This window comes from Trifolium pratense, linkage group LG5 (genome assembly GCF_020283565.1).
Source record: "Trifolium pratense cultivar HEN17-A07 linkage group LG5, ARS_RC_1.1, whole genome shotgun sequence".
NCBI lineage: Eukaryota > Viridiplantae > Streptophyta > Magnoliopsida > Fabales > Fabaceae > Trifolium > Trifolium pratense.
This window is the reverse complement of record NC_060063.1, coordinates 36,075,187-36,147,275: the sequence shown is the minus strand read 5'-3', so window position 1 is coordinate 36,147,275 and position 72,089 is coordinate 36,075,187. Positions and strand designations below refer to the sequence as shown.

Genomic DNA, 72,089 nt, shown 5'->3' with positions numbered 1-72,089 from the left:
TGAAGCAGAAACCGCCAACATTTACCGGAGGTTACAACCCGGATGGAGCTTACAAGTGGCTGGAGGAACTTGAAATAATTTTTGAAGCAATGGATTGTTCCGAAGAAGGGAAGACAACTCTTGGAACATATGTGTTGCGCGAGGAAGCGAACGTGTGGTGGAAGAACGCCAAGTTGAGGCTAGGACCCGGTGGTATGGCTATACCATGGGCAATGTTTAAAAGAGAATTTTTTGTTAAGTATTTTCCTGTTGATGTGAAGAACAAGAAAGTGGTGGAATTCATGGAACTGAAACAGGGGAATATGACGGTAGCTGACTATGCCGTCAAGTTCGAGACTTTGTGTGCGTTTAGTCCGCATTACAACACTTTGGAAGCGGAGGACGACAAGTGCGTGAAGTTCGAGAGTGGCTTACGCCCGGACATTAAACATATGATCGGATTTTCACAGATAAGGGATTTTGCGACCCTTGTGAACAAGAGTAGGATTTGTGATGAGGATGGTAGAGCTAAGGTGAACTACTACAAAGCTGTGAACGACCGAAAAGGGAAAGGATAAGAGCGCGGAAAACCTTATGACAACCGCGGTAGAAGTAATACAAGTGGTGGTAAGAAGCCGGTGAATGGAAATTGTTACAACTGTGGAGAACGGGGTCATATGTCTTATGATTGCCCGAAGAGAGGGGATAGGTGTAAGAATTGTGGAAAGCTGGGCCACAAGACCGAAGCTTGCAGAGGAAAAGTGGTGTGTTTCAACTGTGGTGAGGAAGGCCACAAGAGTCCGACTTGTAAGAAGCCCAAGAAGGTGATGGGCAAGGTGTTTGCTTTGAGTGGAGAGGATGCTAGCCAAGAGGACAATCTCATTAGAGGTACGTGTTTCATCTATGACACTCCTTTAATTGCGATTATAGATACGGGAGCGACACATTCTTTTATTTCTTTGGATTGTGCGAAGCGTATTAGTATTCCTTTAACGGATATGACGGGTAGGATGAAAATAGAAACTCCTGCTAATGGTTCAGTAATTACTCGACAAGTATGTCGTAATTGCCCCGTAACCATTTTTGATAGGCACTTTGGTATGGATTTAGTGTGTATTCCACTTAGTGGTATGGATGTAATTTTTGGTATGAATTGGTTAATCTTCAACCGAATTCATATCAACTGTCGTGAGAAGGCCGTTGTTTTTCCGAAGCCGGAGGAGAACTTGCAATTGATGAGCGGGAAGGAAGTATCGGAATCGTTGAAAGAACATGCCGAGATGTTCATGATGTTTGCATCATTGAAACTCGAAGGAGGAGTTAAGGTAGAAGAGTTACCGATCGTTTGTGAATTCCCAGATGTGTTTTCGGATGATATATCTGACGTGCCTCCGAAGCGAGAGGTAGAGTTTTCTATCGACCTAGTACCTGGAACTAGTCCGATATCGATGGCGCCGTATCGAATGTCAGCGTCTGAGTTGAATGAGTTGAAGAAGCAACTTGAAGAGCTGCTTGAGAAGAGGTTTGTTCGGCCGAGTGTTTCTCCATGGGGAGCACCTGTTTTATTGGTAAAGAAGAAAGATGGAAGCATGAGATTATGTATAGACTATCGTCAGTTGAACAAAGTGACGATCAAGAATAAATATCCACTTCCGAGGATAGATGATTTGATGGATCAACTAGTTGGAGCTTGCGTGTTTAGTAAGATCGATTTGAGATATGGATACCATCAGATTAGAGTGAAGACGGAAGACATACCTAAGACTGCATTCAGGACGAGGTATAGGCACTACGAGTATTCAGTTATGCCGTTTGGTGTGACCAATGCACCCGGAGTTTTCATGGAATATATGAACCGAATTTTCCATTCATTTTTGGATAGATTCGTGGTGGTGTTCATCGACGACATTTTGATTTACTCGAAATCCGAGGAAGAGCACGAAGAGCACTTGAGGATTGTTTTGCAAGTCTTGAAGGAGAAGAAGTTGTATGCCAAGTTGTCGAAGTGTGAATTTTGGATGAAAGAGGTGAGTTTCCTAGGGCATATAATTTCAAGTGGAGGAATCGCGGTAGATCCTGCGAAGGTTGACGCTGTGTCACAGTGGGGAACGCCGGAATCTGTTTCAGAGATTAGAAGTTTCCTTGGTTTAGCCGGTTATTATAGAAGATTCATCGAAGGTTTTTCGAAGTTGGCTTTACCGTTAACCAAGTTGACGAGGAAAGATCAAGCGTTTGTTTGGGATGGTAATTGTGAGAAGAGCTTCCAAGAGCTCAAGAGAAGATTGACTACTGCACCCGTGTTGATTTTACCTGATGCCAAAGAGTCGTTCGTCGTGTATTGCGATGCTTCGAAGTTAGGACTTGGCGGAGTGCTTATGCAAGGGGGTAATGTGGTAGCATATGCTTCAAGGCAACTGAAGGTTCACGAGAGGAACTATCCAACGCATGATTTGGAGTTAGCCGCAGTGGTGTTTGCTTTGAAAGTGTGGAGACACTACTTGTATGGATCGAGGTTTGAAGTGTTTAGTGATCACAAGAGTCTGAAATACTTATTCGACCAGAAGGAGTTGAATATGAGGCAACGAAGATGGCTCGAATTCTTAAAGGACTACGATTTTGGATTGAGTTATCACCCCGAAAAAGCCAATGTGGTGGCCGATGCATTAAGTAGGAAAACTTTGCATATGTCATCTTTGATGGTGAAAGAGTTAGAGTTGATTGAAGAATTTCGAGACTTGAGTCTTGTGTGTGAGGTTACTTCTTCAAGTGTGAAGCTTGGAATGTTAAAGTTGACGAATCCTTTTCTCGAGGATATTAAAGAACGTCAGAAATCGGATAAGAAATTGATGGAGAAGATGGTACTCATCAATGAAGGCAAGGAGACCAATATCAAGATTGACGAAAGTGGAGTCATGAGATTTCAAGGAAGAGTTTGTGTACCAGATGTACCCGAATTGAAAAGAATGATCATGGAAGAAGGTCACAGAAGTGGTTTGAGTATTCATCCTGGAGTAACCAAGATGTATCAGGATTTGAGGAAGTTATTTTGGTGGCCGGGAATGAAGAGGCAAATTTCTGAATTTGTTTATTCATGCTTAACTTGTCAGAAATCGAAGATTGAGCATCAGAAGCCGTTTGGTTTGTTGCAACCAATGTTTATACCAGAATGGAAATGGGATAGCATTGCAATGGATTTTGTGGGAGGTTTACCGAAGACCAAGAAAGGTAACGAGGTGATTTGGGTAGTGGTAGATCGTCTGACGAAGTGTGCTCACTTCATTGCTATCAGGAAAGGTACTTTGGTGCCTAAGTTGGCCGAGATTTATGTGGAGCAGATTGTGAAGCTACATGGTATTCCAACAAGTATTATTTCGGATAGAGATCCGAGATTTACTTCCAGATTTTGGGAAAGCTTGCAAGAAGCTTTAGGAACGAAGTTGAGGTTGAGTTCAGCGTATCACCCTCAGACAGATGGTCAGTCGGAGAGGACGATACAATCCTTAGAGGATTTGTTGAGAGCTTGTGTTTTGGAGCAAAACGTGAATTGGGATTCTTGTTTGCCGTTGGTAGAGTTTACATACAACAACAGTTACCATTCTAGTATCGGAATGGCACCGTTTGAGGCTTTGTATGGGAGAAGGTGTAGGACACCTCTGTGTTGGTATGAAACTGGAGAAGGTGCAATTCTTGGACCAGAGATTGTACAAGAAACAACAGAGAAGATTCGGATGATTCGTGAGAAGATGAAAGCGTCTCAGAGTCGACAGAAGAGTTATCATGATAAGAGGAGGAAGGACATTGAATTCCAAGAGGGGGATCATGTATTCCTACGAGTTACATCGACTACTGGAGTAGGACGTGCGTTGAAGTCGCGAAAGTTAACATCGAGGTTTATTGGGCCGTTTGAGATTTTGAAGCGAGTTGGGAAAGTTACGTATAGGATTGCATTACCGCCATCATTGGCGAATTTGCACGATGTTTTCCATGTATCACAGTTGCGCAAGTATGTGTCTGATCCGACACACGTGATTGAATCGGACGATGTTCAAGTGAGGGATGACTTGACCATCGAGACTGTGCCTTTGAGAATCGAAGGAAGAGAAGTGAAGAGGTTGAGAAACAAAGAGATTGCATCCGTGAAAGTCGTGTGGGGAGGACCGGCTGGTGAGAATGCAACGTGGGAGCTGAAAAGCAAGATGAGAGATTCTTATCCCGATCTGTTTCTAGGTAATTTCGAGGGCGAAATTCTTTTAAGGGGGGTAGGATTGTAACGACCCATTTTTCATATTCGTATATTTTATTAAATGTTATTTTATTTATTAATTGGCTTTTATTATTTTAGTGAGCGACGAATAATTATTTAGCCGAGCGTAAGTTATTAGACGCGAGAACCTTTGTTTTGGGCTTAATGGGCGTGAGAGGCCATATGGGCCTAAGCCAATTGGGCTTGGTTCATGACAATAGAAAGTAGTATAAGTAGCAAGTCAAACCCATGAATAGTATCATAACTTAATTTCTTTGAGTGAGCAAGAACAAGCTAAGCTAGGGTTTTGGCTAAGAGATTCACGAGAAAGAGAGAAGAGAGAAGGCTTGGATCATCACCAAACTTAAGGTAAGAGATTAGAATTCATGATTCTTGAGTGGCAAGGAGAGGGGAGATTGTCTATGTCTCCATTCCCGAACTCTCCCACTCAATTTCTTTTTAGACTTTTGATTAAGCTTTTGTATGTGAGTGTGATGTTCTTCATCATCACTTTGTATGTGTTAATCACTAGCTTGATTTCATGAAAAATATGTATGTGTTTGAATCATGTTTGAAAAGTTTATGAAAGTTGCTTAAAATCCAAGTTTAGGGCATGATCATGATTTTGTGAGGTATTTGGAGGTTTGTAAGGGATGATTAATGTTCCTTGATACCATATATGTTTGAAATTGTTGTTTATAAGAATTTATAACATGTTTGAATGAATTTTTGAGCTGATTCAATGTTAAACCGCCTTAGAAAACTCAAGAACAGATGTTCTTCTGGTGTGGTTCGCTACCTGCTCGCTACAGCGAACACGCTCGCTAACAGCTCGCTAACAGCTCGCCAGTTGAGGTGTTGGCTCTGTTTCCGTTCGCTACCTGCTCGCTATAGCGAACATGTTCGCCAGTTGCTCGCTACCTGCTCGCAATAGCGAACATGCTCGCCAGTTGCTCGCTACCTGCTCGCTAATTGGTTTTTGGCTCTGTGTCTGTTCGCTACCTGCTCGCTATAGCGAACAGCACTGTGACAGCAACTTTTTGATAATTGTTTTAAGTGCAATTAGGCACTTGTAACATGGTTTAAGGGTATCCTTACATGATTGTTGATACATATTGATACTGTTAATGCTTATTGTTAATCGTTATATGATTGATAATCGTGTATGCAATAAGTTGTAGTTTAAAGTGAGTAATGTGATGTTTTGGCATTAATTTGTAATGTTAAAGTGAATGTGTTAGGATTGTGCTCCCGCATTCATAAAAGAGTAGCTTCGAGCTAAAGAATATCATATGGTTGATATGTGCATACATACATGCATTCATGATTGTATGTGAACATTGGAAACTTGGGTTCCAATAACGAAAATGGATTATGTGTCCATAATGAAGCCGAGGATCGGATTAGATGAATCCATGAGTCCAGAGTTGCTATCCAACAGGATATAAAACTGTGTTGGCTTATCCAAGGGAGATAAGATGGTTCGGTAAGTTCCGACATATCCAGCAAGATATAAAACTGTTCTTGGTCCACCGTTGGTGAGACACCTTGGTACCACATGCATTTAGTCATGTCTAGGGATGGCATGACAGTGAATTGATTGGCATTAGATTGCATTAGGGTATATGCACATTTACTTGGTAATCGTTATGTGACATTACTTGACTGGTTTTGACGTGTTTGCTGTAAGTAGCATACTAGGTAAATTCCTATGTATTTAATACTGTAATTGTATGGCGTGAGTTAGAATATGTATGATAGTTCGAAAGTGTAAGGCCTTTCTTATGCTCGTATGTTATGCGATTATGTTTTCTAACTCTCTGCTTTGTGTTATTTGCTGGACCTTTGGGGGTTCAGATATTCAGGCTGAGGACTGTGCCGACGTTTAGACTGCTGTTTTAGCTTGGTGTTGAAGTATCTTTTGGTGAGGAGACTTAGCATAGATTTCTCCTTTTAGTACTAGCTTTTGGTTAGAGTTTGTAAATAGTAAATGCTCTGGTAATGTAACATCGAGTCAGGGATTACGCTTGGCTTTCATCGTATATCGGTGTTACCTTTTTGATATGCTAGTTCTTGTATAAGTGACATCCTTAGGGATGAATATGGCTTATGTATATATATGTATATATATGCATGCTTGGTTTGATTGAATCCGCTGTTGCTTTTCATGTTAAACTTCATGACGCTCTGTGTGTATGCTTGTGTTTTAATTACCGCGTGGCACTCTGCCTTTACACTTGTTGAAAAGTTTTAAAATTACGTTTTTAAGGGTAGTATGGGTTAGGGTGTTACATTTACCATGTAGATTGTACTCTAAATGGAGACAAAGGGAGATCTGGGGGCCTCATTTTGTTATGGAACAATTACTCCTGTAATGTTGATATAAAAGATGTTGATTTTAACTATATTGATATGCTGGTTACTAACTTGTCTAATTCTGTGCAGTGGAGAGCCACTGGGGTTTATGGTTACCCTAAACATCAACATAAGCACCTAACTTGTGATCTCCTTACTACTCTCCATAATGCTTCTGCTAACAATAAATGGCTCCTGTTTGGAGACCTTAACCTTACTAGCAGTAACAATGAGAAATGTGGGGGCAATCCCCCTGATAATAATATCACTACTCTCTTTAGATCTACCTTAACCCTTTGTGATTTGCAGGATCTTGGCTACAAGGGTGACATTTTTACTTGGACTAACAAGCAACAAAGCAAACACCTGGTAAAAGCAAGACTGGATAGATTTCTAGCAAACTCTGCATGGAAAAACTTATTCCCTGTTTTTTGTAACTATCACCTTCTTAGATATAGCTCTGATCATATGCCTATACTACTAGATTTTAATACTTTTGCAGGTCCAACAACAAAGGAAAGAGGGCCAAAGCCTATTCGTTACGAACAAATTTGGACCAGGGACCCCCTACACTATCAAATTGTCAAGGATGCTTGGCAGAAAAATAGAGGAACTACTATCAAAAAACTTAATGACACCCTATCCTCTCTCCATAAATGGGGAACAAACCGTTTTGGAATCATTCCTAAACGCATCTAAACCCTTCAAACTGAGTTACAAGTGATAAATGACCAAAATGGCATTGAAGACCTAACCTCCCAAATAAAGGAAAAAGAGAAGGAATTAGACAATATCATGGAATGTGAGGAGACATGGTGGAAACAGAGATCAAGAGAATTATGGCTTAAACATGGGGACAAAAATACCAAGTATTTTCATATGAAGGCTAACATTAGAAGAAATAAGAATAAGATTGAAAAAATCACTGACTCTCATGGACACACTCACACTGATGATGGTGGAATAGAGAAAGTTTTAGTGGATCACTTCAAGACTTGGTTCACAAAACAAGATGCTCAAGCAATACCTGATACTATCACAGTAGTAAAAGATAGAATCAACACTGACATGTACCAAGAGCTGAATAGACATTTTACTAAAGAGGAAGTATTTCAAGCAATAAAGGACATGAAAGCTCTTGCAGCCCCTGGCCCTGATGGTTTACCTGCTATATTCTACCACACTCACTGGGAGGTCATTGGAAAGGAGGTAACTGACATGGTGCTAAATGTTCTTAATAACAATGGTGACCCTAGCCACCTAAATAACACGTATATCTGCCTCATCCCAAAAATAAATAACCCTGCATCCCCTAGTGACTTTAGGCCCATATCCCTCTGTAATGTTACACTCAAGATCATCACCAAAACCATAGCCAACAGAATAAAAACAATTCTACCGGATGTGATTAGCCCTAACCAAAGTGCCTTCATACAAGGCAGACTCATTACTGACAATGCCCTCATTGCCTCTGAGATTTTTCATTATCTTGCCCATACTAAAAGGAAAAATGGTCATGTTGGGATCAAGACGGATATGACAAAAGCTTATGACAGGGTTGAATGGGAGTTCCTTGAGGCAACTATGTCCATTATGGGGTTCCCAGCTACTATGGTGCAAACTATTATGAAATGTGTTTCTACAGTCAAATTTTCCATACTCATCAATGGTTACCCATCACAAGAGTTCTATCCTCAAAGGGGACTCAGACAGGGAGACCCTCTCTCACCCTACCTTTTTATTATCTGTGCTAATGTTTTATCGGGGCTAATATCAAGAGCCCAACAAGAAAAACTTATCCATGGGGTCAAAATATCCCAAGGGGCTCCTGAAATTAGTCACTTACTCTTTGCTGATGACAGTCTAATTTTTTGCAGGGCAACTAGTAAGGAGGTCTCCACCATCCATGAAATAATTCAAGCTTACCAAAAAGCATCTGGACAACTTGTTAACTTAGTAAAATCTGAAATGCTTTTTAGCAAAGGAGACACTGCTGACATTAAAGGGGAAGTATCTAGAATCTTGCCTATGCAAACTGTAGAGCACTTTTCAAAATATCTAGGTATGCCTATAATGCATGGAAGATCCAAACAACAGATTTTCAACTATATCAAAGAGAAAATTTGGAACACTACAAGAAAACCTGAAATTATTGACCAATTTTTTTGAGGGCTAAAAGCCCTCAGTAATGTATTGATCATTTATTGAAGGCTAAAAGCCCTCAGTAATGCATAAAACTGGTCTACAAATTGATTTTAAAAAAAAAACAAATAAAAGTATCATTATTGAAGGCTAATGGCCGTCAATAATATACATCGTGAGAAGCAAAGTCAGAAAAGTTGTAAAAAGCTGTCTTGCACTGTAAAAAAAATAGTTTAATGGTTATCTCCATATCACATCAAAACAAATTTTTATGGAGATTATTATTTGTTGTCTTGTGAAATACAAAACACACTGAGGTATTGTGTTATACAACTTTCCTTTATTTTTTCTGCTTTGCAAGTGCAGAGACTATCACGCAAGTTAATGGTACTGCAATTGCACAACCGATAGAGAGTCCAAGTTCACATGACCTGCAAATTTATGGGATTGTTGTGACTATTGTGTTATGCTTTATTGTATTTGGAGGAGTGAAGATGTGGTAAAAGAATGAAACGTCAGTGCTTGATACAAAATCAAACAAATCTCCACAATAGCATAACCTCACTCCTAATCCTCTATCCACAAGTTCTTCAATTTTACAACCTTTCTTCAATTTTCTAGAATCCCAACAACAAATAAAAGAGCAGCTTTTGTAGATCTAGATCTACAAGTTCCGGTTTCTTTAACAAAAGGCTTGTCCGATCCAAAACAAAAAATGAGAGAGAGGTTTGCGGATTTCGGTTTCGTGGTGGTGGTTGCGTTTGATTCCGGCGGCAGTTCATCTTTCTCTCACTTTTCTTGATTGATTTTTTCTTTTTGGGTTGTTTTTCTGGTTATAGATTAGAATAAGCAAGAGATTTTTTAATAAAATTGTTGAAGATGATTGATCGAATTGATAGAAATGGAAGAAATTTGGAGGTGTTATTAGATCTATGAATTTCTATTGAAATGGAAGATGATTGAACGTAGAAATTGTTGAAGATAATTGAACTAATGCATAGAAATTGATATGAATTTGTGATTATTTTTAGATCTAAGAATTTGTGATAATTTAATTATTTAATTATTTAAAAATTAGAATTTCTGATTTTTAAATAATTATATAATTATTTTTTTTAATTCTCATAGACAACTTATTGAGGGTCCTGGGCCGTCAGTAATGCTTACTGGCGAACATTTTTGTGAGGGTCCAAGGCCGTCAATAATGTTTGCATTTGTGACGAATTTTGTACATTATTGAGGGCTTTTGGCCCTCAATAATCCTTTGTTTTCTTGTAGTGGAAAAAGCTTAAAGGATGGAAGGAAAAAAATCTATCTTTTGCAGGAAGAGGCACTCTAATCAAGGCTGTGGCTCAAGCCATCCCTACATATATTATGAGCTGCTTTCTCATTCCTAAAGGGGTACGTGAACAACTTGAAAGAATGATATGTAACTTTTGGTGGGGAAGCACCACTGACCTCAGGAAAATACACTGGATAAAGTGGTCAAAGGTTTGCACTCAAAAGAAAAGTGGGGGACTAGGCTTCAGAAATCTGAGAGCTTTCAATGAGGCTCTTTTGGCAAAACAGGGCTGGAGGCTTATCACTAATCCAACCTCACTGGTGGCCCAAGTCCTTAAGGAAAAATATTACCCTAATGAAGGTTTCCTAAATGCAAAACACAAACAAATGATAAGCTACACCTGGAGGAGTATTACACAGGCCAGTTGGGTTTTACAAAATGGATGTTACTGGACAATAGGGTCTGGCCATGACATTAACATCTAGGATGACAAATGGATACAGCAAAAAGCTACTAGTTACAAGGTAAACCCTAGGCCTAATGATCTGAACCTCACCAAAGTCAAGGAGCTTATGGATAATAACTATCATGAATGGAATGAAACTATTATAAACCAAATTTTCCACCCTTATGATGCTCAAATGATACTAAATATACCTATCATTGACAAAACACAACCTGACACAATTACATGGGAAGGTACACAGGATGGACAATATTCAGTAAAGTCTGGCTATAATGCTATCATGAATTGGGGTAGTCTGTCAAATGCTACCTCTTCCAATAACACTCAACATATCTGGAGCACCCTTTGGAAGCTAAATGTACCCCCTAAGCACAGTCACCTACTTTGGAGAGCTCTAAAAAATGCCTTACCAGTGAAAGGCAATTTATTCAAAAGAGGGGTCAGATGTGAACCCTTATGCCCTCGATGCTCAAATACTACAGAAACAATCAATCATGTGTTCTTAGAATGTGAATGGGCAAAACAAGTATGGTTTGCCTCATCTTTGAATCTAAACCTAAGGCTCAACCAAATCTCTGAATTCTTCGACTGGATCAATTTTATGAAAAACAACACAGATAAAGAATGCATGGAGAAGATTACAGCTATCACCTATGGAATATGGTACGCTAGAAACATGCTAGTTTTTTAGAATAAGTACTTACCTCCTCAAGACATCAGCTTCAATGCGTTGAACCAGATACAGGAATACCAGCTCTATGGCTTTGAGCAGCAAATCCAAAATCCGTGCGTGAGAACAAAAGGTTGCAATAACGATATAAGCTGGAGTCCACCACCTAGGGGCACCCTGAAGAACAATGTGGATGCTCACCTAAGCAGTGATGGCCATTGGTTAACAGGGATGATTCTAAGGAGGTCGGATGGGAGCGCCATCAGAGTTGCAACTAGGGCTCACAAAGGGACGACGGATGTAATAACAGGCGAAGCTTTTGGGCTAATGGATGCAATTGAATGGATCGAAAGGGGGATGGGAGAAAGGAAGGTGATATTTGAACTTGACTCGCAAATTGTTGTGAACGCTGTTAAAGAAAAGAGTGTGATTCGCAGAAGCTGGGGCTATATCACTCGGCGCTGCAAAACCTTCCTCCAAAACAACCCTAATTCGTCGATAGAATGGGTTCCAAGGGTGAAGAATCGGACTGCTCATGAAATTGCAATTTGGGCCGAATCAGAACCCAACAAAGAATGGATTGATAACATCTCACCTTGTATTCTGCCCTTTATCCAAAAAGATAAAGGCAATATTACTCCTTTTTCAGTTTATGTTTAATAAAGTTTTTTCACCTTCAAAAAAAAAATGTTACAATTTTTTTTTTTAACTCTTTAATTCTCAGAAAAAAGAACTCCGATAATTCAGAGTTTGCTCGCAATCTAACCAAATAATGGGCTTTGAGTAATGTTATACATATCTCACATCAATACAATTGTGGTTAAAAAAGATTCTTCATATGATTTTTATCCAAACATAATTTATTAAAGTCAAAATTTAATTCACCCTATATTAATATTTTTCTTAGCTTATAAGAATGTTATACGTCTCTTCAAAAATTAAATATTATCCATGTGAACTGAATTGAAATGGCTTTGAGTAATGGCTTAGAGTAATGTTTATTTGGAAAATTGACTAATGGCTTTGTAAAAAGGGTTCAAAAATGGATTGTTTATTTCAATATACAATCCATATTTGAAATACATTAAAACGTGTAAAACTAGGTTATTTCTGAAACAATACATCTACATTATGCATATTAAGTAAAAACAATGTTTTATGAATTGTATTTTATTTTGAAAGTGCATGAGTTTTCTAACGCCACATAATCAATCTATATAGTATATATATGAGTGGTAGATGAAGTATCAAATGCATTCTTATATTTTGGCATTTCTATACTATATACTTTAGATTTATCTCATATATTCCAATGGCCCATCATTCAAAGAAACAATCAATTTCTATACTCTTATATACTATAATATTTTGCTTAGTTATGTGTGAAATTTTTATGTGCCAAGGTCAATTTCCATATTGGATTCGACCACGAGATCGCAAACTATTGCAAACAAATGGGGAGGTGAATATCAATACAATTGTGGATGCTAATGGAAGTGGAAATTATACTAAAATAATGGATGCAATATCGGCATCACCTTATAAAAGCATGAAGCGATATGTGATATTGATAAAGAGAGGTGTGTACATGGAAAATATTGTGATTGATGAATCTAAGTGGAACCTCATGATTATTGGAGAGGGTATAGATACCACTATCATCTCTGGTAACTTGAATTGTGCCACCTTTAAATGTGGTCAAAATAATAATTTAAGTACATATGATACGGCTACCTTTGGTAAGGATATAATTCCTACAAATACTCTGAATTCTCTTTTGCCTTTTATTCCACCCCATGTTTTTGTAGATATTATTTATTTTTATTTCTTTTCTTCTTGTCTAACTTTGAGACTTAATATACCTCAAAAAAAAAAACTTTGAGACTTAATAATATTAGCTAGTAAGCATATCATTGGATTGAATATGTATCCATTGAAGTTGCATTTCTATAGGTGGTTCTCATAAAAACATGACATTGGAGTTGGAGGAAAACATTTGTGTATAAATGATATCCTTTTTATTATTTTGTTGAATTAATATTCTTTTTATTATTTAATAAAGAAAATTAGATAGAAAACGTAATATCTACTTTTTGTGTGTATTTAAGCAAACAATAGATGCTAACTATTGTTCAAAAAGAAAAAATAGATGCTAACTATGATTGAGGACAGTGTCACGTTGTGTTGGATTTTTAATTTTTTGGCTTAATTTTTAAAAATAAAGTTATCAATAAACTTATTATTTCAGCATTTTTTTAATTAAAGAAATGAATGACGGATTAAATTGTGCACATTAAAAAAAAATAAAGGACTAAAATGAAATATAAAAAATAACAGACAAATATATTATAATAGTATTGATCATTTGTTCACAATGGACCACTAACATGGGCCTCAAATATGTAAATCAAGCTATTATAAATCATCACACTTGACTCACTTTGTATTTTACCTTTTAATATTGAAACCTAGCTCTTACCAAATTCTCATAAATTTGAAAACTTTTTTTTATGAAGCTGTTAGTGGAAAAAGGTTTATCGCGAAAGAAATTTCTTTTCGGAACACGGCTGGGCCAACAAATGGACAAGCAGTGGCACTAAAATCCGATTCAGATTTCTCAGTTTTTTATCGGTGTGAGATTTCCGGCTATCAGGATAGTTTATGCGCAAATACTAATCTTCAATTTTATAAAGAATGCATAATGAGCGGCACAGTGGACTTCATATTTGGATATGCAACCGCGGTGTTTCAAAACTGCATCATATTAGTCAAGAAAGGGTTGCCGGTACAAAAGAACACAATCACAGCTCAAGGAGGAAAATACCAGGGAAGACCAACTGGTTTCTCCTTTCAGTTTTGCAATATCTCTGCAGACTCCGATCTTTTACCAGCAATTAAATCAACCTCGACATTCCTTGGTAGACCGTGGCATCCATATTCAAAAGTAATCTTCATGCAAACTTACATAAGTGATGTTTTGAATCAAGGAGGGTGGTTAGAGTGGAATGGTTCACAGTATTTGGATACATTATATTATGCAGAGTACAATAACTTTGGACCAGGAGCAGACCTACGAAACCGTGTGAAATGGTCTGGCTACCATATGTTGAATGATTCTAGTCAAGCTCGTATCTTCACCGTCGCCCAATTCATTTCGGGGGATCAATGGTTACCTTCTACGGGTGTACCGTTTATCAGTGGTTTAGGGGATCCAAACATTATATAGGGGAAATTGTAGTAATTAAAAATAAATAAATACACTTCTATTATTAAATAATTACAAGAAGGATCCTCCTTTAATTTGGTGTTTATTTAAATTAGTGTCTACTTGATTGAAAATTTATATAGTATTATTATGAAGCTCAATACAACTAGATAAGTATATATGTTCAAATAAAAGGGATATAGCTATTAGCTATGTCTGCTAGTGCCAGCAAGTAGAGTTCTCGTACTTTCAAAATTTGCTATATGGTCCTTGATTGTATGCAGTAGATTTGATTCACAAGTTTCTTTGCCTTCTGCAGCAATTGAAGTAGAGGCTACCAAGTATGTCATGTCCAACCAGAGAAAGTGATTTATACCAATTGAAGTCCAAACCAACATAGACACAACGAATTATTGCATCTGTTTGTTAATTTTCATGTATTGACTCTTCTTACTATTGAATTGCCTTATAATTTTAATTCTAATTTCTATTCTCAAACATCAACAAAAATCCTTCAACTTTACTTGTTTCTTTTCTATTCCACATTTTCTAATCAGTTCATTTCTTTGTAACGCCGCTATTATTGATTGGTTATATTATATCCAAAGATTTCATTTTGAGAACGATACTAGTGTATTTGCCACTATGTACTGGAAGAGTGTATTTGCTATTGCAATTGCCAAAACACCGCATATTTGTTTGACAAGTTTGGGAAAGAAAAAAAGTAAATGGACTCACTGGTTTGTTTGAAAGAAAAAACAACACATATTTGTTGAGATCTTATCAAAGCCGGGTTAAGGACTGCAATGTGAGCATTTGACCCAGGACCATGCTAGGCGTGAGGGTGGATGTTGAATATGTTGTTGTGTTGTTGGAGTTTGTTTGAAGTCCCACATTGCTTAGGTTCTCGGGATGTGAAGTGTATAAGTATATGAGGGCAACTTCACCCTATGAGCTAGCTTTTAGGGATGAGATCCAAACATATTTAACAATCTTTATGCTAAAATAACTTTGAGAATAAATAAATAAATATGATTAGCATCACCTGTCTTATCATTCTAACCGGAGATTTATAAGAAAACAGAGGGAGTAATATTAATCAGGTCTCTGCACAACACGAACAGAGACCCGTAAAAGAGGAGTTACAAAACATAGCGCTGTATATAAGTGGAACTCCAATAAAAATATCAAAAGAGACGACACCCAATAGAATTACACTTCTAATACCATTTTTGAATAATGTTAGGGTCAAACTCTTTAACACACTCTTTAAACACACTCCAATTATAATCAGCAACATCACTTATTAATTTTGGAGTTGAGATCAACTCCATTGGGTTATCATCCTTTTCCTCCAGTCTATTGCTCAGATCGTGACATATGGCAATCAAATATTTCAATGATCCAGATTAAATAGGTATTAATCCTTATTAGAACTAGTACCTATTAGGTACTCAAATGAATATTGCTCCAATAGTAGTACCTAATAAGTACCATGAATACCAAATAGGTACTACACAATTGGAGATGGTCTTAGCTTCTATCAATATGGCTTTTAGCTTCCATCATTAAGAAAGTTGATTTTTTCCATTATCGAGGAGTTTTATTTACATTATGACAAGGATAATTTAGGAAACTCAATTGTTTATTTTGGTAAGTTAGAGTTTCTTAATAAGTGTGAAATTATTTTATTTTTTTTATATTTCGGGACGGAGGGAGTATGAATCCTATAAAATCTATAAAATTTAATGGGACCCACTTTTTTTTTTTTTATGAGACTCATTAATTTCAACCAATGTGTGTTAAAAGAATGTATTTCAAACATTATTTAAAGAATGAAATGCCAAGTACCCCTGGAATTTCAAAATATGTCAAAAATATCATGAAATTTGGAAATAAGCAAATACCCCATTGAAATTGTAAAACATCAATCAAATTGTCCTCCGCTCCATTTACTACATCTATTTTGATGATATGGCTGATAACTGCATACGTGTCACGTCACATGAGGGGGATAATTGATCATGATACACACTACAAGAAAATCATGATTTTCTGGCGGCCCCAAACCCTCTGAAACCACTCAAAACCGCCAATAAATGCTTATTTATTGGCGGCCAACTGGCTGCCAAAATATGCCAAGAAATTGCTCGTCGGTAGATGTATTTGCGGTCCAGACCGCCACAAAGTTTGCCATCCACATACACACGGCCAGAACCGCTATTGACATGCTTCTTTTTAAAAAATAAAAAATAAATTTTTTTGTTCAAACACCTCAATGGCTCGAGGATAAGCATGAATGGAAAAGCAATTTCCAAATTGTGCAAATCAAAGTATGATAGAAACAGAAGAAAAATTTCCATATTGTGTAAATCATATTATTATTATTTTTTGTTACAAATAACCTTTCTTTTTTATACCGTAAAAAAAAAAAAAAAACCTTTCTTTTTGGTATAGAAGCCATTACCCAAATTTCCAACCCTTAAACAAGATTTCATCGATCCATATAAAAAAAATTGTGCAAAAAGAAAGGACAGGAGTAAAGATGTAGGAACAGAACAAGAATTTTATGTGCAGCAAGGACCAAAACGGTGGCGTTGTTGACGATGGAAGCGAAAAATCTGACTGTAGAGAACGAGAGATCTGTGGAGAGCGAGAGATCTATCTGTTGGAGAGATCGATCTGTTGAAGGCAGTGCGAAAGATCTATCTGTGGAGAGCAACAGATCTGTGGAGAAATCTGTCTATTGAAGGAGGTGGAGGGCGAGAGATCCATGGTAAAATAATTCTTGAACAAAGATGAAGGTGGAAGGTGATGAGCATATGAGGCAGAAATTGAAGCATGAGATTGAGAAGAGTGTATTATGAAAAGGAGAAGAGGAAAATGAAATATGAAGATGCATTATTTACTTTTTTTAATATTGGAAAAGTTCTACCGGCGGCTTGGGCCGCCAGAAAATCAACTTTTTTGTTTTTTTTTATACCAGCAGTTTGGGCCGCCAGAAAATATAACTTTCTTTTTCTTGTTTTGAGGGATAAAATTATTGGCGGCTTAGGCCGTAAAAAAAAATTTTTTTTTAATGTTTTGGGGTTTTTTTTCACTTACTGAGGGTTTAAACCGCCAGTAAGTTATTAAGGGTCAAAACCGCCAATAAATATTATTTGAATCCGTCGGTAAATTGAAGCATTCTTGTAGTGACACGTCACAGAAGGGTAATTGGCTAAAATTTACAAAATCAGAGGGTTAAATGACTGAAATTAGAGCAATTAGCCCCTGGTTTTGCAAATTTTAGTCACAACGTTGACAGATGCCACGTATGCAGTTAACTGCCACATCATCAAAATAGACGGAGTAAACAGAGAAGAAGCAATTTGATTGACATTTTACAATTTCAAGGGGGTGTTTGCCTATTTTCAAATTTGATGTGGTATTGGACAAATTTTGAAATTTCAAAGGGTATTATTTGACATTTCGCTCATTATTTAAGTCACTTATTTATAATGAAAAAGAGATATAGAACCATGATTAAGTTCAAAAAAAATGACCATGGAAAAAGAAGGTAAATAAAAGGCTAAATTGTAGTTTTAGTCCCCCACGTTTTCTAATTGTGCGATTTTGGTCCCCCTAATTTCAAACGAGCGATTTTGGTCCCCCATGTTTCATAATTGTGCAATTTTGGTACTCCTAATTTCAAACGAGCGATTTTAGTCCCCCACATTTGCCCTCTTTTGCATTTTTTGGTCCCTGTTAACCATTTTGACAAAAAAACTGTTGACATTGAATTTTTTTGACACATGTTTAAATTATATTGGACAACATATAATTTCATTTTTATTGTTTTTTTTTTGAAAAAAAAACAAGAAAAGGTCATGTGAGTTTTTTAAAAAATGTCATCATCTTTGCTCTAATCTCTCAATTGCAGAAGCTTCGACGAAAGCTCCTTGTGATGCACTGGTTTGAGATGCTTAAAACATAAGTTTTCTAATTGTTCCTTCAATTAGATATTCCTAAGCGATTGGCCAAAAATACAAAAATCTTCAAAGTCTCCTTTGCAAACCTCTGCTGCTTGGCAATTGGCAATGCATCTAGCGTCATCATATTATGTAATCGATCTGCCAATTTAATGAAAATAGCTCTTGCATGTGGCATGGCAAGGAACATTGTATGCAGGCCGCGACTAGTTTCAACAGACTAAGGCGACCCTTCCTTGTTTTTTTTTAAAAAAAAAACATATTAAAAAAATTATAAGTTGTCAAATATAATTAACACATGTGTCAAAAAAATCAATGTCGACAATTTTTTTGGTCAAAATAGTCAACAGAGACCAAAAAATACAAAATGGGGCAAATGTGGGGGACCAAAATCGCTCGTTTGAAACTAGGAGAACCAAAATCCCACAATTAAGAAACGTGAGGACCAAAATTGCTCGTTTGTAACTAGGGAGACCAAAATCGCACAATTAGAAAACGTGAGGACCAAAACTGCAATTTAGCCTAAATAAAATGAAGAATTTTCTTATCAAGAAAAGTAGGGCCTCGGCTGCAACTTTTTTATGTGTTATTGAAATCTTAAATTCTCCAAGAGCTCCAATCCTTTTCAGTTCCCCTTATTGAAATCTTAAATGTGAAATTTCTTAACCAATCCAGAATTAGGGTTCATGTTTCTCAAATCAATCCAGAATTAGGGTTCATGTTTCTCAAATCATCTTAATTATGTTTTCCTTTCATTTACCTGTTCCTGTTCCTGTTCCTGTGATTTAGTTTTGGTTTTATTCATTCTTTCATTCATCATGCATTGTTTCGTTTGATTTCGCTTAATAGAACTTTTCTCTATCTCAAAAACCTAACTTTCCCACCAAAACTTAACCAATACCCATCACCATTTTCTCTACATTTTTCTACCAACACTTCAGATTCAACCTCTTTTGCAGTTTCCTATCTCATCAACAATTTTGGGTTTTCCCCACAATCTGCTTCCACACTTTGTTCCACTTACAATGTTACTTTCAAGACTGCCCAAAAACCTGATTCTGTTCTCACATTCTTTAATAGTTTCTCTAACTCCCAACTTCGCGATATCGTTGCAACCCCTCCATAAGGGTGTTGCCAAAGTTTCAATTTTTACTCTCCAAAGGTGCTTCTAATTCTGACATTGTTAACCTTGTCAGTAAGTCCCAACCTATGAATTGGTTTATAGATTGTTGCAATCAGACAAGGACATTATTGCTAGTGCAATACAATTACCAGCTTTACTTTGCGACTGTCGTGTGCCACATAACATCACAATGCTGATTGAGAATGGAGTTACAGACTCAACCATTGCAAGATTGCTTCGGAGGCAGTCTCGGACATTGAATACAGATTCACCTTGCATGCTTTAGTCGATTGAGGAATTGAAGGATTTGGGTATTAATCCTTCAAGAATATCCTTTGGTATAGCATTGAAAGCCAAGCTAACTGTAAGCAAAACACTGTGGAAAGAAAAAGTCAATGCCTTTAAGAAGTGGGGGTGGTCTGATGAAGATGTTCGAGAAGCATTTAAAAAGATGCCTCATTGTATGTTGGCATCCATTGATAAAATTAATTTAGTGATGAGCTTTTGGGTCAATCAGTTGTGTTGGGATGCGCTTGCCCTTGTAAAAGGACGGGCGATTTTTTCAAATAGTTTGGAAAAAAGGATCATTCCGAGAGCCTCAGTTGTGCAATTTCTGTTGAAGAAAGGTTTGTGAAAAAAGGATGCAAGCTTAACTTATCCATTTGTAGTGTCTGAGCAGGTGTTTCTTGATACGTGTATAAAACGTTTTAAGGAGGAGTCATCTTATCTATTAAAGCTTTATGAAGAAAAACTCTGTCTTGCACAAACCAGGGACAAAACCGGCATATCATGATCAAGTTTTCAGGTATTTAGCCTTAATTTGTTATCGTGTTCCATATTCGATTTGAATACTTGTTCAGGACTTGATTGGAGCTAGTTTGAGATAGTTTAGTTAACGTTTTGCATTTCCTACTTACACAACTGTTGGTTTTGTTTTTAAATTTGATAGCCTTTTTCAAAATCGCGATGTATATAAGTCTTAATAATTGGCTAGTAATTCATGTGAATGTGAAAGTTGATTTTAGCTTGCACTCATGGGCATGAATACTTTTTTGTGATAGTAATTTTTCTCGCCTTGTTTGTTTAGTCTGATAATCTATTGCATGAATTCAGCTATACTGGAATAGGTTGCTGGATTCAAAATGGTTTCAAGTAGTTGTGCAGTTGCAAACTGTGGTTACATTTCAAATACCGAAAGTGAAAACAATTGTGGAAAAATGCAGTCGTGAATAAATACGGTAGTTGTGTACTTTTCAACATTGTTAAGGCAGTAATTGTGGTTGTGGACTGCAATTATTTAAAACACTTGCAGTTAGGATTATGCGTAGTCTAACCTTATGTATTGTTTGAATCTGCTACATATTCGGTTGCTGCTTGTTGTCTTTACCTTTTGGCCTACTGATATGGATATTGTGGAGTCAGATTAAATAGTATAATGGTTCATAGGTATTTGATTAATTGACATATTTTTGCATGTTATGGATTTTATGTGACTACATTATGCATTGAACATTGTTGTTGTCTTGACTCTTGAGCCACTAAGGTGTAAGAGCTCAACATATGATTTAGAAGTGAACTGTATATTAGTCAATGGATATAATCTTTTATTGAACAGCTGGGACTTTTTACATGTCTAGAGATTAATCCCCTCCAATAGATCTCAGTTACCTTAAAAAGTGTGTTTGGATTAAAGAATGGATATTTTGCATAAATATCCACTTACCATTCTTAATAGTTGAGAAAGAGTGGATATTTATATACCATTCTTATCTTAATGACATTGTAAGTGGATATTTATATACCATTCTTTCTGTGACTACTTGAAATCTCGAATAGGCCAGTAACCCAATATATATAGTTATTTAGCATGTGCCCTTAGGATGCTTGTGTGTGTGTGTGGCGCACACGACAAGCTAAGACGGATAAATCGATATTTGGAGTAATCAACAACATATGGGAAATGCCTACAATTAAGTGCTCCATTAATCTTTCCTCCACGAGAAATTGATAAAATTAACTACGTGAGAAATATACTATCCTCAATGACAGTTTTAATACTGATGATGGTGATAAAGGAAATAAAACTACAAGAATGACTTTTATCAGTTTGTCATATTCATTATGCATTGTAAACCTTACACTCGCCTCCTCTTGCAACTTGCCTCCTCTTCATACTTATCAACAACAGCTTCTAGTGCTTTCATCGATGGTTTTGGGAGTCTTCTACTCTTCCTCAAAGTTTCTACATCTTGCCTCCTCTTGCGACTTGTCTCCTTTTCGTACTTATCAACAACATCCTCTAGTGTTTTCATTGATGGTTTTGCGGGTCTTCTACTCTTCCTCGGAGTTTCTACACCTCGCCTGCTCTTGGAACGTGTCTCCTCTTCGTACTTATCAACAACAGCTTCTAATGCTTTCATTGATGGTTTTGAGAGTCTTCTACTCTTCCTCAAAGTTTCTACATCTCGATCACCAAGTTGATTCTCATGGTCATCAAATTTGATCTCAGCCACATCATTCACCATAGTTTCATCATCTTCAACTTTTACTTTTGGAAGATAATTTGCAGTGTTAGAAGAGGAGACTCCACTAGTGCTTCCCTTATCCAAGTACATTGCACCATTTTGAGCATCAAGATCTTTTATTAGTTCAGGATGTGAAACAACTTTAGTGATTGTTTCCTCTTTTTCTGTAAGAGCCTTGCTTGGAACATCATCTTCGATTTCATTGCATGGTACAAAGAGTGTGATCTTGATCTGATATGTTATCATTGTTGTTGCTCCGCTGAAAAAGATAACAAAGTTTGTCTCTATAAAGAGTGTGTAGTGGAATGAATGAATGGGTTAGTTATATGAACAAAGAGAGAATGAGTCTCCACCTATTTATATATTTAGATACAAATCTTTTTTTTTTAGTTTAGACGAGTATATCTTTTATTATCCTAACCGTTTTTAGTTTAGACGAGTATATTTTTTTTTAGGATAAATGTTAGATACAAATCTTTTTTTTAGTTTAGACGAGTATATCTTTTATTATCCTAACGGTTTTTTGTTTAGACGAGTATATCTTTTGTATTTATTAGGGATGTGTTTGGGAACACAAAAGTTAGCTTATAGCTGAGCTTATAAGCTTGTTTCAAAATATTAGAGGTGTTTAGTAACAAGTTTTTTAACTAGCTTATAGCTTTTTTTCATATGCTATTTCTTGTTCGTTTGGCCCAATTTTTTTTAAGCTTATGCAAACGGCTTATGCAATATAAATTAAGTTTTATGTTATTTTATAAGTTCATACTAGTGAAAATTGTAATTTTATAAGCTATTTTATCATAAACTATCTTGACAAACTTATAATAATATATAAAAATTGCATAAGTTGTTTGCATAAGCTCTAAATAAGAGGAAAAAAAGTCAGGCCAAATGATAGTGTTTGAGCTTATAGCTTATAGCTTTTAACAGTTTATTCCATTTTTACCCTTTAATTTAATAACTACCCACTCTAAAAAAGAAACTACCCGCTATCAATTATGTTTTATATTTATTATCCACTTTAAAAACTAATTTTACCAAACACTTTAATTTCAATTAGCCAATTTTTCAACTATCAGCTATTAACTAGCTTTTCAGCTATTAGCTAGCTTATAACTTATTTTTCCTGAGTTAGATTCTCTACAAATCTATTGCCGCAGATTACGTTCTCTCTCTCCGTTACGTATTGTTCATTTTTCTTATCTTTATTTTTTTAATTTTTTTGTTTACTATTTTTTTATTTTTTATAATATCTTATCTTGATAAAGTGGTAGTAATTAGCATTTGGATAAATTAATGTCACACACTAATCAAATCAAATTGGTAGTAATAACATTGAATATTTTTCATATAAGATATCTATGGATCATTTTTTATTGTAATGTAAAATAATCTTTTTTTTTGTTAAATAACAATTTTTGTCCTTAAATTAATTTTAAGTTTAATTTTGTTTGCTTAAATTTTTTTTTTTCATTTTAGTTTTTTTAATTTATGAATTTTGGACAATTTAATACTTTAAAATACCAAACTTTAGACAATTTAATCTGTTATTAGAGATCAAAATATTAATATTTGTAGTTAAAGAGATCAAAATACTTCACAATTGACCAACATGAAAAGAAAAAACTTAAAGACCAAATAACAGTGTCCGTAATTTATAGGATTAAATTGAAATAAACAAAACTTAAGGAATAAATATAGGGATGGCAATTTGACCCATACCCGGGGGTACCCGTAAAAAATACATATAACGGGTAGGGTAAAAACCCGCATTTTGGGTACGGGCACGGGTATGGGTAATTACCCGCAAAATTGAACGTATATGGGTGCGAATACGGGTACCTTAGTACTCACCCCGCCCCATACCCATATAATATATATTTATTTATTTTATATATATTATTATATAATAACATATTTATATCTATTTAAAAAATGCAACATTATTGAACTATTACAGAATTTTAATAAAAATATTTATTTATGAAATTCTGGCAAACTGGTGGAAAGATGCTGCGAAAGATGCTACAGCATCTCATACCAGTACAGAACACAATAGACAAGTTAAAAATAAATTAAGTGCAGGAAGATAAATAAGACAGATCGTTTGTTAACCCAGTTCGGTGCAACGTCATCTAATCTGGAGGATTACCAATACAGGAATGAATTCACTATAATAGCTCTAGTTCAAAGCCCTCGACCAACACTCGGTACTTGACTTCTCGCCTAGACACTACCCGTGCAATCCTATCTAAGAACCTCTTAGATAATGAGACCCCGTCCCAAATTCCCTCAAACAACACGTACCATGTTGCTGTCAACTTTATAACGATCAAAGATGAAGACACCCTCCTAAGAAACTAATACCTAGCCAATACTTGACTAAGTTCACAATTTGGAGTTGCTTACAAGCTTCCTCCAAGTACAATACTCAACTCATTACCTATAGGTTTCTGAGTGAGGACATAGTGACCATCTCACAACCCGAGTGGTTCACTTACACCAACTCTCCTAGAGAGTGGCTCAAAGACACGAAACCCTAAAGACTACATCTTGAAGAACAATGGCTTCGGTGCTCAAATAGGTCCAAGTCTTCATGTATTTATAGCCTTGAATTGTCTTGATGTGCAAGCTAAGTCTCCAGACAAACACAGTTGGAGTATTACGGCCAGCCCTAAATTACTTTCAAAAATATAACCAATTTTTTGTTTCACGCAACAATAAAACAAATTATATTTTTGTTTTAAATAATACAAACAACCTTCCAGAAACTTGAGGAGCAAGGCTTCAAATAAACAGCTGGAATCTTCATTGGCCAGCTCACAATTCTTCAATAAAGATTTACTCCAAAACAATATTTGATTAAATTCAAAAATATATCACGATATTTTTTTGTATCAAATAATAACACATAAACCGCCTTTAAAACCTTCATATACTTGGAGAACAAGGCACGTCTTGGCTTGTTAGATAAGCACGAAAATTATATCTGAAACAAATCTTCCAAAGATGTGATATAAAAATTCTGCGTAAAACAGAGCATCAATAATGCTGTACGCGATGCTACAGCATCCTGTGTAGCATTATGGCTATAACTTGTTTTTGCAAAATGTAGCTAACATAAAAACCCCAACAATTTATAACATAATATAAACACAATGTGAATATGTCAACAAAAAAATGAACTTTAATATGAGATTAGTAAAATTTTTGTTTATAATTTTTATGAGTCAACATTAAAATCTTTTTTAAAAAATTAATTATATTAAAACGATATGATATTTTATAATTGATCAATTTATTTTTAGCAAAAATGCGAGTAACGGGTACAGGTATGGGTACTTAGGTATGATATTTTAAAACGATATGATATTTTATAATTGATCAATTTACTAATTTATCCTTAGCATTTTGATTAATGTTCCAAATTTTATATCTTTAAACAAAAAATAGAAAAAAAATTACTCTATTAATAATATATGCATAAAAATAGAAAAAACAATTAAACAAAAAATAGGTACAAAATAAAAATATGAATCTATGCATAAAGATAGGAACAAAAAAAAAATTATAGAAAGAAAAAAAAAGATTTTATTTTGAATTTATACATAAAAATAGGAACAAAACAAAAATAATAAATCTAAATTAAAAGAAAAAAACAAAAACAATAAGAAAATTATAGATAATTTAGTTAATAAAAAACAAAAGATTATAAAAAAAATTAAAAAGAAAGAAAGAATATAAAATGAATATGCATCAAAATATGAACATAAAAAAGAATAAACATAAAAAATGATACACGGGATATATGTTTATCACGATAATTTAAATTTTTTAACTTTTTGATATACACGGATCATTAGCTTTTATTTTTTTTTTTGGGAATGGAAGAGGGCCGAAGCTCAATCATTCATTATCTTTAATAAAATAAATTTATTGATTTAATAAGTTTTATAAAAAATAATACAATAGTCTTACTTTCTTTTTTTTTTTTTACACAAGTTTTACTTATATTTTAACGTATATTTTTACAAATTTTTAAATATTTTAATTTAAATAATTTTTCTTCCTCAATATAATGACGAACATAAATACTGAAGACAATCACTTCATCCTTCGAGGTTTCAAAACAACAACCCACCAGAGAAGTTCATGATGATACACCAAACCTTATCATCTTCATCTTCATATTCATATTCATCCTTTTCTCCATTTTTTCCACTTCAAATCAAATCTAAATCTTTTCAAATGTTCAATACACCACCACCTTATTTATATCTTAACAAACACTTAACTTTCCCTCTTATCATCCATAACTATCCATCACCATGTTGTTCTCTGCATTTCTGCACCAACACTTCTGATTCAACATCTTTTGAAGTTTCCTACCTCATCAACAATTTCAACTTCTCCCCACAATTTGCTTCCAAACTCTCCTCAACTTACAAGGTTCGTTTCAACACTTCCCAAAACCCTGATTTAGTTCTCAACTTCTTTAGAAACAATGGTTTCTCAGAAACCCAATTACGTTATATCATTTCCAAGGCACCAAGGTTACTTTCCTGTGACCCCTCCAAAAGGGTATTGCCAAAGTTTCAATTTTTACTATCCAAAGGTGCTTCTAACTCTGACATTGTTAACCTTGTCAGTAAGAACCCTATGGTCCTGTCTCCAAGCTTGGAGAATCATATAATCCCAACCTATGAATTGCTTTATAGATTTTTGCAATCAGACAAGGACATTATTGCTGGTGTAGTTCATAATCCAGCATTACTTAGTGACCATCTTGTGCCACAAAACATCACAATGTTGATTAAGAATGGAGTTACAGATTCAAGCATTGCAAGATTGTTTCGGACGCGGTCACGATCATTGAATACGAATACACGTTGCATGCTGAAGTTGGTGGAGGAATTGAAGGATTTGGGTTTTAATCCTTCAAAAATAACTTTTGGTATAGCATTGGAAGCCAAACTAACTGTAAACAAAACATTGTGGGAAGAAAAAGTTGATGCCTTTAAGAAATGGGGTTGGTCTGATGAAGATGTTACAGAAGCATTTAGAAGGCAGCCTCATTGTATGTTGGTATCTATTGATAAAATTAATTTAGTGATGAGCTTTTGGGTCGATCAGTTGGGTTGGGATGTGCTTGCCCTTGCAAAAGGACCGTCCGTTTTTTCAAATAGTTTGGAAAAAAGGATCATTCCAAGGGCCTCAGTTGTGCAATTTCTGTTGAAGAAAGGTTTGCGAAAAAAGGATGCAAGCTTAATTTATCCATTTGTAATGTCTGAGAAGTTGTTTCTTGACGCGTTTATTATGCGTTTTAAGGAGGAGTCATCTTATCTATTAAAGCTTTATGAAGAAAAACTGAGTCTTGCACAAACAAGGGACAAAACCGGCATGTCATGATCAAGTTTTCAGGTATTTAGAGTTAATTTGTTATCGTGTTCTATATTCGATTTGAATACTTGGTCAGAGTTTGATCGGAGCTAGTTTGAGATAGTTTAGTTAACTTTGTTCATTTCCTAATTACACAAATGTTGGTTTTGTTTTTAAATTCGATAATCTTTTTCGAAATCGTGTTGTATATCAGTCTTAATAATTGGCTAGTAATTCATGTGAAAGTTGATTTTTGCTTTTCACTTAAGGGCAAGAATACTTTTCTGTGAAGAGTCATTTCTCTCGCCATGTTTATTTAGTCTAATAATCTATTGCATGAATTCAGCTATACTGGAATAGGTTGCTGGTGGATTCAAAATGGTTTCAAGTAGCGGTGCAGTTGCAACTGTGGTTACATTTCAAATACCGAAAGTGAAACTAATTATGGACAAATACAGTCATAAATATGGTAGTTATGTAATTTTCAACACCTCAAGAGATACTAAACCTCAATATTAACAAGAGATACTAAACCTCAAGAGATACAGTCATAAATATGGTAGTTGTGGACTGCAATTACTCAAAACACTTCTTATGCAGCGTTTGAATCTGCCATATATTCGTTTGCTGCTTGTTATCTTTACCTTTTGGCCCACTGATATGGATATGGTGGAGTCAGATTTAACTGTCATTGACATTTTTTTCCATGTTCTGGATTTTATGTGACTGCGTTATGCATTTAACAGTGGAATTGCTTGAACAACTTGTTCCCAGCTGGACATGTATAACCTGGTAGAGTTTTTTCTTGATGCAGTTAATTGGTTATTTTATTTGTGTACTTACATTTCATTTTACTCAGTTCAGGTGATACTTTTTTTATGAATCTCACCTATAAGGCAGAAGCTTTTGTTTGATGAAGACAAAATAAAGAAAATCGTTTATGATAAGAAAAATTAAGGAAAACAATAGTTGACATGTTTCATTTAATTGCTTGTTCTATTTAAGATTTTCTTAAGATTACTATACAACTAAATTGTAATAACCTTCAATGATTTGTACCATAAGTTATATAACAAAGCACCGATATGTCATAACATTGCCTAAGATGTCTATCTTCACGACTGCTTTCTTGATGTATTGCAGCTTGTGCATAAAAGTTTTGCTCAGCTGTGTACTACTGACTTCCTGAGAAATCCTAGGTTTATGAATCTTTTGCTAGTATAAAATGGTGTGAATAATTTTTAATCATGCTGTTTTTTGCTTTCTAAAATGACTACTTAAAAATGGAACTTGTAATTGAACTTATAGATGAGTTTGAATAATTTTCTACCTGCATCAAGTATCTCATGGCAGGCAACAACAAGTTTTGTCTTTAGTTCCCTGGCCTTACAATTGCTGATTTGAAATGGACTCTCAGTTAGAGAAAGTTTGACAGCTTCGTCCATTAAAGTTTCTGGTCCATTAAAGTTTTGTTTACAGACCGGAATTGTGAAGATCATTGAAATTATTGTATAAGCATTGTAAAATTAATCTTACTGTAGAACACGAAATTATTGTATCTCTGTGAAACTTAGAATTGTCAATTATTGCATCAGGAGATTCAGGACATGCCACATTAACACTGTTTGTAAGTTTTAACAGAATTAGATAACAGAAATCATTTCATGGGTTCTGGTTTTGTCAATGATTAGTTATGTGATTGGTGTCAATTGTCTTTCTTGTTCTATAAGATATGTGAACTTTCAGTTTGTTCAAGAATAAATTTGTTCTATAAGATATCCAATCTTCATCGGAATTGGATATCTCATCGTTAAAGCAGGACACTGTAACTAATTTGGGCCAAATCGGTGGCTGAGATTCTTTTACTGAAAATACTTAATATGAAATTTGAGTCATCCGATCTCAAATCAACAACTGAGGTCCACTACAGCATGAAACTATGTGGAATTTCAACAGTAGGGAATCTAGGTCTGAGACATAAGATATCCAAACACTTCAATTTACAGTGAGGTATCTGGGCATAAGTTCATGCTACGGACCGTTTCGAAGAGTATCTGGGCTTTAAAATGTTTTATGGGCAGGTCCGAAAACAATATTTTAGTGAGGTATATGATAGAGTTAATGCTAAATTGGCCTCTTGGAAGAGTCGATTGTTAAATAAACCTGGTACAGTGGTCTTGGCGAATTCAGTACTTTCCGCTATTCCTTTTTATCGTATGCAGGTCAATTGGTTACCTCAAAGTGTTTGTGATGATCTGGACAAAAGTATTCGTCAATTCATTTGGAAAGGCACGGAAGTTACTGGTATGCATCTGGTCTGGTTAGCTGGAAGAAGATTACTCAACCACGCAGGTATGGGGGCTTAGGTGTGAGATGTTCCAGATCTCAGAATACTGCCCTCCTTGGTAAGCTGATATGGGAAATCCTTCAGGATCTAGACAAGTTATGGGTTCGTCTCTTCAAAGATAGATACCTTAAGGGGAATTTACCTTTTAACGTAACAATATCTGGTGGCTCCGTAATCTGGAATTCAGTGGCGAAGGTCATGCGCATGCTGAGAGATGGTTTTACTTTTAAAATTGGTAATGGTGAGACAAGCTTCTGGTATGATTCTTGGGTTATTAAAGAAATACTGTGTACGGTTCTACCTTTTGTTGCAATTAAAGATACAGCCGCAAAGATAAATGATGTTTGGCAGAATGGTATGTGGAATTTACAATACCTGTATACTCCTCTCCCTAATAATGTTGTTACCACTATTACTATACTGATATTCAGCCCAGGATTGTTATACACCTGCCTGATGTTTGGACTTGGTGTAACTTGAGCTCGGGTAAATATTTTGAACGAACATGCAAACTAGCAGTGGATTCGGAAACTTCAGCTCCCGGCGAACATCCAATTTTTTACGTGGCAATTAATTCACGCATCAATCACAGTGCGTGCGGTTCTTTACCATAGACAGGTCTGCAATACCAACCTCTGTCCGCGCTGTGCAGGAGCACCAGAAAGCATTGAACACTGCCTGTTCCAATGTGCAGCCTCAACCCGTATTTGGCATGCATGCGGTCTAAATATTACTCCCAGGTCATCTCAAGGTGAGGATAATTTTACTTGGTACAAGAATCTGGGAAAGGATCACAGGACTCTCTTTTTCATTATTCTTTGGGTCGTTTGGTGCGTGAGAATTGATGATGTCTTCAACAATCACACTGAGAGTATTCATACTAGTATGGCAAAACTCTTTTCTTTGCAGAAATCTTGTGATGTTGTCTTTTCTCCTCCGAACACATCAACGGCTAACGCCGGCAATCCAAGAACAGTAAGTGGGACCAAGCCTTTAGAAGGAACTGTGTGTCTCAATGTGGATGGTAGCTTGCTGGGCACAACGCATACAGGTGGTTACTGCGGTCTGCTGCGCAACAATAATGGGCACTTTATTTTGGGTTTTTATGGGGCTACTTCAGTTCCAAGCATTTTATTAACAGAACTTATGGTCATGTTACATAGGCTACAAATTTGTTGGGAGAACGAGTTCAGAAGAATCATATGTTTTTCAGACTCGCTTCAGGCAGTTAGTTTAATCCGAGGTGGAGTTTCAGTTCATCACCAGTTTGCGAATGATATTTTTAGTATCCGCCAAATTCTCAACAGAGATTGGGAAGTGGTTGTGGATCATACATCCGAGAGGGTAATGTTTGTGCGGATGTGCTGGCCAAGATGGGAGTTCTCGCTGACTCACCGTTAGTGAAGATTACTACACCTCCTACTAACTTATCTATGCATCTTCTAGCTGATGCGCGGGGTGTAGTTTTTGTCCGGGAATAGTTTATTTTTTCTTTTTTCTTTTTCTCTATTGTAACAAAAAAAAAGAGACCAATTTTTATTCTTGAAACATTGTTTGTAAATGTTCTTGGTTCCTCTTACGAAATACGAGAGCTCATACAAAATCTGACTCTAACTCTCCTAGGAAAATGTTACATGGCAGAATTTCACTGCTAGGCAGCATCAACAGAAGAAATTAAATACTACTTCTTATGTTGCTGACAAGCGTATTATATGCGCTTCCGCTTTCGATTCTGCTCAAAATCAGTGGAGTTATAGTAAACCATTCAGACAAGAGCAATCGAGATCTAGCTACTTTTTTCCTTCAATCGCGAGTGAGGTTGACTGTGACATTATTGACTACAAACACATATTACTCAGCCATTATTTTCGTCAAATTTTAGATTATCCTACAATGTTCACAAATTTTTCAAGTGCGGTTACAACTTAGCTGCCACCATCGTCTCATTACTCACTGTTGTCCAAACACAGTCGCCGCCTATCACTTTCTAAAGTAAACCGCTTTATTTCTTGGAGTAAACTCTAGATTATTTGGTCCTTTTAAGTTTTTTCATTTTATGTTGGTCTTTTAAGTTATGATTGTTAAGTATATTTTGATCTCTTTAACTACAAATATTAATATATTTTGGTCTCTAATAATGAACTAAATTGTCTAAAGTTTGTTATCTTAAAGTACTTCCTCCGTTTTTTTAATTGTCCAGTTTCGTCAAATTTAACGTTTCTAAATAACTTTCCATTTGGTGTTTTAAGGATACGATTTGTCAATTGTACTATTTGTCAATTACTCATTTTTTTTTTGCGTCAAAAAAAAAAATTACTCTTATTTTTTTCAATAAAACTAATTACTGCTATATATTTGGAAAACTAAATTTTTTATTTTTGGTACATAACATATTAATTTTTTTTTTACATAATATATTAAATTTATTGGAAAGAGAAAGTGCGTGCAAAAAAATAGGAATTTATTGATGGATTAACATTAGGGTATAATAGGAAGATAAGATGGAAAAATACATTTTCTTAAGTTAGTATTCTAAATGGACACTTAAAAAAAAACAGAGGAAGTATTAAATTGTTCAAGATAGGGACTAAAATCAAACAATTTTTTTTTGACGCAATCAAACAATTTTTTTTAAGCAAACAAAATTAACCTTAAAATTAGTGTAAGGACCAAAAGTGTTATTTAAATAATAAAACAACAAAATATTATTTTACATTACAATAACAATTAAGAAGAGATCCATATTTTTTTTAAAAAAAATCACAATATTTTTAAAAAATACATCTCTCAAAAATGAATTTTATTTAGAAATTTTATGATTCAAAAAAATTTGTAACAAAAATGACATTTTAAGGGAAGTTATTTAAACCGGTTTTTCATTTAAGCTTTAATAAAAAAATTCATTGTTAATTTTTTTTAACAAAAATATAATACACTAAAATTAATTTAAAAACAAAATAAAACAAACAGGCCTATTATATAAAAAAAAAATAATAATAAAATAAGATAAAGGAACAACACGTGATGGAGAGAGAGAACGAAATTTGCAGCAATAGATTTTTACAGAATCTAACTAATAAATACAAAAGATTTTTTTTTTTTTTGGATACAATATACAAAAGATTTAGTATAAAAGATATACTTGATCTAAACTAAAAACGGTTAGGATAATTAATAAAAGATATACTCGATCTTTTTATTAGAAACCCTAAATTGAATTATATAAATATGAGGAGACTCATTCACTCTTTGTTCATATAACTCACTCATTCATTCATTCCACTACACACTCTTTATAGATACAAACTTTGTTATCTTTTTCAGCGGAGCAACAACAATGATAACATATCAGATCAAGATCACACTCTTTGTACCATGCAATGAAATTGAAGATGATGTTCCAAGCGAGGCTCTTACAGAAAAAGAGGAAACAATCACTAAAGTTGTTTCACATCCTGAACTAATAAAAGATCTTGATGCTCAAAATGGTGCAATGTACTTGGATAAGGGGAGCACTAGTGGAGTCTCCTCTTCTAACAATGCAAATTATCTTCCAAAAGTAAAAGTTGAAGATGATGAAACTATGGTGAATGATGTGGCTGAGATCAAATTTGATGACCATGAGAATCAACTTGGTGATCGAGATGTAGAAACTTTGAGGAAGAGTAGAAGACTCTCAAAACCATCAATGAAAGCAATAGAAGCTGTTGTTGATAAGTACGAAAAGGAGACACGTTGCAAGAGGAGGCGAGGTGTAGAAGCTTTGAGGAAGAGCAGAAGACCTGCAAAACCATCAACGGAAGCACTAGAGGATGTTGTTGATAAGTACGAAGAGGAGACACGTTCCAAGAGCAGGCGAGGAGTAGAAACTCTGAGGAAGAGTAGAAGACTCCCAAAACCATCGACGAAAGCACTAGAAGCTGTTGTTGATAAGTATGAAGAGGAGGCAAGTTGCAAGAGGAGGCGAGTGTAAAGGTTTACGATGCATAATGAATATGACAAACTGATAAAAGTCATTCTTGTAGTTTTATTTCCTTTTACGTGTTTTTTTTTTTTTTATTGTTACTATATAAGTTCAAAAATAGTGTTACTGGAATTCGTTCACATCCGTCGGACAATTTGCAATATGTTACTGGAATTTTTTATTTGGTTTATTTATGATTTTTCTTATTTGGTTTTGTTACTTACTTAGAATTTGATCACTAACTAATTCCACTTCTCACCGATCCATGTGGTATATCTATATCTATACCTATATATCAGTAACAATGTTCAATCTCATTGTATATCAGTAACAGAAGTTAGACATAATCTTTAGAAGAATACCAGTTCCCTTAAAACAAATTCAAGCAATTCCATTGTTCAATGCATAATGTTGTCACATAAAATCCATAACATGCAAAAAAAATGTCAATGACAGTTAATCAAATACCAACAAACCATTATACTATTTAATTCTGACTCCACCATATCCATATATCAGTACACTGCATTTGTCCACAATTATTTTCACTGTTGGTATTTGAAATGTAACCACAGTTGTAACTGCACCGCTACTTGAAACCATTTTGAATCCCGCAATCTATTCCAGTATAGCTGAATTCATGCAATATGTTATTAGACGAAACAAACATGGCAACAGAAATGACTCTATCACAAAAAAGTATTCATGCCCAATATTGAATTACTAGCCAATTATTAAGACTGATATACATCACGATTTTGAAAAAGGTTATCAAATTTAAAAACAAAACCAACATTTGCATAAGTAGGAAATGAAAAACATTAACTCTATCTCAAACTAGCTCCAATCAAGTTCTGAACAAGTATTCAAATTGAATATGAAACACAATAACAAATTAAGGCTAAATACCTGAAAACTTGATCATGACATGCCGGTTTTGTCCCTGGTTTGTGCAAGACTCAGTTTTTCTTCATAAAGCTTTAATAGATAAGATGAATCCTCCTTGAAAGGTTTTATAAACATATCAAGAAACAACTGCTCAGACACTACAAATGGATAAGTTAAGCTTGCATCCTTTTTTCACAAACCTTTCTTCAACAGAAATTGCACAACTGAGGCCCTCGGAATGATCCTTTTTTCCAAACTATTTGAAAAAATCGCCGGTCCTTTTACAAGGGCAAGCGCATCCCAACCCAACTGATTGACCCAAAGCTCATCACTAAATTAATTTTATCAATGGATGCCAACATACAATGAGGCATCTTTCTAAATGCTTCTCGAACATCTTCATCAGACCACCCCCACTTCTTAAAGGCATTGACTTTTTCTTGAAGGATATTCTTACAGTTAGCTTGGCTTTCAATGCTATACCAAAGGATATTCTTGAAGGATTAATACCCAAATCCTTCAATTCCTCAATCAACTTCAGCATGCAAGGTGAATCCGTATTCAATGTCCGAGACTTCCTCCGAAGCAATCTTGCAATGGTTGAGTCTGTAACTCCATTCTCAATCAGCATTGTGATGTTATGTGGCACACGACAGTCGCAAAGTAAAGCTGGAAATTGTATTGCACTAGCAATAATGTCCTTGTCTGATTGCAACAATCTATAAACCAATTCATAGGTTGGGACTTACTGACAAGGTTAACAATGTCAGAATTAGAAGCACCTTTGGAGAGTAAAAATTGAAACTTTGGCAACACCCTTATGGAGGGGTTGCAGGAAAGTAGCCCTGGTAACTTTGCAACGATATCGTGAAGTTGGGAGTTAGAGAAACTATTAAAGAATGTGAGAACAGAATCAGGTTTTTGGGCAGTCTTGAAAGTAACATTGTAAGTGGAACAAAGGTTGGAAGCAGATTGTGGGGAAAACCCAAACAAAATTGTTGATGAGATAGGAAACTGCAAAAGAGGTTGAATCTGAAGTGTTGGTAGAAAAATGTACAGAAAATGGTTCTATTAAGATGTGTAGTTAACATTTAAAAGAAGAATTAAAGAACAATGTGAGAGAGAAATCAAACGAAACAATGCATGAATGAAAGAATAAAACCAAAACTAAATCACAGGAACAGGTAAATGAAAGGAAAACATGAACCCTAATTCTGGATTGATTTGAGAAACATGAACCTTACTTGTTAGTTTAGTGTGAAACCAAATGGAAGCTGAAAGCTGAAGCCGAGGGGAACTGAAAAGGATTGATTTGAGAAGAAGAACGCAGATTTTGAAAATTTATGATTTCAATGACACATATAAAAAAGTTGCAGGCGAGGCCCTAGTTTTCTTGATATGAAAATTCTCCCTTTTATTTAAGTTCTTGTTCCTTGGTCATTTTTTACAACTTAATCATGGTTCTATATCTCTTTTACAATATAAATAAGTGATTTAAATAATACCCTTTCAAATTTCAAAATTTGTCCAATACCACATCAAATTTGGAAATAGACAAATACCCCTTGAAATTGTAAAATGTCAATCAAATTGCTTCTTGCTCTGTTTACTCCGTCTATTTTGATGATTTGCCAGTTAACTGCATACGTGGCATCTGTCAACGTTGTGACTAAAATTTGCAAAACCAAGGGCTAATTGCTCTAATTTCAGTCATTTAAGCCTCTGATTTTGTAAATTTTAGTCAATTACCCCTCTGTGACGTGTATCCTGATCAATTACCCCCCTCATGTGACGTGACACGTATGCAGTTAACAGCCATGTCATCAAAATAGATATAGTAAATGGAGTGTAGGACAATTTGATTGATGTTTTACAATTTCAATGGGGTATTTGCCTATTTCCAAATTTCATGGGATTTTTGACAAATTTTGAAATTTCAGGGGTATTTCGCATTTCATTCTTTAAATAATGTTTGGAATACATTCTTTTAACACACATGTGTTTAACACTATTTTTTAATGGTTGAAATTAATGAGTCTCATAAAAAAAATGTGGGTCCCATAATTTTTTTTTAGATTTTATAGGATTTATACTCCTCCCTCCATCCCGAAATATAAAAAAAATAAAAAATCATACTTATTAAGAAACTCTAGCTTTTACCAAAATAAACAATTGAGTTTCCTAAATTACCCTTGTCATAATGTAAATAAAACTCCTCGGTAATGGAAAAAATCAACTTTCTTAATGATGGAAGCTAAAAGCCATATTGATAGAAGCTAACTACCCAAGAGTTTATTGAAAAACTAAATAGCAGTGAATTATGACTAAGGGTAATTTTGTAATTTTAGGATTAAAAAGGTTGTCTTTTGCTTATATTTACGGGACGGAGGGAATATGAATTTTAATCAATCAAAGTGTGTGTTTAATGAATAAGTGGAGTGTCCGGGGTTCCAACATTGGCTCCTGCATATATATAACTATCAGCTAAGTTAACCTTGCAGGGCACCTTTTTTTTATTTCTACTTAAAAATGCTATGATTGCTATTGAGGTTGTGCATTTAATGAAATCCAAAACTCGGAGAAAAATGGGTGAAAGTATAGTTCTCGAGTTGAATATTACCTCTCAAGTTGGATATTAGTAAGGCTTACGATCATATTGACCTGGACTATATCTCAGAGACGTAGTGGTTAAGATGGGGTTCTCATCGCAATCGGTGAAGTGGATTATGATGTGTGTGGACACTGTTGACTATTCAATTATAGCTAATGATGAAACTGTAGGTCCAATCATTCTGGCGCGGGGCTTGAGACAAGGAGATCGTTGTCACCATATCTGTTCATTATTTGTGCAGAAGGCCTTTCAGCGCCAATCCGACAGGCAGAAGAATGCAGAGAAATCCTTGGCACCAGAATATGCAGAATATCTTATCTACTTATGAAGAGGCGCAAATCAGAATTTTTTTTAGTAGGAATGTTCCGCAAAATGTTAAAAATTCTATCACTCATAATTATGGGAGATCAAGTTGTTCTCGGAACCGGTAAATATCTCGGTTTGCCTTTCATGATCGGGAGAAGTAAGAAGGCTACTTTCAATTTCATTAAGGATAGAGAGTATGGAGAAAAATCAGCTCATTAAGTATGAAGGCTCTACAATTTCTGATTTGAAAAGGATTCTCGAGTTAGAGCAGTTTGACAGCTTCGTCGATTAAAGTTTCTCGTTCATTAAAGTTTTGTTTACAGACCAGATTTGTGAAAGTGAAGATTAGAGGTTGTAAGGGTATGTTTGCGCTTAGAGAGTTGATTCTGATGATGAAAATCATTGAAATTATTGTATAAGCATTGTAAAATTAATCTTACTGTAGAACATGAAATAAGTAAGTATCACTTTGAAACTTAGAATTGTCAATTATTGCATCATCAGGACATGCCACATCATCACTGTTTGTGAGTTTTAACAGAATTAGATAACAGAAATCATTTCAAATGGCTTCTGGTTTTGTGAGGAGTTAATTGTAAGAAGTTTGGCTTAGTTATCGTTTTGACTCTAAACTTATTTTTGAAGTTGAAGTCGAAGTTGATCTCTTAATTTTAAGGTGACATTTTCGTAATTTAGCTTTATTCTTTTACTTCATATTGGTCCTTTGATAATACTATTATTCTAAGGAATGTGAAAATGTTGCTTGATGATGGAGTAATTAACTCAAACATTGCCTATTTGTTACATACAACATCGTCTATATTTGTTTCTTGTTACATGAAGAGTGTTGTGGATAAGGTTAAGAAAATGGGATTTGATCTTTCTAAGGTAGTAACATATGGGATTTGGATCATCCGTTGTAGTTGTTTCACGCAGTAGGTCATTTATGCAGTACAAATTTGACAATTTACACAATATTTAATCTCGGTCTTTATTTGTTGATCGAACGGTCTACAATAGTTGTTGTGTGTGAAATTCAAATCCTAATTGTTTTTATGGCATTGGATAGGGTAAAAGAAAAGTTCTTTCATTTGATATACATGAGGTAAATTGGTGAATATGCCCCTTCTTTCTATGATGATGCAATGTCCCTTCTGAAAAAAATAAGAACCTAATAAAATGTAGGATATCAAAATCAACGGCAAGAACATGTTATCATTTTAACTCTAACAATTGAAGACTTAGAACATCTAAGACAAAGTAAGATTGTGACTTGTGAGAAGATGCAGAAAAATGAACCTGCAAATTTACAATTTTCAACAAATCATATATGTGTGTGTGCTAATCCTTATCAGCACAATCAACCAAACTTCAGAGGGAGACAATAGAACAATGTTTGCAGCATCTGTGAACAAACCACTTCAATCTCATTTTTTTCTTTGGACAATCTCATTGGAAGGTAAACCTAAAAACTATTATAAGCTCTTAATCGTCAAGTAAAGACAACGGGAAACACAGAAATTCAGATGCAATTGTAGCGCAAGTAGTTACCATATTTACTTTTTTTATCGCAACAGTCAGAATATTTGATGTTATGTTCATTAAGTAATTTATTTGCGAAACAAAATATTGCGAGAGAAAATTAACTTTAAACAAATCATATAGAAGATTTAGAAGGATCTACAGAATGTTGCAGGAGAAGAAAATAACTGATTAATCCATAATGACCAAAGAAGCTATTTAACAGTTACACACATAAAAAGATTCTTCCATACCCTTTCCAATCAAAAGGACTCCTCACATCTAATTTGTAACCTTTAAAAAATGATTTGTTAGATAAAGGACAACAATGTTTTTCCATATGCCTTCAATGAAAAGAAACTTCTCCCTTATAGGTAAGATTCTTGAAAACATCTTTCCTGCAGAGCGAACAAAATATAACTGATAAATATAAGAGTAGGTAAGCTATTGGTTTACTGGTTAATAGTACTTAAAGACAAAACTTAGTAAGAGGTCAAGAGATTAAATTCCCATTAACTGCATCCAGAAATTAATCTACCAGGTTATATATGTCCACATGAGATAATATCAAAAAGAACATAAGTAAAATATCACTACAAAAAGGTCCCCGTGACTCGTGAGCATAGCTTAGTTGGTAGGGGCATTGCATGTAATGTAATATGGAAGGATCGGGGTTCGACCCTGATACTCCCATTTATTCATCTTAAAAGGTGAAATTCTGGCCATTAGGCTACTTGACAAAAAAAAATATATCACTACAAAACATACCTAGGATCAAGGTGTTCTTTGAACCATGTGTATTGTTTAATTCATATGCTTGCATTTTTCCAGAATTATTTGCAAAGTAGTCACAACTGCAACAATAATTTAAAACTGATTCAAATCAAGCAACCTAATCAGGTATAACTAAATTTAAGCAATGCATCACTGGGCTAAACAAACACAGAAAGAGAAATCATTTCACAGCTTAAATAAACATGTATTCGAATCAAATAAGGAACAAGAATAACATTATCGAGCATATAATACCTGAAAAATCTGATCATTACATGCAAGTTTTGTCTTTGGTGAATGCAAGATTGCGTTTTTCCTCATACAGCTTTAATAGATAAGAAGAGTCCTCCTTAAAACGTTTGATAAACTTATCATGAAACAACTTATCAGGCCCTATAAATGGACGAGTTAAGCTTAAATTCTTTCTTTGCAGCAAATTTTTCTTTAGCAGAAACTGCACTACTTGGGCCCTTGGAATGATCCTTTTCTCCAAACTTAACAAAAATAACGGCGGTTCGTTGGCAAGGGCACGAGCATCCCAACCCAACTGATTGACCCAAAAACTCATCAACAAAATGATTTTATCAATGGATGTCAACATACAATAAGGCTGCAATCTAAATGCTCTAAGAACATCTTCATCAGACCAACCCCACTTCTTAAAGGCATCGACTTTCTTTTTCCACAAAGTTTTTCTTACAGTTGTTTTGGCCACCAATGCTATACCAAAAGGTATTTTTGAAGGATTAAACCCCAAATCCTTTAATTCCTTCACTAACTTCACCATGTCAGGGTTTTCGATTGTCTGACTCCGAGATCGAAGTATCATTGCGATGTTTGAGTCGGACACTCCATTCTCAATCAGCACTCTCACGTTATGCTGCACACCACTTCTTCTAAAGAAATTTACATTGTAATTAAGCAAATCATAAGTGTCTTTGTGAGATTTCAAGAATCTATAAACCAATTCATAAGCCGGGACTAAACGATTCTCGAGGCTTGTAGACAGGACTACAGGGTACTTACTGACAAGGTTAACAATGTCAGAGTTAGAAGCACCTTTGGAGAGTAAAAATTGAAACTTTGGCAACACCCTTTTGGAGGGGTTGCAGTAAAGTAGCCGTGGTGATTTTGCAATGATATCGCGTAATTGGGTGTCTGAGAAACCATGGTTTCTAAAGAAATTAAGAACTGAATCAGGTTTTTGAGCATTCTTGAAATGAACATTGTAAGTGGAGCAAAGTTTGGAAGCTGATTTTGGGGAAAACCCAAAATTGTTGATGAGGTAGGAAACTGCAAATGAGGTTGAATCTGAAGTGTTGGTGCAAAAGGGTAATGGGTAATGGTGGAAAAAAGGGTTAGGGTTTAGGGATAGTGACAAAGTTATGGGGTTGAGAAGGGTTTTGTGGCGCCATATATTAAACATGATGATGACGATGATGATGATTAGTGTATTGTATTGAGTTTAAGAAAAGGTTGAAACTAAACAAACATAAAAACATGAAAGCCATGATGATGAATGATTTAACCTGAGTTGGGTTTGTAACTGAAAGCTTCATTGTTTGTTTCCATTTTCTGCTTTTGCAAGACGGGAATACTTGTTTGTGATATTTAAGAGAGTTAGGAATATGTTTTTGTTTATATATAAGATAAAAAATGGGAAAATGGTAATTTTAGTTCCTCAAAATATAACTCTATGTTATATTAGTCTGTTAATCATTCAAAAACCCAATTAAATTTTCCACTCTTCAATTTTTTTTTTAATTGCAAATTCTTAGTATTTTTTTTACGGTAAAAAGCTTATCTCATTTCATTCATAATAATATCATAGATACATGTTGGGATAAAGATTTAGTCACCCAAACAAGGTTATGAGCAACTTCATTTTCATGTCAATGAACTTAAGATTAGAGATCACAAGATTTGTGGATAGCAAATCTCCAAGGTCACTTAATGAGGCACCAAAATCGGAGTTGAGAATTCTTTTGCTATAAAGGCCATCTACTGCCCTTTTGCAGTCTATTTTCCACATCCGTGTCATAAAATTGCAGCTCATCAATCCATTTCTACATCAAGGATTGGCTCTATCCATTCAACCTTCACAAAACGTCCTGGGTCATCACGGATGCACATACCAATCCCTACCTTATTGTGAAGATAAGAAAAAGAAGCATCAACATTTCATTTGTATTCTTCCAATACTTGTGATCGTGTAGACCAGAAGAATGCGACTTCGCCGGCGTTTGCGGTGGTTGAGAGCGTTTGAGACCCCTGTTGAAGCGGAGGGGGGTTGTGTACCTGCAGGCACTCCGACGCTCAAGTCAGTTTGTTGTGTAAAGGTTTTCTTGGCTAAAATAAGGCGTACCTTGCAAATGAAGTGGAGTCACATATATATAGCCCCCAGCGCTGGGCCAAGACCCTTGATGGCATTAATGGCCATCAAGTGGCTGCCGGAAAACGGCTTGGAGGCCTTGATGTGCAGTAAATGCTCATCATTCCGGTTTACGACCGTTACGATACGTAAGAGTATCAGACCGTTGGAGTCTTGCTCGGATCGTGTATGTTCGACACCTTCTGATGCTCGAGCTCGATGCTCGGCCCAGAACAGGAGCCCCCCAAGTTGTTATGCTCGTAGGCGAGGATAATAACTTGAAGTCTTTTCGATTCATTTCGATTTGTCGAACATAACTGCTTCGAGTTGGATGGACGAATTTTCGCAGTTCCCTGTGGTCAAAGTCAAGCTTTGGAAAAAGGGGAAGCGTTTTTTCCAAGTGGTCAATCCTAGGTATCAGTAGCCGCCTCTTGCATTTATGGGGTGTCAGGCATGATGATAGGATTTTTGGGCGGCAAGTTTCTTTATAAATACCTGCTGCTTTTTCTTTTGCCTCCCATATTTTGTGCTTTGAGTGTCAGCGATGGATAAGAAGGATTCCAAGAAGGTTGTTGCTGAGAGCTTCAAGTCTCAAAGGGGAAAGAAGAGAGCGGAGGTTCCCAAGGCTGCGGTGGCTCGTTCTCAGAAGGGAAAGGAGGCTAAGGTGATCATCCTCTCCTCAGAAACTTCTGACACTTCGAGCTCCGATGAATCGGAGGATTTCATTGAGGAGTTCCTGAGGGCTCACAAGTTTCCCCACCTCTACCCTCCTTGCCCCTCTCTTGGTGAAGGAAGGTCTCGGGATGGGGTGGAGTCCAAGATATGGCCATCGGAGGTGCTGGAGACCGATTCGGATTCCGCGATTGATTCGGATTCCGAGCACGAGGATTAGATGCTCGGGTCCTTTGTAACTTTTCTTTCTCTTGTATTGGCTTCCTATTAATAAAGAACGTTTTTACTTTAAATATTTCGAGCACATTTTATTTGCATTCGTGATTTATGTATGCTCTCAATTTAATAATGTCGTGGATTTTGCGAACGATTCCGAGCGGACTTTCGATCGAATTTACATTCGAGCATGTTTTCGATTTTGCGAGCTTGTCGAGGAACGTGGTGTTTCCATTTGGAATTTGCGGCCTTTCCCGTATTTGTAGTGAAAATAAGGGGATTAAATCCTGAGGATCTTGCATTTCCCTTTTGGGTTGTGATTTTCTCGGGATACGGCGTCTTGGATTCTGCGAGATTTGCGCGAGCAGACGGATGGGATCTGAAAGGACGAGTCGCTTTGTTTCCTCTTGCCACGTGTAAAGGCTATTTAAATAGCACTCAAGTGGCTATCAACCTGAGATTTGAATCTCGAGGTTGTCGTGGACCATTGGATATTCGCGCCCTTTCGTTTCTCCTGAGATTGAATCTGGGCCGCTTGATCGCGATTGATCTGGATCGTTGGATCGAATCTGTGGTTCAGATGGGAATGGCGCGGATTTTCCTTTACGGACGTGTTGGCCTATATATAGGAGGGAGGTTTTTTCGTTTGAAACTTTACGGTTTCTTACTTCTCCTACCAACTTCCTTGCTTCCATTCCCTCCGGTGCTTCACGCCTTCTTTGCTGCTACACTACAAGCGTCCTCTCCTCCTTTCCATTAACCATCAAGTAAGGGTTTTATCCCTGTTAATCTTTGAAGATTTTGCTTTGGATTTTACTTTGATTGTGTAGTTAGTTCACGCGGTAGGGGCTTGTAGTGTGTTTTTCATGTAGCTTGGGTAGTCTTTCTGAGGGTTGTAGGTGGTGATTAGCACCCTTTTCCCCCCAAAATAAGGGTTTTTCACGGTGTTTAGGCGAAAATCGCTGTTTTTACCCACTGACGGTTGGGTTTTAGCTATAGAACAGTGTCGAGCACCACATGCATTTCGTGCTCGGTTATTTTATGATCTTAGTGCCCGGAGAGATTATTTTGTCTCTTTCAGTTTTCGCGTAGTTTTTTAAGCGTTGTTGAGATCCTCGCCCTTTCACTTGATTTGGCGGTGGAAGGGTGGATTTGAAAGTCGAATTCATTTTTCCTTCCTCTGCTTTTTCAGGTTTTCCTTTAGATGGCTGAGGAATCTCAAGACCAAGTTTCGTTTATAGATCAACAGCCGTCCTCGTCGATTCGTGTTCGAGCCGACCTTTCATGGGTGGCGGACGAACCTCGAGAGACAGAGTCGATTTATCAGAACTGTGAGAGTGACATCCCGGAGACGATGTGCACGGATATACAAACTCCTCCTACCGAAGATTTTGAGGTGCAGATTCCTACTGCTCGTCACAGGATCTGCAGCAATTGGGCTTGGGGGACGATTCCCATGTACGAGATTGCTTTTAAGCATCTGGGAATTCGGCTGCCCTTTACGGATCTGGAGGTGTCCATCTTTCGTCATCTTCGTTTGGCCCCTTCTCAACTTCATCCGAACTCGTTGGCCTTAATCAAGGCTTTCGAAAGGACCGCCGAGTACTTGGGTCTGGGTCCCACCCTGCCTTTATTCTTTTATCATTTTGGCCTTCAACGGAGCTGTCCTCGGGGGGAACAGGCGAAAGGGAAGTTCGCGAAAGGAGCCCCGCTACCGGACACCAAACATGGGTGGGTTTCTTTGAGGCAACGGAAGCGCCTCTTTGATATGTACGATGAATCGGTGCGGGGGTTCAAGTCCGTTTTCTATGGAGTCAGACCCATAACGACGAAAGGCTGGAATAACTTCGTCCGTAGGGGGCACCGTATAAACGAGCTGGGGCAGGAAGTGCTCGACGAACAGGGGCTCCCAATAGAGGAGGATTTCGCCAGATTTCCTTTCTATTGGCGCAGGGATCATTATTCCATGTCGACCAAGGAGTTTGTTTTTACGCTGGGAGCGTTGTCTGCTGAGGAGAGAGCTGACTATAAAAAATTGCTAGAGTTTGTGGAGGGCTTGCCTCCTTACCTTCTGAGTGACCCTGGGGGCGAGCCTTTGTTTGGGGTAGATGGTCGAAGGTTAACCTGCCCGAAGGTGATTGCTACGAAGGAGTTGATCGCTTGCGACACTCCGGAGAAATTGACTGCTTTTTGGAGTATGCTCGTAGCTTTCTTTTATTTACTGTTTTCCAACTGTTTTGCTTCTTTTATTTGCTCGTCTTTGTTTTGCTAACTGTTAATCCGATTTGTGTAGGTACGATGACTAGTGGTGCCGCTGCTCTTCGCAAAGCTCGCGCTGCCAAAAATAAAAGGGAAGCGAGCAGTGCTGCTACAACCTCTTCTGCCCCTCAGTCCCCCACAGCCTCTAACATGGATCGTTCGAAGAGGATACGGCTGGAGGAGGAAACCTCTTCCCGACAGGAGCATGAGATAGTTGATCTTTCTGGCCAGGATGACCCTCCGCACTCCGGTCCCCATAGGTTGTCCGCTGGCGTTCCTACAGAGGATTTCGTCCTTCCTCCAATCTACGCTCATGGCGAACTGCTGACCGGAGAGACCAAAGTGAAGATTAATCCAGCAGATGAGGCCATCCTCTCAGATATGGGTCCTGAGGCTCTCCGCTCTGAAATTGCTACCCAATCCATGGCTCTGCTCAAATTGGTCGAGGTGGTGACTTTTTTGAATGGTCGGGAGTGCAAGTACTTGGAGGAGAGGGATGAAGCTCGTAAGGAGTTGCCCCTACTGCAGCGAAAGTTAGCAGAGTCCGAGGCTTCATGCGAGGGTTATAGGGAGGAGCGCAAGACCCTCTTGACCAACCTGAAGGAGGCAGAGGACAGGCTTGAGACGGTGTCAGAGGAGAGGGACAGTGCTGTGCAGAAAGCTGATGAGCAGAAGGTTTTGATTGGCGAGCTGGAAGGGAAGTTGGAGAGGCTCCAAGTCACTGGGGTTATTGAAGATGGGGAGAAGGAGCTCGACCCTCAAGGGGTGTACGCCTCCTCCTCTCGTGCTGTTTTGATCGCCAAGATCCAGGAGCTTGAGTCCAACATGGTTGCTGCTGCAACTTTTAGTTTCAACAACGCAGTGGCTCAGCTCAGGATTCTCAACCCCAGCTTGATCGAGGAGGGTTTAGATGAGGAGAAGGAGGTGCGGGATGGAGCTATTGTCACCCCTTCTGATGATGAAGTGTAAATTTGTTTTGCTTTCTTTTGTTTTGTTCGGGCGTTCTGTTTTGCCCTTTTTGATGTAATTGACAATTATGGCCCTTCGTGGTCTTTAAATATCAGTACTTTTATTTATTCACCTGCCCTTTTACCTTTATCTCATATCTAGATTTAGGTTTTGTATGGCGATGTTTTAATTTCCTCTGAATGTTGGATCGAACGATTTTTCACATGCTTGACATTTTTAGGTTCGTGCTTCGACCTATGTGCTTGATGCTTTTTGTTTGCGCTCGACCAGATTTGAGGTTTTTAACTTAGTAATTTTCCAAACATTCTATACGCCGAACTATTCGTTTCTTCGCGCTAGTGTGTGTCTGGACGGTGATCATCGTTATGATAGCTGGTACCATTGATGCCGGGCTTAGAAGGTGCGGGGAACCATTCTAAGTGTTTGGAGATGTTTATCCAAACTAGTAACGAGGAGAGGGGCTGTTGTTAAGCTTTCCTCCTCGGGGTGTGAACATCCCATCGCGAGCTGGGGTTCTACCGGTCGTGTACTACGACGATGGTGTTCCGTGGTCTAGAACTTTCCTCGCCAACATCATCGAGCTCCTAATGTCTCGATTTTGTTTTATACTTTAAGATTCATGCCCGTACCTAAGCACTTCTCCGTTGTATAGGCGCGCTTCTCATGGGCGAAGACACAGCCTTCGTCGAGGGATGGCTTTGAGCTTCCCTCAACTGTAGTATTGTTTGAGCTTTTCGGCATTCCAAGGTCGAGGAATTTCTTTTCCGTAAAGATCTTCCAAATAATAAGCACCGTTTTCGGTTTTGGCTCGGACTCGATAAGGCCCTTCCCAATTCGCCGCGAGTTTACCCTCGCGAGAATCTTTTTGGTTACGTCGTAGTACTAGTGTCCCAACATCGAATTCTCGCTTGATGACCTTTTTATCATGCCGTTTTGCTATTTTTTGTTTCAAAGTGGCTTCTCGGAGGGCTGCGCCGTCTCAGAGTTCTTCCAAGAGGTCGAGCTCCTCTCTGAGCATTTCGTGGTTGTCTTCCCCTTCGAGGGGTACTTCCGTTAGGAAGGAGGATGCTCCGGTTTCTACTGGAATTACGGCCTCTGTTCCGTACGTCAGTCGGAAAGGCGTTTCTCCCGTTGTAGAATGCGGAGTAGTTCGGTAGGACCAGAGTACGCTGTGTAGTTCTTCTGTCCATTTTCCCTTTGCTTCATCCAATCACCTTTTCAGTCCTCGTAATATAACCCTGTTCGCAGCTTCGGCTTGGCCGTTCGTTTGAGGGTGTTCGACAGAGGTGAAGTGTTGGGTTGTACCTATCTTTGCCATAAACTCTCGCACTTTCTTGTCCGTGAATTGAGTCCCGTTATCTGTAACGACAACTTGAGGGATCCCAAACCTCGCAAGTATATTGCGTTTGAAGAATCGCAACACGTTGAATGTTGTGATGTTGGCGAGAGGTTCGGCTTTGATTCATTTCGTGAAGTAGTCGACAGCTACTATTAAGTATTTATTTTGTCCTGCTGCCGTTGGAAACGGTCCTAGGAGGTCCATCCCCCACCAAGAAAACGGCCACGGGGATGATAGCGTTTTCAGCTCGTTTGGAGGGGCCAAGTGCATATCCCCGTGACGTTGGCATTTGTCGCATTTTTTGACATGCTCTTTTGCGTCTGCTTGCATGGTAGGCCAGTAGAATCCTGCTCGCAAGGCCTTTCTGGCCAAGGAGCGTCCACCGATGTGTTGACCGCTCATTCCTTCGTGGATTTCGCTGAGGATCGAGGTTACCTCGCTCTCCTCGACGCATCTCAGCAGAGGGATGAAAAATCCTCGGCGGTACATCTTTCTATTTAGGATTACGTATGCGCAGGCTCTTTTTTAACCTTAGCTGCCTCTTTCTTGTCAATTGGGAGGTTTCCTGTGTTCAAAAATTCGAACACGGGTGTCATCCAACTGTCTGTGTTGATTTCGCATATCAGGAATACCTCGGTGGGTTTCGCTATGCTCGGTTTGGATAGCATTTCCTGAATAAGCGATTGATTTCCGCCCTTCTTTCTCTTGGTGCTTGCGAGCTTTGATAAGATATCTGCTCTTGCATTATGTTCGCGTGGAACATGTTTGACTTCGGTTTGTTTGAATTTAGTTAATTTTTCTTTGATCAAGTTTAAGTATTCCGTGAGTCGCTCGTCTTTTGTTTGGTATTCTCCGGTTATTTGTGATGCGACGAGTTGTGAATCTGTGAATATCTTAATCTCCTCGGCTTCCATATCTTGGGCCAACCTTATCCATGCCAAGAAGGCCTCGTATTCGGCTTGGTTGTTTGTGGTTGGAAAGGCGAGTTCGAGTGAAACTTCTATGAGCGCTCCTTCACTGTTTTCGAGTATTATACCTGCGCCACTCCCTTGTGGATTCGAGGATCCATCCACGAAGATGGTCCATTTGTTTTTATCCGGGGTAGATGGTGTGGTCATCTCGGCTACGAAGTCTGCTATCACTTGAGCTTTTAAAGCCTTTCTGCTCTCGAAAAAGATTTCAAATTCGGACAACTCGAGCGACCATTTTAGCATTCGTCCCGTCATATCCGGCCTCGCAAGGAGTTGCTTAATCGGTTGATCAGTTCGAACAATGATGGAGTGAGCTAAGAAATAGTGTCTTAGCTTCCTCGCGGCCATGACTACTGCTAAGGCCATTTTTTCAATCTGTAAGTATCGGAGTTCTGGTCCTTGCAGAGCCTTACTCACAAAATAGACGGGTTTTTGCCCTTGCTCGGTTTCTCTTATGAGAACGGCGTTGATGGCCTCCGATGCTACGGCGAGGTAAAGGTATAGGGTTTCCCCTTCGTTGGGTCGTGTTAGGACTGGGGGTTCAGACAATGCTCGTTTCAAATGTTGTAGCGCATCCTCGCATTCCTTCGTCCATTCGAATGCGGATTCTTTTCGAAGTAATTTGAATAAAGATAGCGCATGTTGAGCGGATTTTGCGACAAAACGAGATAAGGCTGTGAGCATCCCATTTAATGATTGGATTGATTTCTTTGAGTCTGGTGTAGGAAATTCAAAGAACGCTCTGCATTTATCGGGGTTAGCTTCGATTCCTCTTTCGGTTAAGTAGAATCCGAGGAATTTCCCAGCTTTTACGCCGAACGTGCATTTTTCAGGATTGAATCTCATATTATACTTTCTCGCTTGGTCGAACACTCTTTTCAGATAGGCTGTATGATCGACTTCCTCTTCGGATTTGACGATCATATCATCCATGTAGACTTAGAGCATGTCACCGATTTCATTATTGAAGACTTTGTTCATCATCCTTTGGTATGTGGCGCCTGCGTTTTTAAGCCCGAAAGGCATTACGTTGTAATAATAATTACCTGATTCGGTCATAAATGCTGTTTTCTTTTTATCGATTTCAGCCATTTTTATTTGATTATAACCCGAGTACGCGTCCATAAACGATAGTAATTTAAATCCTGATGAATTATCTACTAATTTGTCTATGTTAGGTAAAGGGTAAGCATCTTTAGGGCAAGCCCTATTAAGATCGGTATAGTCAACACACATGCGCCATTTTCCATTTGAATTTTTAACAAGTACAACATTGGATAGCCAGGTGGTATACCTAGCTTCCGAAATGAAATTTGCCTCGAGGAGGTCTTTTACAGCTTTTTCAGCAGCCTCCGCTTTTTCGGGAGACTGCTTCCTACGCCGCTGGACAACGGCACTAGCCCTAGGATCTAAAGTCAGTTGATGACAAGCGACCTCAGGGTCGATACTGGGCATCTCTGCAGCGCTCCAGGCGAACAGTTCAGCATTGTCCTTTAGGCAGGTGATCAGCTGCTTTTTGACCAAGTCGGGGAGCCCAGTTCCAATCTTGATCCCTTTGAGGGGGTCTTCGCCCAGGGGTACCAGCTCGAAATCTCCGTCCGGAATTGGGCGGTAGATTTTCTTTTCAGCATCGGTGAGGTCCTTCTGCTTCTCTTCCTGATGCTCCTTTTTTGTGAGTCGAGCATCGATATCGATGGAACCTCCAATAGTGTTTACCCCCAGATTTTTCTTTTCAGTTTTCTTAGGGGTCACCACGGTGCTCAGATTTTTTGCCGCGGCCTCAAAGCATCTCCTCGCAGCAGCTATGTCGCCGTTGATGGTGGCGACCTGGCCGTCCGGCGTGTAGTATTTCATCTTCAAGTGAACGGTGGACGACACAGCAAATAGCTCCGCTAAAGTAGTTCTGCCAATGATGCAGTTGTACAGCGAAGGGCAGTCGACGACCATGAATTGTGTCCTCACGGATTTCATTGCCTTCTCCTCGCCGAAGGTGACGATGAGGTCCACGTATCCCCAAGGCTTGGTAGTCGACCCGTTGAACCCCTGAAGGTCGGGTCCTACATAAGGAACCAAGTTCTTCTCCGACAGCTGCAAAGTTTTGAAAAGCCCCGAGTACATTACGTCACACGAGCTCCCCTGATCTACGAGGATGCGGTGGACGTCGAAGTTCGCCATGCGGGCTCTCACCAGCAGTGGTATCTGATAGTTTGGCGAGCCCCCAGGAACTTCTGATTTGTAGAAGGCCAGCGGGTCGGAGCCTTCCTCAGGTCTGGAGACGGCGATGGGAGTCACTGAACAAACATTTTCCAGCTCCTCAAATTTTCTCTTTACCGAGCCGAGGGTGAACTTGTTAAGCCCTCCCCCTGTTATCACCAATGCTTTTGGGAAGTTTTCCCATGAGCCATTCAGATGGGCGTTGAAATGCCTCATGAGCGCTCCCTCGTCCGACCCCGGGGATGGGAGTGGGATTTCTGGTGCCGAGATGGTAAGTGCCTGAGGGACGATGCCTCTGTTGTTTTCTTGCTCGGGAACATCAATGGCCATCGCGACCTCTTGAGGCTCCCGTCGTTGTTGTTGTTGTTGTACTGGTTCGTCGTTCTGAACGTATCTTCGGGCATAGCCCTTTTGTATCAGAATCTCGATGGCATCTTTTAGGTGGACACAGTCTTCGGTGACGTGTCCATGGCTTTTATGATAGCGACAAAATTTCGTCCTATCAGTATTTGCCTTCATGGGCTGCTGTCTCGGGAAGTGGATCCCCGCCTTCTTGAGGTCCGCAGCGGAGACTTCAGCAAAAATGCGATCTCTTGACGCATTTAGTGGAGTGTATGTTGTGAATTTTCCACGTGGAGGTTTGGAATCTTTGATCCTTTCCTCCATTCCCTTTTCGTTACCTCTTCGCGAGGTTCCAGCTTCATCTTTTTCATGGTTCCTGGTTTTTTCTTGACTTTTAGGCCTCCTCAAGTCTATGGCCTTTTGTTTTTCCTCGTAGGCGATGTACTTCTTCTCCTTTTCGAAGAATGCATCCAACGTCTTCGGTTATTCGATCCCGACAGCTTTGGCAAAATCGCTGTCCCGACGGAGTCCCCTGTCGAGTAGGTATAACTTCATGCTTTCTTCCACCTTAACCTCGACAGCCGCTTTGTTGAAGCGCTCCAGATAGGACCTCAGAGGTTCCGTTTCCCCTTGAATAATAGCTTCGAGGGTTGCTTCCGTTTTTGGATGGCGCTTCGAAGACGTGAAGTGGGCCCGGAAGCGGGCGCACAGGTCCGACCAGGAATCTACGGATCCTGGCGCCAAGCTCTTATACCAAGCCAGAGCGCCTTTCCTCAGAGTTGTGGGAAAGAGCTTACACTTGATAGAGCCTAGTACATTTCTGTACTCGAGGAGAGCTTCCAGATTCTCGATGTGCTCGTCTGGATCTGTCGAGCCATCGTAGGTATCCATTGCCGGTGGTTTCTCGAGGCCGACCGGTAGAGGGAGTTCCCGGATTCTTCGGGAGAGGGGGCCTTGGTGGCTGTCCCTTTCTTCCGGGGATCGGTGTCTTTGGTGGCGAGGAGGATTATCCCTTCTAGGGGAATGTCTCCTCGGCAGGGTGGAGTTTCGAGATATTGCCTCGTTTCTCCTCGGGCTTGTCCTCCTCTCGCTCCTTCGGCGAGGTGGTGAGCGTGACCTGGAGTAAGTTCTTCTCCTCACAGGTGTGGGTGAACGGCGAGCTTGGCGAGCTTGCGCCGTTACCCTTGATTCAACAATTGCGTCGATGCGACGGCTTTGTTGCTCGAGCCTTTGATTTTGCTGCTCGAATCTCTGGTTCTGCTGCAGCAATAAGTCCGACTGGCGGTTGATTGCATTGACCAGCGCAGCCATCATATCCTGCATGGGAACGCCCGGAGGGATAGCCACTGTCGGAGTCGCCTGTGGCGGGGTAGCCACAGGGATCTGCGGTTCTTCTGGGTTGTAGGGCTCATCATGCACATTTTGCCCCCCTTGACTATCTTCCGTTACGGAGGCAAACTGGCCGTCCAACGGGTGGTACGGCGCGTAGTCCATCGGTGTTCCGTGGTTCTCCGCTACTTGCTCCGGGATTTGGTGGTTGTTAACGCCAGCCATTGGTCGTGAAGAGGGTGTTTTGAAGGAAGTTTTAGTTTTTGGTTTGATTAAACAGGGAAACTATTGTTCCCACAGACGGCGCCACTGATCGTGTAGACCAGAAGAATGCGACTTCGCCGGCGTTTGCGGTGGTTGAGAGCGTTTGAGACCCCTGTTGAAGCGGAGGGGGGTTGTGTACCTGCAGGCACTCCGACGCTCAAGTCAGTTTGTGTGTAAAGGTTTTCTTGGCTAAAATAAGGCGTACCTTGCAAATGAAGTGGAGTCACATATATATAGCCCCCAGCGCTGGGCCAAGACCCTTGATGGCATTAATGGCCATCAAGTGGCTGCCGGAAAACGGCTTGGAGGCCTTGATGTGCAGTAAATGCTCATCATTCCGGTTTACGGCCGTTACGATACGTAAGAGTATCAGACCGTTGGAGTCTTGCTCGGATCGTGTATGTTCGACACCTTCTGATGCTCGAGCTCGATGCTCGGCCCAGAACAACTTGGTTTGATCCAGACATTTTGATGAGACATCTGTTGAGCATTGTGTCAGCTTGTAATTAAATGATTAGCTCTTTCACACACAGTTTGCATTGAGTCGGATATATTGTTCCACACTTGATTATTTCTACATTTCCATATGCTCCACACCATGACACTAAAAAACTCTTGCTGATTTTTGTCAAAGCCTCTGCAGAATTGAGAACAGGTTTTCTGTGATGTTATTAACATTCACATGATACCAGCAGTGGGTGCTCCTCGGACACAGGAACATCACATGATTACTGTCCTCATTCCCGTCATTGCACATCACACAGTTTACTGGATATTGCACTCTGTGGCTGTTAAGTCTCATACGCCTTGGTAATACATTCCGACCTATCCTCCAAAGAAGGTTCTTCACTTTTGATGGAATTTTTGCTTGCCATATCAAATTGCCGAAGCACGCCGAAACGACGCGCATAATTCTTCCTGTATTGATAAGATAGTTAATTCACATTCACATAATATGAAAATTCATTGTTTCATATCAATAGAATGTCAACTTCTGTATAAGGATCCTTAGGATTCTCATCTCATGACAATTATTCAATTGTGATACAATGAGGAAACTGACATAGCAGAAGAAAAAAACATCAGCATATTAGACATTGTCTCACTTTGCTCTAAGGCTGATCTGAGCTCAAACTTATATCAATCGAATTGAGATTCAATTTTGCAAAAGGAGCATTAATTGAGTTACCAATATTCATGCAGTGTACTAATCTCAATGAAGCATCACACGAGAATTCAATATGATTCTTAAACTTTTGTACAGAGAAAACAAGCACAGCAGACATGTAATTATCCAGAATCATACAAAGCGGAACACTACATTACGCACACAGAAGTAGCACACAAATCAGAATCGCGCACATCCAGCAACACAACACAGCAGAATGCGTTTACGCAGAAACAGTACCAAACCATTATTTGCAGTATCAGCAACAGAATGCAACAATGCAGAAACGAGTAAAACAGAAACCCACACAGCAACATAAACGCGGTTATGCAGAAAACGCAGATTCAACATAAACACACACAGAAAAATTAATCTAAAACAACAGCGAAATCTGCAACAACAAAAAATGTCAAGGATTCACCTTCCATTTCATTTTCTATAAGAGAATATAGTATTGAAAAGAAAAGGGAAAAAGTACATCTAATCGGGAGATAAGATATTCTCCTAAACCGAAAAATGAAACAAAGCCTTATTCGACCACCTGTCTGCCGATCACCACTACGGCCACTGTTAGCCATCGCTCATCATTACTCTAACCACCGCCAACCATCACTTCACCCACCTCAGACCATCACTCTGACCATTGCCGCCACCTATCCGTCCAAACCACCACTACGACTACCTCAACATTTTCCCTCAAAGGTCATCATCATAGTGACTATCAATAGAAATTAGTAAACGAGATTCCGCTTATGAACAAGTTTGCAGTACATAGTGGTCAAAGGCTCGAACTCGACTCTTTGCATATATAACACAATGTCTCTATTAACTGAGTTATGCTTAAGATTGTGCTTCCTCTTATATTCTATGTCAGTAAAATAGACCACTATTTGACAATAAAATAAATTGAGCAAAGTTTTTGTTTGTTTGTTCACAAGAGTATGTAAAAACAAATGAGTAGATTGAGTTTATGAAATATTACCACCTTATTCAAGTAGATCATTCAAGACAAAGACAAATATCAAAGGGGTAAGCGTTCTTTATTTTTCTCCTTGCTAAGATTTGAATTTTGGATCTCCAATTTTTTAACTTTTAAAACTCAACTAGTTGATTTGTCAAAAAAAAAAAAACTCAACTGGTTGAGTTATCCATCCCACCCGGAGTGATTTAACATTTGATTTTATTTGTGTTAGCACTATAATCAATCAATGATATAACAAACACAACAAAGAAAAGTGACTTGGGGAAAAATGATTTGCAAAATTTAACTTTGTGATTTATTCATTGACATGTTAACAACTCTGATGAAATTACAATAAAATCCTATTAAAAAATAAAACCTCAAAAGTTAATGACATATAAATAATTAATTCGTACGGATAATTTTATATGATTTTTCTCAGACATGTTTAAAATAGGCAAAATTACACTACAAGTCATTTATCTTATTTTTTTGTAACACTTTGGTCCTTTATCTTTTTTTTGTAACACTTTAGTCCTTTATCTTTTATTTGTAACACTTTAGTCCTTTATTTTTTTTATTTGTAACACTTTTTTGTAACAGTTTGGTCCTTTATCTTTTTCTATTTGTAACATTGTGGTCCTTTATTTTTTATAAATAAATAAGACAAGGACCAAAGTGTTACAAAAAAAAAGATAAAGGACCAAATTGTTACAAAAAAAAGATAAAGGACCAAAGTGTTACAAAAAAATAAGATAAAGGATCTGTAGTGTAATTAAATATGAATACTTTAATTTTAAAAACATAAAAGTAACAAAAAATTTAGACTTAGAAACTTTTTACAATGTTCTAAACATGTCTGCAAAATAATCATTTAAAAATACACATCGAGGTTTAATAGCCGGCACTAAAACTAAGTGATTATAGAAAACGAGACTACAACTTTTTTTTTTGAATGGCACAAAACTAAAACTAAGTACATAATAATTTTGTTTTGACCAAAATATGCCAGTTTTTTTTATTTATTTATATAAAATATGTCACTTTTTTATATAGAGACCAAAATTTGATAATTTGATAAGAACCAAAAATATATTTAACTCTTTAGATTACTTTTTTTTTGTTTTTTTTTTGGTTGATTTTAGATTACTTCATCTAATCCTTTTATATAAAAAAAAACTTTTGCTTTTTAGATTTATTAAATGATTAATGTATCTAATCTATTTTTTAGACCAAATACATTTATTATTCCATATATCTAAAAAGTAAAAAATTTGAACCCGAAGTATAACATATCATTATTTTTTAAAATAAGGATCAATTATGTGAGGCTAAAAAAAATAAGAGTTTCAAGCTAACAACACAACTCATGATTGATTTAGATTCTCTACATTTAAAATTTTTACATTTACCTATGTTTTTTATTTTTATTACAAAAACAAAATGATATTCATTCATTCAAATTGATAGAATATATCAAATATAACCACATAATCAATATCGCTAAAAATGTAAAGGATGAATCAGCGAACAAAACTCACAGCAACTAATGTCTTCGAATCTGTAGCGTTGATGCCCAAATCATTGGTTGAATCTGTAATTGACTGAAGCCGGTCTTTCAATAGAAATCAAACGAACACAACAACAATACAAGACAACAAAAGCGTCGCACAAGACGACAAACAACACAACACCGCACTCAGAGGACGAAATCACAAAAAAAATACAAACACAAAAGAAAAAAAAACTTGATCAATATCAGACTCAACTGAATGTGAGAACCCGCCAGGATAGCAAAATAAGTCGCCAGTACCGTCAAACTCCATCATAATACTTTATGGAATGGTAACAGAACTATTGGCTGATATATTGGATACCTAATCATTCCATTCATCGCAAGGTGGTAATGGATGACCATAAAAAGGCTGTTGATCCTTTCGATGTAAGCTTCTGCGTCATTCCTAATGCTAATGAAGGGTTAACAAACATCGATAAACAGAGCATAGCGAATCAAAGTTGCTATGATGTAAATTTGGCAAACAAATATGCCTCTTTCACGGCGAGACTGACCAAATTGCTTACGATAGAAGGGTTATTTTAGATTAAAGAAAAAGCTAAAACCACCTCTCTCTCTCTCTCTCTCTCACTCCCCGAAGAACAAAGGAAAAAGTGTTAGAAAAAAGAGAGAATTTATTTACCTATGTTTAGTGCAAACATAAGATAGAGAACAAGAAGAGATAGTATAATATACTATAATTAGATGATAATGACAAAATTGAGCTTAAAAATCAACTGAATATCCGTGAATGTAGGATTAAGTTGATTTTTAAGCTTAACACTTCAACACTCAACAACACCATCTAACTTCAGTTCATCATCATGTTGAAGTTCAATTCATGGCGCCACAAAACCCTAATCTATTATCACAACCGCTTAGCATTTTCACAATCCCCAAACCCTAACCCTCTTTTCCACCATTACCCATCACTATTTTCCCTGCATTTCTGCACCAATACTTCCGATTCAACTTCTTTTGCAGTTTCCTACCTCATCAACAATATTGGGTTGTCCCCAAAATCTGCTCCCAAACTTTGCAAAACTTACAATGTCCGTTTCAAGACTGCCCAAAACCCTGATTTAGTTCTTAATTTCTTTAGAAACCATGGTTTCTCAGACACACAATTACGTAATATCATTGCAAAATCACCATGGCTACTTTCCTGCAACCCCTCCAAAAGGGTATTGCCAAAGTTTCAATTTTTACTCTCCAAAGGTGCTTCTAACTCTGACATTATTAACCTTGTCAGTAAGAACCCTACGGTCCTGTCTCCAAGTTTGGAGAATCATATAATCCCAACCTATGAATTGCTTTATAGATTTTTGCAATCAGACAAGGACATTATTGCTGCTGCAGTTCAAAATCCAGCTTTACTTATTCACCATTTTGTGTCACATAACATTGGAGTGATGATTGAGAATGGAGTGACAGATTCAAACATTACAAGAGTTCTTCGGATACAGAACATCGCGGTATGCAGAAGTGGCATTTTGAATGTGGTGGAGGAATTGAAGGATTTGGGGTTTAATCCTTCACAAACAATTTTTTATGTGGCACTGATTGCCAAAAGAACTGTAACCAAAACCCGGTGGGAAGAGAAAGTTGATGCCTTTAAGAAATGGGGTTGGTCTGATGAAGATGTAAAAGAAGCATTTAGAAAGCATCCTCACTGTATGTTATTATCCATTGATAAAATTAATTCAGTGATGAGCTTTTGGGTCAATCAGTTAGGTTGGGATGCTATGGCCATTGCCAAAACGCCAAGGGTTTTCGGGTCCAGTCTGGAAAAAAGGATCATACCAAGAGCCTCGGTTGTGCAATATCTTTTGAAGAAAGGTTTGCAAAAAAAGGAAGCAAGTTTAACTTCTCCATTTATAGTCACTGCTAAGTCGTTCCTTGAAAGATATATAAACCGTTATAAGGAAGAGTCATCTTATCTATTAAAGCTTTATGAAGAAAAACTGGATCTTGCACACGCCAGGGACGAAACTGATACAATGTCATGAACAACTTTTCAGGTATTTTAGCCTTAATTTGTTATCTTGTTTCTTATTCGATTTGAATACTTTTTGGTACAGGCCGTAATTGTAGCTAGCTAATTTGTTTCATTTCCTACTCAGTCAAATGTTGGTTTTGTTTTGATTGATATTTTTTTTTCAAAATCATGATGTATATCGGTCTGAATAATGCCTGATAGTTTCGTAGAATACACGTAAAAGTTGAAATTTTCTTGTATTTATGGGCATGGAATACTTTTTGTGATTCTGTCATTTCTCCATCCTTGTTTGTATAGTCCAAAGCTCTATGGCATAAGTTAAGCTATACCGGATTAGGTTGCTGAGTTCGAACTAATTTTAAGTTCCAGTAGCAATTGTAGCAACTTCGCAAATATAAAAAAAAATGCAAATAATTTTTTACAGATGCAGTTGTCACTTGTCATAATGGTCACGGTATAATTGTTAAGATCTCCCAAACTTAATACTATGGTTGTAATTATACAATTGTCCTATGTTGTCAATTGAGAACTATAACAAATAGCATAGCTGTGGTAGGCTTCGGTAAGTTGCCATCTCCCCGAATGACGCCTTCAGCTATGGCGGTTGTAGCAGATGCGAATTGCGGAAATCCCACTTTCCGCTATACCGCTATGGCAATCTAGACTCACTAAAGTTGTGCCTAATGGAGATGAGATGAGGAGTTAGAGGTGGAAGAACAAGAGTTTGAATCAAGTGATGAACAATATAACATTGATCATTGATGTGGTGGAACATAAAGTGAAAATGAAGTAGATTTGATTTCTTTTATAACTTAATTTTAATGGCTCGTCATTTTCTTTACTTAGAACTTGATTTTTTTATTGTATTTTGATGGGATGTCATTTTTTTTTAATTAGAACTTATTTTGATAGGATATGGCAAAGTTGATTATAATTATTAAGTATGATTGTCCCTTTAATTTTGTATATTTTTCTATTTCGAGTATTTATGTATCTTGTTTATATTTGCTTTGTACATTGTTTGTTAGTCTTCACAATAGCGGTCATCCTGCTATCCGCTATAGCATTTTTGGGGTTCAGCGCTATGTGCCACTATCTGGGATTAACAGCGTAGCAATTAGCATTATGACATAGTCACATAGCACTTGACTTTTGCTGATTGTTAGTTTTACCTTTTGGCCTACTGATATAGATATGGTAGAGTCGGGTCTAAATATCATAGTTCATAAGTATTATTTTGACTAATGCCTATTGGTATTTTATATGATTACATCATTCATTCAACAAAGAAATTTCTGTAACAACCTAACTTAAACTACATCGACAAAGTTATTTGAGTTGTTGAACTCACTCATCTTTTGTATATGTCAACCTATTCCAACTAGCAATGTAAACTCATTATTGCAGTTTCACACAATTTCCGAGGAAGGCTCATGCATTAGTAAGTAATGTTTCCGATTTCTAAATACTTTTCCTATGGTTCTCTAAACATCATTGCTCCAAGGGAATATTTAATGTAGTTTATATTACTAATGTACATTGAGATTCAACATTTTTGTTGTCTTCTTGAGCCACCAAGGCTCGTTGTTTTAATTTCATGTTCCCATTTTGGGCGAATATCTTATCCACCTCTTAGATATAGTTTGTCTCTTTCCTTTTGAAAAATGGAAATGGAAAAATTCCAATTGGAGACTGTTTGGCAGATTTCTTAGATCAAATTTTGACTGTCTGTATGTGAAGAGGAGTGATGTATTGTTTTTACGGACTGATGTTGCTGTTCGATTGACATTCCGCAGAAGTTCTATAGTAATATCACGGAGCTCATACTGCTTGATAAGTATTTGCAAATATACATCGTAGTTGAAGTAACTTAACATATCGTTTAGAAGCGACTCAAATCTATTAGCAATTGGATATATTCATGTTTTAATGAACAGCTTGTAGTTTTTACTATGATCTTATAGTACTGCCCCGGTAGAGTTAACATTTTTCAAAAATTGCCATATGGTCCCAGGTTGATGTAAATGGTTGGTTGCCTGAAGTAAAAACTTCCTAAATTTTCCACAGTGCATCCGGGGCTTTCACAAAGATCATGTCGTGGCTGGAGCTATGATGTGGCCAACTAGAGGAAGTGCATTCTTGATCGAACCGCACAGCAGGCTTGCCAAGCACTAAAGGGTTCTAATTTCTAACTAACCAACCCTCTCAGATATTCTCTATGTTTTTTTCCCTCTGGTCTAACTTGATGGTAAGTGATTATTTTCTGGGACTTAATTGATACATTGTCTCCAAATATGACATTTGATTTTTATGGATTCATTTTGCTTATTGTTGAATCTTTGTTTTTGACACTCTCTCAAACTTATACGCATGACTACTTTCGCATTTAAGTTCCGAATCATTTCTAGCAAAAGTGCAGTTTAATTGTAATGGTTTGTTCTACTGTGCACCACTTACACCATGTCTTTTGTTTTTAAACAAAAATCTTATTATTATAATTCATCAAATGTGGACAAGTCCAATTCCCACAACTGTGAAATTTTCCATTTGAGTTCCCTGATTCGTCCTTATATTTGTACTCTTACAATATTCACTTTGACTTTCAACTATGTATTCTCTTACCTCACCAGCTTACAATTTCACTTGAATCTATTTACTTCAAAAGTAATTTTCTTAACCTCGGTAATGCTTAATGTCATAAGTTGTCTTTCTTTTCTTTCTTTCTGTAATTTTATTACAAGTCTTTCAGCAATCCTTCTTGTCAGTTCATATTGGGAGGATGCTCCTGTAACCTCTGGTTTGGGAAAGACTTCGGTAAATGTGATTGTCGCACAATCACGTTCTTCTAGTAATGAACATTCATTCTCTGATCTAAATATTCATTGTTTCATTTGAAGCAAAAAGTGCATGCATGTAGTTTACCTCGCAGCTGAACTCTGAATTGTCGCGACCTTGTTCCCCTAAGAATTAGAGTGTTGACACCAAAAAAAAAAAAAACTGCAATTACATCATAATATGTTGCTATTATTATAAATACTTTTTTGTTTTTTGGGTGGGTGGTGTTTAGAGTTTGAACTCAACTAATAAGTGATATTTTTATCGAATGAGCTATAAGCTCATAGGGACGTATAAGTATTTAAACTAGAGAGACATATGATAAGTTTTCAAGATTATAACTTATCATATCATGTTATCTCATCAAACACTGAATTAAGACATAATATTATCATATTTTAACTCCTATGTAGGAGTCATTTAGGCACATTTTTTCTTATTTCTCAGCAACGTCAAAATTCACAATGGAAACAAACAATTCGATACGTTGAAACTTGAATGGAACCAAAAACTTAGTGTCGTTGTCGCGCAACACTATATTTAGAATCACCGAAGTTATGGAGCTTTTGGCTACACATTTTCAACCCAAAAGTCGAAACAACTTTGTGGAATTTTATAAGCTTTGCCTCTCACTCTCTCGAGGAATTGATTATGTAATTGCCATGTGAAACTCCACCATCAAGAACTAATGAATTGTCTTTGTTGATGAAACAAATGTATGTATGAAAGAAAGATTGATGATGAACCATTATCACTAGTGGTTGTGATGGCTTTGGTGATTACTCCCAAGAGAAGCATGTCAATTTGGTTTCATAAGAATGAGACAAAACAAGTTTTAACTATTCCTGACTGAGATAAAAAAAATGTACTGCAGCATGAGAAAGTAATTATCAAATTTAATCATTCTTTCTCCTCTACAGTATTATTAACTACAATGAAAGGTTATATCGAAATATGAAATTGGGACCAATAATTAGGCTGGTATTATTAACTACCAATATTGGTCCCAATTTCATATTTGGGGAGAACCTTTCGGTTATTGTACAGTAGTTAATAATACTACATAATAGTTAGAAATAAAAAAAACTACATAATAGCAAGAATAATTAAATTCTGGTAATTACATTTCTCATGGTGCAATATATCTTTCTTTTATCTCGTCAGCAAAAGTTAACTCTGCTCCATTTTTATGGAACCATCCAAATTGTCATGCAATCTTTGGAGTAATCGCCAAAACCATCACATACACTCTGAGAGTGCTAGTGATAACGGTTTGTAATTCCTGGCACACAGTGGACATGTGTTGATCAAGGTGTATCAACACTTGTCTGTATTAGACCGATGTTGCTAAAGGTGCACCAACACTTGTATAAAAACAGAGCACAAAACATAAAACAATAAAGACAATAAAGTAAATAACACACAAGAGTTGTTAACCCAGTTCAGCCTAACAGCCTACTCTGGGGGATACCAATCCAGGAATGAAGTCCACTATCAGCAGCATTACTTCGAAGCTAAACTCATCCGTTTACAACTTCTCACTTAATCACTACCCAATGACACTTCTACCTAGGAACTCCTAGATATGAGACCCCGTCCCAATTCCCACCTTAACAACACACTCAGCGTTGTTATAAACTTCAACGATTACAACAGGTGGAGACACACTCCTATGAAACTAAGATTCACTCTTGCTTAAAAGCTTGCGAGCAAATCACACAACACAATAGAACAATCTCCGTACTTCAAAGCTTAGGAGAAGTTCACACTTACAACTCAACAACATTCAGGTCCTAAGCTTGCATCAATGAGACACAAGAAAGGCTCACAATTAACACTCTAAAATCCCTAAACACACGCTTTGTAAGAACACGATTTTAGATGCTTGAAACCATATGCTTGCCTTCGTATTTATAGTAGTAGAACGACTTGGGCTTCAAGACAAAATTAGGGCTTCTAGAATTGTGGCAGCAGCTGATATATTTTTGAAAATAATAGTTCTATTTTTGAAACACAAAAATATATTTTCCAAAAATATAATTCCTTTAGAAAATATAACTAGGGTTTTGCTGCCTCCTGAAACACATTAAACACGTGCGCCTTCCTCTGTAAGAAACCTTGAAACAATTCTTCAATCAAATCTTCAAAAGATTGAGTAGAAAATAAAAACCCGCTAGCTGGCGCGCACAGATACACAGACAGATGTTGTTCCAAAGTGTACCCACATTTATCACAGCACTTGGTGTAGGCACATATGTCTCAGCACTTGACTAAAAGATGTTTTTGCAAAATGTAGCCAACATACAAAAACCCAACACGGTTCATCATCAATCTTTCTTTCATACATTTGTTTCATCAACAAAAGTCATTCGTTGGCTTTTTGTGGCGGGGTTTCACCATTGTCAATTACATAATCAATCCCTTGAGAGAGGAGATTCATACCTTATATAAAATTCCTCGTCGTTGCTTTTGTTGAGTTGAAAATGTGTAGCCAAAAGCTCCATTTGTTCGATTCAACGCACCTGAAGTGTATGTTTCCATAGTAATTTTTTACGCTGCTGAGGGATGTAGTTTCCATAGTAATTTTTGACGCTGCTCGAGTTCAGCTCATTAGGCTGAATTCATTTTCAGTTCGAAACTCAACTTGAGTTCAATATGATATTTTTTATAGCTTGAACTCGATTCCATTTGAGTTCACGAACAACTCAGTTTGCCTCGTTAGCTCAAACCACATAACTCAAAAGACAAAAATTAAATGTCATGGAACAACTCAACTTTTGGCTACACATTTTCAACCCGACAACCGAAGAAAATTTGTGGAATTTTATAAGATCTGCCTCTCACTCTCTCGAGGGATTGATTATGAAATTGCCAATGGTGAAACTCCACCACCAAAAACTAACGAATTGCCTTTGTTGATGAAACAAAAGTATGAAAGAAAGATTGATGATGAACCATTATTAGCGGGTGTGATGGTTGTGGCGATTACTCCCAAGAGAAGCATGTCAATTTGGATGGTTTCATAAGAATGGGGTAAAACAAGTTTTAACTATTCCCAACGAGATAAAAAAGATGTATTGCATCCTGAGAAAGTAATTATTAAATTTAATCATTCTTGCTCCTCTGCAGTACTATTAACTATATTAATAATTGAAAGATTATATCCAAATATAAAATTGGGACAAATAATTAGGATGGTATTATTAACTATCAATATTAGTCCCAATTTCATATTTGGATAGACCTTAGTTTATATTATTGTAGTTAATATTAATAATGCAAAATAGTAAGAATAATTAAATCCGGATATACATTTCTCAATATATCTTTCTTTTATCTCGTCAGCAAAAGTTAAAACTCTGCTCCATTCTTATGGAGCCATCCAAATTGGCATGCTTTCTTGGATGTAATCGCCAAAACCATCGCGTACACTGCTAGAGTGCTAGTGATAATTGTTCATCATCATTCTTTCTTTCATACATTTGTTTCATCAACAAAGGTCATTCGTTAGTTTTTGTTTTGTTGGCGGAGTTTCATCATCGGCAATAACATAATCAATCTCTCCAGAGACGGAGATGCATACCTTCTAAAATTCCTCATAGTTGCTTTTGTTGTGTTGAAAATGTGTAGCCAAAAGTGAAGTAGCAAAGTTTTTCATAAGAAAGGGGGGGTTTGAATTGTGATCCTTTTAAAATTTAAACTCAAGTCACAAAATGAATGGTTAGTGATAAAATTAATTTTGTGCTCAGTGAGATCGTTCTAAGAATGATCTGTGCTGTGTAAAAACAGATGCAGAAAATAAAAGTTAAGGGAAAGAAGATTGTTGGTGTTTTGATTGGCTACATTTTGCAAAAGCCAACCAGCCAGATGCTGGACTGAGATGCTGTAGCATTATAGTACAGCATATTGAAGCTCTGTTTTCGTGCAGAATTTTTATTTCAAATCTGAGTCAAGATTTGCTTCAATTATATATTCAAGCACGTGCGTCTGGGCAAAACGAGCCTTGCTCAGCAAGTTTTATTGAAGTCGGCTGAAGGAATATTATTTAAAACAAAAATATAATTATATTATATTTTTGCGTTTTTTTTGTTTGGCACAACATGAATTATATTTCTGGAAATAATTTAGGGTTGGCCGCAATTCCTACAGCTGTACATGTCTGAAGACCTAACTTGGACATCAAGACAATTGAAGACTATAAATATGTGAAGCCTCAAGCTACTCTACCCATGTATTCTAAACCATGTTCTTTACAAAGTGTGAGTTTTTAGGGTTTAAAGTTTGTGTCTTTTGTCAGCCTTTCTTGTGTCACTTTGATGCAAGTTTAGGACTGTGTTTGTGTTGTTTATTGTAAGCTGCTCCTAAGCTTTTAAGCACGGAGTTAGTTTGTGTGATTCACTCGTAAGCTTTTAAGCAAGAGTGTTGTCTAGTTTCTAGGAGAGTGTCTCCATCCTTACAATCATTATTGACAGCAACACAGTACGTGTTGTTAGAGGGAATTTGGGACGGGGTCTCATTATCTAAGAGGTTCTTAGATAGGATTGTACGGGTAGTGTCTAGGCGATAAGTCAAGTACCGGGTGTTGGTCGAGGGCTTTGAACTAGAGCTATTATAGTGGATTCATTCCTGGATTGGTATCCCCCAGAGTAGGTGACGTTGCACTGAACTGGGTTAACGAACGATCTGTGTTATTTATTATTCTGTCGTTTATTGCTTTATTTTATTCAGCGTCTGTCTTGCTGCAACATATGCTATAGCATCTTATGCAGCATTGTGTTCACTACGTGCCAGATTACAATTGGCATCAGAGCAGGCACCCTTTCTGGTTATAGGGTGAGCTCCAGGGAGAATGTCTGGCAACATGGACAAAAAAGGAGGGCTTGTAAGCAGACCACCGCTTCTCGTTGGTGTCTCCAACTATGATTATTGGAAATCACGCATGATTGCTTTCCTAAAATCTATGGATAGCAAAACTTGGAAAGCTGTTCTGAAAGGATGGGACCCCCCTGTGGTCATGGACAAAGATGGAAAGCCAACACTTGAACTAAAAGCTGAGGAGGACTGGTCTAAAGAAGAAGATGAGCTTGCTTTGGGAAACTCAAAAGCATTATATGCATTATACAATGGGGTAGACAAACACATCTTCAAACTGATCAAAAAATGCGTCTCAGCAAAGGAAGCTTGGAAGATTCTTGAAACTGTTCATGAAGGTACCCCTAAGGTAAAAATGTCTAAGTTACAGATTCTTACTACTCAGTTTGAAAATTTACGTATGAAGGATGAGGAAACGATTCAGGATTTTCATATGACTATTCTAGATTATGATAATCAATTTGATTCTTTGGGGGAGAAAATTCCCGAGAAAAGTTAGTAAGGAAAATGCTCAGATCTCTTCCAAAGAAGTTTGATATGAAAGTCACAGCTATGGAAGAAGCCAAAGACATATCTCAGATGAAGCTGGATGAACTGGTTGGATCACTCCAAACTTATGAAAGTGCTGCAAATGAAAGAATTGAAAAGAAAAACAAAAGCATTGCTTTTTCATCCAAAAATGATGAAGAAGATCTGGAGGAGGATGAAGAATCTAATGAAAGTATCTCTGAAGCTATGGAGTTGTTGGGAAAACAGTTCAACAAAGTTCTAAAACAAATGGACAAAAGACCCAGACCAAATTCTAAGAATGATGCTCCAGGCACTATGCGCAGCATTGTGAATCAAGGAAAACCTAAGAGTGATGAAAAGTCAAGCTTAAACAAGAATATTCAATGTCATGAATGCGAGGGATATGGTCACATCAGACCTGAATGTCCAACATATCAGAAAAGAATGAAGAAAGGACTAACTGACAGTTGGTCTGATGATGATGACTCAGAAGATGATACAGCATCTGTGACTGCCAAACATATCTCAGTCTTAACAGGTACTATTACATCTGATACAGAATCTTGTGATGGAGAGGTAACCTACGAAGAACTTGCTGATTCTTACAGAGAACTCTGCCTCAAGAGTGGAGAAATATGCAGAGTCATTGAGAAACAAAAGGTAACCATCAATCAATTGAAGGCAGAAAAATTTGAAATTATATCAAAGATGGATGAGCTCCAGAAGAAGGTAAATTATCTATCCTCTGATCTTGATGAAGCTAAGGAAGTCATTGAAAAATTAAATGCTGACATTTGGCGTTTGAGAAAATTCTCTGACATGCTGTATAAAGATGATGATCATCTTGATAAACTTCATAAAGCTGATGGTCAACTAGAAGAAATCTTAGAGAAAAATGTTCTAAAGCCTAAACATATTGGGCTTAGTTATGAGAATGTCAACAAACACAAAGGTTACAGCTCAGATCTCACGTACATGCATCCAAAAGAAACTCATAAGCGAAAGATGCCTCAACAGATGCTACAACATCATAAGCAGCATCCCTTGTCAAAGAACAAAAGAAAACATCACTCTTGGATATGTCACTACTGTGGTAGAAAAGGGCATATAAGACCTTTTTGTTACAAATTGTTTGGATACCCTAACAGGCATCATCAGCCTAAACCAGTTTCCACAACTGCCCCCACTCAACAAGAATGGAAACCTAAAGGTAAGAATGTGAAGACCAGTGATGGTACTCAACTTGAGAAGAAGATTACTGCTCTGATTGCTCACACATCACTTAGAGCTTCATCAAGGGAAGACTGGTATTTCGATAGTGGTTGTTCAAGACACATGACCGGAATTGGAAAATTTCTTGTTGATTTAAAGTCTTACTCAACTAGTTTTGTAACTTGTGGTAATGGTACTAAAGGAGAAATTGTTGGTATAGGGGAGCTCAACAGTAATAGCTTGCCTAAACTAAGCAATGTGTTGTTAGTAAAAGGATTGACTGCGAATTTAATAAGCATCAGTCAATTATGCGACCAAGGGATGAAGGTAAACTTCACCAAGTCTGAATGTTTGGTTACAAATGATGAGGGTGAAATTTTGATGAGGGGCGTCAGATCAAAAGACAACTGCTACTTATGGGTTCCCCAAGAAGAGGCAAATGTGTCGACATGCTTAAACACGAAAGAAGATGAAATAAAATTGTGGCACCAAAAACTTGGTCATCTCAACCTAAGAAGCATGAAGAAAGCTATACCTGAAGAAGCCATCAAGGGCTTGCCAAATCTCAAGATCGAAGAAGGAAGCATTTGTGGTGATTGTCAAATTGGAAAACAAATCAAGAAGCCACATCCAAAGCTGCAGCATCTTACCACTACCAGAGTTCTTGAGCTTCTACACATGGATTTGATGGAACCTATGCAAACTGAAAGCTTAGGAGGAAAAAGGTATGCCTATGTTGTTGTAAATGATTTCTCTAGATATACCTGGATAAATTTTATTGGAAAGAAATCAGAGACCTTTGACGTATTCAAAGATCTATGTATTCTACTTCAAAGAGAGAAAAACAATGTTGTGTTAAGGATCAGAAGTGATCATGGAAAGGAGTTTGAAAACTCTAGATTCTTTGACTTTTGTGCCTCTGAAGGCATCATCCATGAATTTTCATCTCTCATTACACCACAACAAAATGGTGTAGTAGAAAGAAAGAATAGAATTATACAAGAGTCTGCAAGAGTAATGTTACATGCAAAGAAACTCTCTCATGGTTTTTGGGCAGAAGCTATGAACACTACTTGTCATATTCATAATCGTGTCACCTTGAGATCTGGAACTACATCTACTCTGTATGAATTGTGGAAAGGTAGAAAACCTACTGTTAAGTACTTTCATGTGTTTGGAAGTAAATGTTATATCTTGTCTGATAGAGAACCAAGAACTAAAATGGATCCTAAAAGTGATGAAGGCATATTCTTGGGATACTCAACAAATAGCAGAGCCTACAGAGTATATAACTACAAAACCAAAACCATGATGGAATCTATAAATGTAGTAATAGATGATATTTCAAGTGAAGTTGTGAAAGATGATACAGAAGATGCTACAGCATCTATCCCAGGTAGTATAGATTCTGAAACTATTGAGGAATTCAAGAATGATACAGAGATCACTACACCTAAACCAATCTTTGCTACTTCAAAAAAAGGGTCATCCATTCGTACTCAAAAGAATCATCCTACAGATCTGATTATTGGTAATCCTAATCATGGAATTACTACTAGAAGGACACTTGACTTAGTTCCTAATGCTTGTTTTGTTTCTAAGTTTGAACCCAAAAATGTGATGGAAGCCCTCACTGATGAGTTTTGGATAAATGCTATGCAAGAAGAGCTAAATCAATTCAAGAAGAATGAAGTTTGGGACTTAGTTCCTAGACCAGAAAATACTAATGTGATTGGTACCAAGTGGGTCTACAAGAACAAGTCTACGCTAGAGGGGTATTGTGATGCTGATTGGGCAGGTTGTGCAGATGATAGAAAAGGCACCTCAGGAGCTTGTTTCTTTTTAGGCAACAATCTTATATCCTGGTTCAGCAAGAAACAAAATTGTGTATCCTTATCTACAGCTGAAGCAGAGTACATAGCTGCTGGTAGTAGCTGCTCCCTGCTATTATGGATGAAACAAATGTTGCTGGAGTACAATGTGGTACAAGATGCTATGGCATTGTACTGTGACAATTTTAGTGCCATCAATATTTCAAAGAATCCTATCCAACATAGCAGGACGAAGCATATTGATATTAGGCACCATTTTATTAGAGATCTAGTTGAAGAAGGTATTGTGACTCTTGAGCATATTTCAACTGAAGAACAATTGGCTGATATTTTTACTAAGGCTCTAGATGCGGTCCAATTTGAAAAATTGCGAGGCAAACTTGGTGTTTGCCTATCTGAAGAGTTATAGCAATTATTGCAGGTGTGGCGTGCAGTTTTCTCTTCAATTTATTTAGTAATGCACGCTGTTATGGGTAATGTTGAAACATCTTGAAATTCCTGGCACACAGTGGACAGGTGTTGCTCAAGGTGTAGCAACACTTGTCTGTTGTAGACAGATGTTGTTACTGGTGCGCCAACACTTGTCTATAAACAGAGCAAATAACATAAAACAATACAAACAGTAAAGTAAATAACACACGAGAGTTGTTAACCCAGTTCAGCCTAATGCCTACTCTGGGGGATACCAATCCAGGAATGAAGTCCACTATCAGCAGTATTACTTCGAAGCTAAACTCACCCGTTTACAACTTCTCACTTAATCACTACCCAATGACCCTTCTACCTAGGAACTCCTAGATATGAGACCCCGTCCCAATTCCCACCTTAGCAACACAGACAGCGCTGCTATTTAATTCCACAATCACAACAGGTGGAGACACACTCCTAAGAAACTAGGATTCACTCTTGCTTAAAAGCTTGCGAGTAAACCACACAACACAATAGAACAATCTCCGTACTTCAAAGCTTAGGAGAAGTTCACACTTACAACTCAATAACACTCAGGTCCTAAGCTTGCATCAATGAGATACAAGAAAGGCTCACAATTAACACTCTAAAATCCCTAAAAACACACGCTTTGTAAAACACGATTTTAGATGCTTGAAACCATATGCTTGCCTTCGTATTTATAGTAGTAGAATGACTTGGGCTTCAAGACAAAATTAGGGCTTCTAGAATTGCGGCAGCAGTGATATATTTTTGAAAACAATAGTTATATTTTTGAAAACGCAAAAATATATTTTCCAAAAATATAATTCTTTTGGAAAATAAAACTAGGGTTTGGCTGCCTCATGAAACACATTAAACACGTGCGCCTTCCTCTGTAAGAAACCTTGAAACAATTCTTCAAACAGATCTTCAAAAGATTGAGTAGAAAATAAAAACATCCAGCTGGCGCGCGCAGATACAGGGTCAGGTGTTGTTCCAAAGTGTCCCAACATTTGTCACAACACTTGGGGTCAGCACATTTGTCTCAATACTTGGCTAAGATATGTTTTTGCAAAATGTAGCCAATCATACAAAAACCCAACAATCTCCCCCTTTGGCAAATTTTGGCTAAAACAATATTAGACCAGTATATAGAGAGATACAGTATTATCTTTCCTTCGAGTCAACATGATCACACAACTAGGAAAGAAAGTAACACATAATAAAACTAATTCCAGAAGAGATAAGTAGCATCAGAGGCAATGCAACAGCGGAATAAACACAACTAGCCTCATGGAACAACACAAGGGAGAAATAAACTCCCATAGTAGATGCTTAGCAGTAGGAGAAATAAACTCCTAATAGTTACACGCGCATTTCTTCAACATAAGAACAACAGGGAAAAATAAATTCCCATGAACATCTGAGAAAAATAAATTCTCAGTCATAATAGATAGTGGACTCAATAGTCAGGTGCCATAACACTGGGCACAACATTTGTCATCAAACATATTCAGGCGATCAAGAGATAATATCATTCACACTCCCCCTGAATTCATGCATACACACATCAGATAGAGAAAGAATATTCACTACTCCCCCTCAGTACATGCATATTACTCACACTCCCCCTCAATACGAGCATACAAACACTAGCACAAAAACAGTCACCAGATGTGGGAACATCTATCCACACACTTGTCACACACACACACTACTCCCCCTTTTTAGCCACAATTTAGACAAACATCATGCATAGGAAATAGAAGTGTCAGGGTGCAATTATTACAGACCAAAGAGCACACACAGGTGCTAGAAATTCAGGGCCTTGCCCATAAAAGGAACAACAAAGAAACACCAAAAGTACATCAGAAACATATAAGAAAACATCAGACATCAGATAGAAGAACTTTCATCAGAGTCCTCCATCACATCCTCAGTGTCATCATCAGAGCCACTAGTTCCTTGTCCTTCTTGTCCATCAGGCTCACCCTCAACAGTCTCAGCAGCCTCCTCAGC

At 37.3% G+C, this 72,089-nt stretch overlaps 5 protein-coding genes and 1 long non-coding RNA gene across 7 annotated transcripts; 4 read left to right on the top strand and 2 right to left on the bottom strand.

The window, feature by feature from the left end:
- The first annotated feature begins 7,372 nt into the window (after positions 1-7,372).
- LOC123886537 lies at positions 7,373-11,797 on the top strand. The gene is made up of 5 exons (XM_045935844.1): positions 7,373-8,639; positions 9,086-9,195; positions 9,998-10,210; positions 10,487-11,130; positions 11,188-11,797. Exons 1-5 carry the CDS (start codon positions 7,373-7,375, stop codon positions 11,795-11,797), a joined length of 2,844 nt encoding a protein of 947 aa, XP_045791800.1.
- A 745-nt stretch (positions 11,798-12,542) lies between these two features.
- On the top strand, positions 12,543-14,363 carry LOC123886536 (probable pectinesterase/pectinesterase inhibitor 32). The gene is made up of 2 exons (XM_045935843.1): positions 12,543-12,876; positions 13,654-14,363. Exons 1-2 carry the CDS (start codon positions 12,654-12,656, stop codon positions 14,361-14,363), a joined length of 933 nt encoding a protein of 310 aa, XP_045791799.1. The 5' UTR covers positions 12,543-12,653.
- Positions 14,364-26,092: 11,729 nt separating this feature from the next.
- Positions 26,093-27,661, top strand: LOC123885771. Its single transcript, XM_045935090.1, has 2 exons — positions 26,093-27,203; positions 27,290-27,661. The coding sequence occupies exons 1-2, from the start codon at positions 26,114-26,116 to the stop codon at positions 27,319-27,321; spliced, it is 1,122 nt and encodes a 373-aa protein (XP_045791046.1). The 5' UTR covers positions 26,093-26,113; the 3' UTR covers positions 27,322-27,661.
- Positions 27,662-33,772: 6,111 nt separating this feature from the next.
- Positions 33,773-36,004, bottom strand: LOC123882983. Its single transcript, XR_006800078.1, has 2 exons — positions 34,561-36,004; positions 33,773-34,283 (listed from the first exon to the last, which is right to left on the bottom strand). It is a non-coding gene; the product is annotated as an uncharacterized LOC123882983 (long non-coding RNA).
- Positions 36,005-39,016: 3,012 nt separating this feature from the next.
- Positions 39,017-41,364, bottom strand: LOC123884937. Of its 2 annotated transcripts, XR_006801029.1 has the most exons (3): positions 40,007-41,364; positions 39,746-39,831; positions 39,017-39,375 (listed from the first exon to the last, which is right to left on the bottom strand). XR_006801029.1 is itself a non-coding variant. In XM_045934164.1 (2 exons), the coding sequence occupies exon 1, from the start codon at positions 41,175-41,177 to the stop codon at positions 40,023-40,025; it is 1,155 nt and encodes a 384-aa protein (XP_045790120.1). In that variant the 5' UTR covers positions 41,178-41,336; the 3' UTR covers positions 39,136-39,375; positions 40,007-40,022. The 2 variants fall into 2 exon arrangements, 1 of the variants encoding a protein (XP_045790120.1); XM_045934164.1 differs by lacking the exon at positions 39,746-39,831 and having other exon boundaries at positions 39,136-39,375; positions 40,007-41,336.
- Positions 41,365-56,994: 15,630 nt separating this feature from the next.
- Positions 56,995-60,774, top strand: LOC123884693. The gene is made up of 2 exons (XM_045933858.1): positions 56,995-58,402; positions 60,395-60,774. Exon 1 carries the CDS (start codon positions 57,206-57,208, stop codon positions 58,388-58,390), a length of 1,185 nt encoding a protein of 394 aa, XP_045789814.1. The 5' UTR covers positions 56,995-57,205; the 3' UTR covers positions 58,391-58,402; positions 60,395-60,774.
- The last annotated feature ends 11,315 nt before the right edge of the window (positions 60,775-72,089 follow it).

What these genes read in the sequence shown, in the direction of transcription:
- LOC123885771 (XM_045935090.1), top strand. Translation starts at nt 26,114, where the DNA reads ATGATGATACACCAAACCTTATCATCTTCATCTTCATATTCATATTCA. An exon ending in GCAATTTCTGTTGAAGAAAG is followed by an intron (nt 27,204 to 27,289) that starts GTTTGCGAAAAA and finishes ATGCGTTTTAAG; the next exon opens with GAGGAGTCATCTTATCTATT.
- LOC123884693 (XM_045933858.1), top strand. Translation starts at nt 57,206, where the DNA reads ATGTTGAAGTTCAATTCATGGCGCCACAAAACCCTAATCTATTATCAC.
- LOC123884937 (XM_045934164.1), bottom strand. Translation starts at nt 41,177, where the DNA reads ATGTTTAATATATGGCGCCACAAAACCCTTCTCAACCCCATAACTTTG.
- LOC123886537 (XM_045935844.1), top strand. Translation starts at nt 7,373, where the DNA reads ATGGAATGTGAGGAGACATGGTGGAAACAGAGATCAAGAGAATTATGG. An exon ending in CTATTGTGTTATGCTTTATT is followed by an intron (nt 9,196 to 9,997) that starts GTATTTGGAGGA and finishes GTTTTCTTGTAG; the next exon opens with TGGAAAAAGCTTAAAGGATG. An exon ending in GCTATCACCTATGGAATATG is followed by an intron (nt 11,131 to 11,187) that starts GTACGCTAGAAA and finishes TCAAGACATCAG; the next exon opens with CTTCAATGCGTTGAACCAGA.
- LOC123886536 (XM_045935843.1), top strand. Translation starts at nt 12,654, where the DNA reads ATGGATGCAATATCGGCATCACCTTATAAAAGCATGAAGCGATATGTG. An exon ending in ATATGATACGGCTACCTTTG is followed by an intron (nt 12,877 to 13,653) that starts GTAAGGATATAA and finishes TTTTTTATGAAG; the next exon opens with CTGTTAGTGGAAAAAGGTTT.